This window comes from Gossypium raimondii, chromosome 2 (genome assembly GCF_025698545.1).
Source record: "Gossypium raimondii isolate GPD5lz chromosome 2, ASM2569854v1, whole genome shotgun sequence".
In the NCBI taxonomy this organism is placed as follows: domain Eukaryota; kingdom Viridiplantae; phylum Streptophyta; class Magnoliopsida; order Malvales; family Malvaceae; genus Gossypium; species Gossypium raimondii.
Genome location: NC_068566.1, coordinates 26,932,407 through 27,004,495, shown reverse-complemented (window position 1 = coordinate 27,004,495; position 72,089 = coordinate 26,932,407). Strand labels below are relative to the sequence as shown.

At 32.6% G+C, this 72,089-nt stretch overlaps 2 protein-coding genes across 2 annotated transcripts; both read right to left on the bottom strand.

The window, feature by feature from the left end:
- Nucleotides 1-33,551: 33,551 nt before the first annotated feature.
- LOC105788271 (late embryogenesis abundant protein At1g64065) lies at nucleotides 33,552-34,413 on the bottom strand. Its single transcript, XM_012615072.2, has one exon. It carries the CDS (start codon nucleotides 34,319-34,321, stop codon nucleotides 33,680-33,682), a length of 642 nt encoding a protein of 213 aa, XP_012470526.1. The 5' UTR covers nucleotides 34,322-34,413; the 3' UTR covers nucleotides 33,552-33,679.
- Nucleotides 34,414-35,522: 1,109 nt separating this feature from the next.
- LOC105788272 (late embryogenesis abundant protein At1g64065) lies at nucleotides 35,523-61,990 on the bottom strand. Its single transcript, XM_052626799.1, has 2 exons — nucleotides 61,426-61,990; nucleotides 35,523-35,892 (listed from the first exon to the last, which is right to left on the bottom strand). Exons 1-2 carry the CDS (start codon nucleotides 61,855-61,857, stop codon nucleotides 35,626-35,628), a joined length of 699 nt encoding a protein of 232 aa, XP_052482759.1. The 5' UTR covers nucleotides 61,858-61,990; the 3' UTR covers nucleotides 35,523-35,625.
- Nucleotides 61,991-72,089: the final 10,099 nt, after the last annotated feature.

Below are 72,089 nucleotides of genomic sequence, written 5' to 3'. Positions count from 1 at the left end.
AGCAGAGAGTGAGGGAAGATGGAGGCGGCGTTCACCTTTCCCCTGCAGTTTCAAATGAAACACTTAGCTTTAGGTTTAGGGTTTTTTAGGTCTTAAAACGTTTTCAAAAACGGCGCCGTTTAGTGGCCTTTGACTCGCGATGACCCGACCCGAGGGAAGGATCCGCGCGTTTCATCTCAATGGTTTATTTGCGCATTTGGACCTTCTACTCTTTTAATTATTTTAATTTATTTTTTTATCTTATTTGATTAATACCTTAGATTTCATTCGGTTTTTAATCTGGTCCTGTTGAGACGGTGCGTTTTGGGGAAGCGAGATATTTCCCAATCGCCCCCCATGTAATTCGCGTGTTGCAGAACGGGCCTCCTCTTTAGTTTAATCTTATTTCTTCCCTATTAATTAGATTTTGATTGCGATTTAATCCGTTTTATGTTTTTTTAATTTTTATTAATTAGTTTAATATTTTAATTATTATTATCATTATTATTGTTACTACTACTTTCATTATTATCAATATTTTTACTATTGCTATTATATTATTCGTTTGTATATTTACCTATTATATATACATTATTTTGTTCTGTAGGTATTATTGTTTTAAGTTTCTTTTAAAGTTTTACATGTTATTACCTTTTATAATATACAATCATGAATATTGTTTGAATCTATTTTATTTTATCTTTATGTAAACTTGATATGTTTATATGCTTGCTTGATTTATTTTATTTATCTATTCTATAATATATATTTTCTTATTCACTTTTGATCTGCCACTTTTTTTAGGAAAATATTTTATATAATATAGTACTAATTTATACATATACATATATTATTGTTGGTTTCGAATCATTTTTTTACCTATTATATGCATGTGTGCACTTCATTTCTTTTAATATTCTATTTTTATTTTGCTATCTCAACTTTTCATAAATATTATATTATTAATTATATTGAGTTTTCATTTCATATATATTGTCTATTTTGACTAATACAAGTATGTTATTTTAAGTTTTACTTATTTTGACTTCCTTTTATAATACTTATTTTAAAGTTCATTTAGGTAGTATTATTTCATGTAATATTCATTTTAATCCTATTCTTAAATGTTGTCAAGTTCTTGCATTAATTATTTCCTTTTAAAATTTCATTCATGTAACTTTTGTGAATATGCATTCAAATCTCTTTTCCCATATTACCTTTTTGGCGCATTTTATTTGTGCTAAGTTGTTTGGTATTTCCTTGATTATTTTTAATTAGGTTTTCAAACATGGATGTTAGTATTTGCACAATGTGAGATACGAAATTATTACTCCTATGTATTGTATTGCTTATTTACTTGATTATTCTTCATACATTAGTGTACGTTGATTTACGAATCTCCATTTCGCGTTGTACGTTATTCTTCCATTGTTTTATTTATTCAAAAGATTACGTTTCATATCATTTAAATGTCAAAAGCGTTTTTTATCCAAAAAGCTTTCAAAATAACGCGACACTCGGAGTTTGGAATCCTCGAAAAGATTGTGTCCTAACTTACTGGATTCCAATCTTCCTCGGGATCTAAGAAACCGAATATCTTTTTAATCAAAACATAAATAAAAAGCTCATCCTCGGGAATTCGATACATTGTATCCTAACGCATTGGGTATGACATATTGTTTTCTCGAGACGAGGATTTTTCTAACAAATAAAGGCAATATTTGATATTTAGGAATTTTGTAAAATCGAACCCTAACTTACTGGGTTTTGATTTTCTCATTTGACCCAGATAATCAGATATCCTTCTCAAAATGCATAGGTTTTAAAAATCAAAGGATAAACTTAATTTTGAGGATTTGAAATGTTGCACTCTAACTTACTGAGTGTAACAATTTATTTCTTTGAAATAAGTGAACATTATCATCCAATTCATTTTATTCAAGATAAAAGGACCGTATTTTAAAATCTTTTCAAAATTTCGACATTAAGACATTAAACAATCAATTCGGTACCAATTTTGGGCGTCATGAGGGTGCTAACCGTTCCTCGTGCGTAACCGACTCCCGAACCTATTTTCTCAAAATTCGCAGACCTAAAATTATTTTCAAGGTGACCCGATCACACCACAATAAAAGATCGGTGGCGACTCCCATTTTATTTTCAAAGTCGATCCCCGTTTTTTTTTCAAAATTTAAAAATGGTTTCGACAACCATATTAAAGTAAACCAGAAGTTTACTGATACAGATGCATTTACTACTTGGCGTGACCAGTTAGACCATTTTGGATCATATATGATGCGAAAATTAATTAAGAATTCATATCTTTAACCAGAAGATTCTTTAATTAAAAAAATTTCTCATATGTTTCTTGTTCTCAAATTGATTATTAGAAACTCACTAGCTAAAGTTGAGATTTACTGTCTTGCATTTCTAAAACGAATATGGGCTCATTCATCCACCATGTGGATGATTTTAATATTATATGATTTTGGTAGATGCATCTACAAAATAATCACATATGTGTTATCAATTTGCAACATGTCGTTTGTAAGATTGCTTGCTTAAAGAATTAATTTCAGATCATGCAATTAAGACAATTCATCTTGCTAATACTGATGAGTTTATATCTCAGTCTTTTATTGATTGAGTTTAAAATTTTTTTGTAAAAGTTTGTTATTTATGCGCATAATGGTTTAGAGAAATTATTGATTGAACACCTCTGAATAATGTCTAAATCTTTACTTATGAGAGCTAAACTTCCTATTTCAACATGAGATTATGTTGATTTACGTGTTGTACGCATCAAGCCAATAAGTAATAAATACTCCCTATTACAATTGGTTTTGATTAAGAGTTAAATATTTCTCATCTTTGAATTTTTGTATGTGCGTATATGTTCCAATTGCTCCACCACAACGCACAAAGATGATTGAATCCTTAAAGAAAGTTGGGAATATATATTAATTACAAGTTTCTTTATATTATTAGATGTTTTGAATGTATTCGAGATTCAATTATGACATGATTTGTGATTACAATTTTGATTCGATAGTTTTCCTGATATTAGGGGAAGAGAAATAATAACTTGTTATGAGTTAGGGGGAGAGTAATTTGAACCAGAAGTTCAATAAAGATAAATCATTACAAGTTAACTATTAGATCTATTTAGAAACTTAATGAGAATAACCAAGTATTATATAGCATCTAATATTTTAATTTGAATTGAAGTCCCAGTAGGACAATTAGTTAGAATAAATAATAGATTGATCGGTTCCAAAGATGAAAATTCTTTTAGATGGTCATATAGTGGAGGGGGTGCTCTAGAAGAGACCCAAGACATAACTAATAAGTAAAACTTCAGAAGAGATTTAGGTACCTGAAACTGAATTTTAAAATAATGAAATAAGAGATATCAATAAGTTATGTCAATTCAAGAAAATGTGAAACCGAATAATAAAAGTGGTCGACAATGATTTTGCATACAACATTATTATTGAAAAAATGAAATAAAAGGAGGATCTTGAATAAATCTATTGAGAAATATAGATATGGAAAAATTAATCAAAATAGAATGACGCAACTAAGTACAATTAAATTCGTGGAGTTTTTAGACCAGTAATCCAAATATCTAAAAGTATAAAGCTAGTGAGGGTGCAATTGAAGTTGTTTTGCAAAAGCGGAATGAAAACATGAAGTCTTTTCACTAAGTCTTGGCATTGATTATGAAAATATATAATATTCTTTTGTGGTGGATGCAATAACTTTTAGATATATTATTAAATTAACAATTCATAAAAGATTTAACTTGCGTCTAATGGTTATTGTTACAACCTTTTATGAATCACTATATAGTAAAGTTAATATTAAAATCCTTGAAGGATTTAGGATGCTAGAAGCATATTGAAATTCTCGAGAAATTGTTCATTTATATGAATTGAAATAATTTGAACATATGTGGTAAATTTATATAAATTGAAATTCTTGAGAGATTGTGTACTCTTTTTCCTTCATTAGGTTTTTATCCCACAGGGTTTTTCCTAATAAGGTTTTAACGAGACACATTATCTACCAATGGACATCCAAGGGGGAGTGTTATGAATATCTTATTAAGTGGATGTCTATCATGATCAAGATAAAGTTTAATGTACTTTAAATTCTAATAGTTATTAGAATCAGATCTCTACTTCTTTTATACTTCATATGCCTATAAATAGAGGCTCTCGTAAAGCATTGTAATTATCCCTTTTGATCAATAAAGTACATTCTCTATTGCTTTCATATTTTCTTTGTTCTTTATTCTCTCCATCTCTCTTTATTTTATAACATTTTACTATATTTTATATCATTTGTAATCAACCCAACTTTCCTTGTAGAATTTTAAAATTCATAGTCGATGTACCAAATATTTTCTCTTACAATTTAAGTTTTAGTAAATTGTATTATATACATGCAAATATATTTCAATTACATTCATATAAATATTTTTATACTGAAAATTTAAGTTCAAAAATATTAATTAGGTCCAATAACTTAATTTAATAATTATATTTGAAGTTTAAATGTAACTTTTAAAGGGTTAGTATTTGGTACATTGACAGTGTATTTTTTTTATTCCACAAGCAATCTTAAAAAATTATCACTTGTATCCTTTTTTAATATTTATTTTTTAAATATTTTACTTTACCTTTATGAGACACTTGTCGGCCCTAGGGGTGTTCATTCGGTTAACTGACCCGAAATAACATTAACCGAATTAACCGACCTTTCAAAATTTTTAATCGTTAACCGAACCGAAATTTTTTCGGTTAATTCGGTTCGAAATTTTTTCGGTTAATTTGGTCGGTTAACCGAATTAACTGAAAATTATATGTTTTTTTTATTTTTGGTTAAAAATTAACCGAATTAACCTAATTACCTGAATTAACCGAATTACCCGAATTAACCGAATTGAATCACTACATAATTAAATTATTTTTAGACTTTTAGACTTTAGTTTTAGTTTTAGTCTTAGAATTTTATTTTTATTTATTAAATTATTTGTAATTTTTATGATTGGGTTGGGTTTGGATTGGGTTTAGGTGAATAGTGGGCCTATTTATATATTATAATTTTATTTATTAATTTTTTCGGTTAAACCGAAAAAATTCAATTAATCGAACGGTTTCGAACTGAATTAATCGTTAACCGAAAAATAAAAAAATAATAAACCGACCCCCAACTGAAAAAAATCGGTTAACCAACCGATTAACCGAATTCGGTCGGTTAACCGAATTTTTTCGGTTTTACCCGAATTTTGAACACCCCTAGTCGGCCCTAACCTGCTTGTGGAGTTTGAAAACTCCAGTGGCAGTGTGCTAAATATTTTCTTATTTTAAAAATGTTTAAGATAAAGAAAAAAAATTAGGTTTAAAGTATCAAATTTTAAGTGATTTTACATCATTTCGTAACTTTTTATATGATTAATATTTTAATGATTCAACCGTCATATTATATGTTCCATTCATATAGATAATGTGTATCTAGTTTACATAAATTAAAATTCTCTAACTATTCGTTTTATGTAAAAACTTTGAACTGTTAAATATATACTAATATAGACAATATTTTATATTAAAATAATATATATATATATCAAATCAATTAAAAATATACATATATAATAAGTATAAATATCTTGAGAAATTTAATGATTAGATTATTAAAATATTAAAAAGTATAAGACATTGAAAGTTATTTGTATATATAGAAATGATATAAATTCAATTATTGTTATTGTCCTGCATTGACTAACTTTTATCTGCCCAACACTATGAATAAAACACCATCAAATTAATTAATTAGACATCCTTTAGCTATCCTTGGAATTGATAAGTAACATCAATCAAGCACAAAATAGTGCCATTTGTTTAGTTGTCACAAAATTTTTAGTGAATTAAGAAAGAAAAGGAGAATTAAGTGGAAATCAATAAATGATTCAAAAGAATTCAGGGATATAGCCGGAGGAGGTTAAGCAGGGGCTTTGGCCACCTTGATTAGATGAAAAATCTTCTATAAATTAAAGCATTTTTGGCGCTATCAAAAGTTAATAACATACAATTTTTATAATTTTATCTTCACCTTTTTAAATGAAAATTTTTAATGTTTGAACCGTACGTTTTACTGTTTAAAAAGATCTTGTGAAACTTACATGCAAAGTTTTTTACATTAATAATACCGAAAAAAGTAATTACAAAAATAAGGTGAAAAGCAAATTATTTATGAGAATGAGTGGTTTTAAACAGTAAAAAATAGTGTCGTCAATGTGTTAAATAAGACCACCTATAAAAATATTTTAATAAAATAAATAAAATAATAAAAACAATATTTCAATTGAATTTTATATTTTATATTTTCATTTTCATAATTTAATTTTTATTTCATAAAACATGGTTGAATTTTTATTTTATAATTTTATTTTTTAAATATTTTATAATTATAAATTTTTGAATATTTGGAAAAATGTTCAAGTTGATAATGTGTAAATGTTGAGAGTCAAATGTATTGAATTTTTTTTGAAATAGTATCAACTTGATAAATTTATAAAATATTAGAGGCTAAATTTACTATTATACCAATCAAAAGAATGCCACATCGACGTTCTGTTTGGTGACCAAATACATTTTAATAGTGGAGTGACTAGAATTGAAAATTCACCTAATGGGAATGATAGAATTAGAAAAAAAAATCTCTGACCCAAACCGAATCTCACTAAAAAATTTGAGTGACTATTTAGATAGTTTACCCTAATATTTTTGTGTCAAATTAATCAACTTAGTCATTGTTCTAAATATTAAAAAAATTATAATTATAAAATATTCAAAAAATTATAATTATAAAATATTCAAAAATTATAAAAGTAAAACAAATCAACCATAAATAATTTATTTTTGTATTATTAATGTTAAAAACCCTTACATGTGAGTGGGAGAATATGTGAAACGTCAATGCTGTCGTATTTTAAAAGCCTGATTCACGTGATAAAGTTTGACAAATTGATGCCCTAAAGTTTAGTTACTCTGACTAACGAATATTGAAAATTTTAATTATGAAAAAAAGAAAATGCAGTGTATTTGGTTTTTGTGGATATGAAAGAGAAACATGTTAGCAGATATTAGGGTTCATTGTAACTGCAATAGGAGACATATAGCCTCCAAAAAGCCTGCATGCATGGCTTTCTCTAAATTGCCAAGTGGTGGGTCTGATTCATGAACACTCAACACTGCAATTTCATCTTTGCTTGCTCTTTTAATCTTATTTTGGAACTCATAAATATGAATGTTTGTTTGAAAACACAAACCTCCCAAAAAAAACATGATCTCTTTGCGACAGCAGGAATGGGACATGTTTTTGCATCCGATTTTGGAAGTCTGCTTAAACTAAACTGGCTTTTAAGTTGATTTATTTTTCCATTTTTGGAAGTAACGTATAGAGGATAATATACATGCACTTTGAAAAGGCTTGACAGTGGAACTCCCCCAACATGTTTCCAATCCTGAGGAAGAAAGATTGGCTCTGCTCCCAGTGATGATATGCCTGCTCTTCAAACTTCCTAGCACATTAGTATGTAGCAATAACACTAAGTTGGAATTTTAAAATTAATATTGTTAAGAGATAAGTTGCGAATCTTAAAAGAATTAATTTTTGTGAAAAAGTGATACCAAAATTATAAGAATAATTTATATTAAAATAATTTTAAAAATTATAATTTTTAGATATCAATAAAATTTTATTACATCATCAAATTTAAAAAGCACGAAATTATTATTATACACTCATCCATATGCAACCACTATCCAATTCTAGTTAAATTATTTCAAAAATAACCAAATTTAAATACCAAGAAGTATTAGGTGTAGTGGCAAGCCTCATTACACTCAAGGAAAGAATAGGCTCAAGCATTGGAGACAACATTGTTGAGAAGGGCAGTTAAAACTTTGAATATGGACCGTAGAACGAACATAAAAAGTACAAAAAAGAAAATAACATAAAAACTTTTAAAATTACACAATTCTTATTACTGAAGATTCAATAGGTTAAATATGTTAGGTGTATAATAATAAACTTTGAAAAAAACCATTCATATTAAAATCATATAAATTATTATGGATGTTTTTTTAATTGTAATTATTTATGTCCTAAACTAATTCAATTAGAGTTGAATAATAGGTTGAATATGTTTGGGTGTATAATAAAAATTTATGTTTTAAAAATAAAAATTATTAGGAATACTATTAAAAGTTAAAATCAAATTAAAAGCTATAAAACTTATACAAAAATCGTTTGCGGTGTTAATATCTTCTAGTTAAGATTCTCGCTATGTTTTAAAATTTGAGTCTTTTAACTTATATTATTATTATATCCTCTCAAAGTTACTTTTTAGCAATCCAAGAAAACTAGTTTCATTTCACCTTACTAGTGCATGACTCTTCATTAGTATTATATTTTCATAAACAACCAAGTAACTTTTATTAGAATTTTTTGGTTAACTAGTAACTAAACTATTACTAATTTTACGTTTTGGTTATTTAACTTAAAAAGTTAAAATATAGTCACTGAATTATTTGAAAATTTTCATTTAAATTATCGAACTATTCGAAAGTTTTTATTTAAGTTATTAGGTTGTTATTATTTTTTAAAAGTCCGGCTAGCAAGCTCCGAGCGACGATTTAACGATCGGTATGGTGGATTAGTACCCATCAACAAGTAGAAGAATATACTTTAGATCCAAGTTGATCTGACTGTCAACGTCGGGGATCAGAGAAGAAAACTGTTTAGATTTTGATTTGTATTCGTATTTGTGGCGTTCAAAGTTGTTTAATAAAAAAAATTAATTGTAGAAGAGAAAATGAATGAGAGCTTTAGATTGGTTAAGGCGTTGTGAACAGAGAAGGCCATACAACAGTAATTTTAACATCCTAATGATTTAAATGAAAACTTTCGAATAATTCTTTAACAATTTTGTAACTTTTGAAGTGGCCAAAATGTAAATTTACTAATCGTTCAATGACATTAGTTGTAGTTTACCCAAAAATTTTCTTTTACTCTAGTCTAAACCATAAATCTTTGTCTCAATCCTAAACTTTAATTTTAATAAGCAATGATAAATCCTAAATCTTAAAAAGTTTTACAAAACTTATTTTAATCCTCCAAAGTTATAATGCCCCAAATTTAAATTTCTTAATTTTACTCTTAAACTTTTTATGCTAAATATTAAAAATCAAAATTCTAACCTTAACATCTTAACTCTAATCTTAATCCCATAAATTTCACTTTATTATTATTGGTTAATATTTTTATTAATTTGTAACCCTTTATACCCAACCCGATTTAACGGATTCGAATATAAGATGTCACAGATTTACATACTTAGCAAAATTTTTACAATCTCTGAAAGTCATCTTGAATGTACCTCTTATTTATTTAAAATCTTTTCTAGGACATTAAGTTTGAATAAAACATTTATTATTTGTCACAAACATTCAAAGGTAGTATAAAATCTTATAGCATAAAAGTTTGATTTAACAGACATATTCGTAGCATGTATTACTATTTTTCATTTGAAAAACATATTTCTAAGAATGTCCTTCAGTCTGCATAATATTGCCCTCGGTGTTGTCGCCTTAAAGGTGTCTACGCCTTCTTTTGGCTAGTCTTTCGAAAGGAGTAGAAACGATTACACTTGATTCTTGAGAGAGGAAGTCATCGGATTCTTTCTGTCAATCACTTCGTAGGAATTTAAGGCATGGGAATGTCGAATTTGGGAATGACCCCGGTTTGAATGGGGATTAGACGAGAAGGATGATGAGAAAGGTACTCTTGGATGCAGGATCTAGTATCCATAGCATACTCCTCCAGGATTTAGAGACCCCCACATTGCAACTGCATCTTTTCATCAAGTTGCAGCCTCTGCCAACCCCTTTTCCCGCAAAGCTTTAAAGGTTTTTAGGCTTCCAAATGGGGAGAAAAAATGTAAAGCCTCAACTCCGACGAACATATTTCCATAAATCTAGGGAGCTGTATACGTTGTTGTCTATCAAAGTGAGTGGCCTTATTGAATCAGCTTGTTTAGCTTCACTTCCCCTTTGAAGGGTAATCAAGGATTTTCCCTACCTTGCCAATAGTTGAAAGGAAATGGCCAAGGTTATTAAAGAAAGGAGGCAGATTCCTGATAAGTGAAGGAAGGGGAAGTGAGGGGTACTGACAAGGTCGTCCTATGATGTTATAGAAGGAGTCACAATGAGTGGGGTCCTGGAAAGGAATGAGGAGGTTGAGGAAAATGACACATTCGGTACTTGAAGCAAATACTTACTGATGGTTGTCGATTCCACCAATATAATCCTACACCAAATTTGCAAACTAGAGCAGTATAGGGAGTAGGGTTGATCCCTCAGAGATTGAATTTACTGAAAATTGTTTCTCTCTTTCTCGACCAGATTTATGTTTAGGCAGTTGTTGTGCCCAAGAAATTTAGGGGGATAAAATTTGAAACCTGAAATAATCAGGAAAAAAATGCGTAAAAAGTAAAAGCTGAAAACAAATAATAAAAACAGTTAAATAAATCTGAAGAAAGATTAATTAAACTTAGCTCAGCTTCAGGCACGAGTTTTTTCTCGTCTTTGAACCGATCCTCGAAGTTAGATGAACTCCTCTTTTCCAATAAGCTAGTTATATCTACCAAGGATGCCTCGGACACCAACTCTTCCTTGTGTAAATTAGTTATGGAATGTCCTATAACTAACCCTTACCATTCGAACAACCAATGAAACGTTCGTGGTTTAGAACTCCAGCAGCTTTGCATTCTAGAAGAGCCTAGCTCGAACCAATGTCCTCAACCGCGTGGGACATTTAAATCCGGTTACTACTTCCCTTGACGGAACCAAATAGCAATCCTCACTTGGTACGCCAATGTGTTCACGGAAAACAGATTAGACAATTTATCCTTTCGAAATTCAACTGTACGTCTAACCACACTAACTCAAACGACGTCTTTTTGACTTAGTGTTGATTTGACTTTATGAGTTGAAGAAGTCATACTTTTAATCCGGAGAAGTAATAAATACTAAAAATTAGGAATTGAATTGTTCGGGTTCGTAACTCACGGATCTTGACAAAGCTAACACCGACCTAAAGCTGAAATGGTTTTAGTTAACTAAGGTTTGGGGCATATTGGAGTTGTCATATCTTGAGTAGGTTGGGTGGAAAAAATGTTGAAATGGTAAAAAGTGGGTGGCTTAATATGTGGAATAGTTTTAGGTTACACAGAATGAGAAAAAAGGTTTGGAAAAGAAAAATGTAAGTAGTGTAGGTTGGTGACAAGCTAGAAATTAATAAATTGAAAGTAAAAAAACCAAAGACAACAAATAATTTTGAGAGAATGAATGAAAGATTGCATTCCAAAGATGAAAGCTTGATTGAAAACCAGATGAATGAATGAACATAGTAGCCCCTATTTATACTAGTGGCTTGGAACAAATTTGCCTAATTAAAGGCCACTAGCCATAGAAAATTAAGGAAAAATATTCCCATGATATCAAAAATCCCTACATAATTTCCCACTAAGTCAAAATAAAATTTCAGCTAATTACATATTGGAAAAATTCCATTTTGGCCCGCCTTCTTTGCTCATTTCTTCAATCTAGCTCAATTGTTTTTTCGTCTATTTAGCCCCAAATTGCACCCCTGTATAAAATTCAATATAAACATGGAAAAATCAGTGGTGCATTATCATAAATTGACCAATTAAATTACATGAAATATTTATTTTTAGCATTTAATCACTTACCTTGTTCTATTGACCAGAAGCGAAGAAGGTGTATAGTCTTCTATGATAAAACATATCTTCTAGGAGAAGAATAACTAGCCATTAGCGTCACCTAGTTGACACTTCCCTCGATCCAAATCGAGAACAAAAACAAATAAGGAAAAATGAATTTTTTGAGGTAACAAGTAAACCACCACATCATGTATGGTGGGTGTATCCTTGTAAATCAGGAACTATCACCTTGCCTACACCTTCTATTGAGGATTTAGCCAGTGGGTAGACTAGGAAAGCAGAAAAGAATGGATTTATTTTTGAGATTTTAATGTTAAGAGTGAAAGGGGAATTGCACTCTAGTGATGTAATTAGGTGAGAAAAAGAGGGATAGGAAGAAGAAAAGTGAAGGATAAGTTATGGGTTTGCCAAGCCAAGGGCTTATAGACATATGAAGTTCCCCTTAGCATTTTGGTTTAATTATAACAAAGGGAGAGCATGGGGAGTTATGGAAAAATTAAATGAATGGTAAGGAACCGTTAAATTCCATCAATGCATGAAGGGCACTTGTTGGCATCGGGAGAAGGAAGAAATCCTTCAAGATTCCCAAGGTGGGAATATCTACTAACTGATTAGAGCGATTCATGCGATTGACTAGTGACAATCCTTTTCGAGTAGGGTTGATAAACCTTTGTCACCATTGGAGTAGAGCTTCGAAATCCGAGTGGTAACTTTAATACATTGCCAAGGTAGTGATGAAAATATTCATGGGCGAGCTTAGCTGCCTTGGGACGAAAAGGAATTGACCAATTAGGTGGACAAAATTAATGTATAAGAAAATTCAGGATTCACTGAACTATTTGCTAGAATTAAAATTAAGAATGTGTTTGCAAGTATACGAGTCAAATTGTAATATAGTAAAATGTATAACAAAAAACTGAAAAGTATTTTGAGGATCGTACCTAATGGAGGATAAATTAAATCGAATGAAAACACTTTTGCTATAACAAGTCTAAATAATAATAATTAAATACTATATTATAATAAATCATAAAAGAGATAAATATAAATAACTAAATAACTAAAACAAATAAAAAATAAAATAAACAAACAACTAAACCAATTAGGAAGATTAATTCGTTTCAAGGGTTGTTATTAACTTCTGATTCGGAGGGTGAATTAGCTATTAACTAACCAATTATTACCTCCCGACCTCTAACTGATTAATTAATGATTGATACTCGCTTATCTCTCGACCTCACTTTCTCAACTAAGATAAATTACGATTTACTTGGCAAACTTATCTCCTGACCTCGTTTAAGCTTTGATTACTTCCTAGGGTTTAAGAATGTGTAATTTATACCAACTAATTCTATAGGAAACCCTTAATCATCTGTTAATCACTCCCACAACCACTCGTTAATATCTTCTAAGGGAATTAGCTACTCATGGTATTATAATCTTAAACTTAATTGATATAAACATGTAAATAACATGAATAAATCGAAAAAGAAAAAAGATATAGAATAATCATGATTTGTATCGATTGAGAGCGAAATAGTGAATCTCTCGATTGGGAAAATGAATCTTGTTGCTTACAAAAGAAAATAAACTAAATAACTTCAACTGACTAAAAGAAATCTTGGATTGCAATCGATTCCAAGAGAAAAGAACGTTTAAGAAAATAAAAGAAAACTAAATCTAAATCCTACTCCAATACTACAAGGGTTTTTGGATGCGTCTAAGACGACTTAGTTACATCAAACACCAAGGTCTTAGTTATAGAAGTGTTAGCAGCCTGAATTAGGTCTTCAGCACATCCTAAGTCTTCGTATAAGTTTGATTGTGCAAATGAAAATAACACTTAAGGACTTGGGCAACACGTTAAGACTATGTTGCACCATAGACATTGCATGGCATGACATGATGATAAAAATATGGGATCTTGAGTCTGTTTCATTCTTTAGCAGCTTGGGAAGCTTGGCCACACTTGTCCCAAGTTCCTACATCCATTGGGATTGGAATTGAACCTCCTAGACACTTAAACTCATAGATTAAAACTACTTAAGACTCGTGTCAGCCTAATAGGTCACTAACACACACAAATGTGTTAAAAAACACTTATTTTAGTAATTTAATATTAACTACTAAATATTAAAAACGCAATAATAAATATAAAAATAACTAAAAAACAAGCTCTTCAAATGCAAAAATATACTAAAATAACTACTACATTTAACGTCAGGTCAGAGATTTGGAAAATGAATGTCGAGATACCATTATTCAACGAGTATCTTGAAGAGAGCATTTATATGATGCAAGCCACCAGATATATAGCTAAAGAAAAAGAACATAAAGTTTGCAAACTGCTTAATTTCATATATGGACTTAAGCAAACATCTCGCTCATGGAATCAAGGGTTTGATCAAGCGATCAAGATTTTTGGATTTGAGAAAAATGTAAATGAAACTTTTTTATATGAATGTATTAGGGATGAAAATGTGGTCTTTCTCGTTCTATATGTTGATGACATTCTACTTATTGTGAATGATGTAGGGACATTTTCATTAGTTAAACTGTGGTTAACTTAATACTTTAGCATGAAGGACTTGGGAGAAGCTAATTTTACTCTAGGAATTCGAATCCCAAGTGATCAAAAGAACAAAGTGATATCATTATCACAAGTTTCATTCATAGAAAAGATATTGGAACATTATACAATGATCGATTCGAAGAAGGGAATTCAATCTTTTGTACCAGGATTTCATCTTTCTTTGGAGGACTGTCCTAAGACAGCGGAAGAAAGAGAAAACATAAGAAAAGTTCCTTATACTTCTATAGTAGGAAGCCTCATGTATGCTATGTTGTGCACATGTCCAGATATCTGCTTTGCAGTGGGGTTGGTAAGTTGATATTAGGCGAATCTAGGTCCAAGACATTGACAATCAGTTAAGTACATACTCAAGTATTTATGGAGAATGAGGGATTATATTCTTGTGCATTCTGATAGAGATCTTACTCCTATCAAATATACTAATTATGACTTCCAGATGTGTCAGGATTTGAGAAAATTGACATTAGGTTGTGCTTTTGTCCTAAACGGCGGGTCTATTGTGTGGAAAAGTGTCAAGAAAAGTTGTATTGTTAACTCCACTATGGAGGTCGAATATGTGGGTGCTTCTGAGGCTACATAAAAAAGCAATATGGCTTCGAATTTTCCTTACGGATCTTGAAGTCATTCCTTGTATCGAAAAAGCTATCACACTGATTGTGACAAAAGTGCAACAGTAGCTAATACCAAGGAAAACAGGAACTACAAAAGGATGAAACATATTTATAGAAAGTATGATATTATAAAGGAGGCAGTTACAGATGAAATCGTGGATGTAGTCAAAGTTGCATCTGAGGACAAACTTGCGGACTCACTTACTAAGACTTTACTAGCTAGGAGTTTTGAGAAATATGTAAAGAGCATAGGAATGTGGAATATGACTCATCTGCTTCACTAGGGCAAGTGGGAGACTGTTGGATCTGGTGCCTTAAGTGTAGTGTATTCGTTTGTAAAATTAAATAATTATTAGTTTTGTGTTTAATTCAAATTTTTTTGAGTCCACATTCGAAGCAGTTCATGGTACGATAGTAGCGGAGAATGTCGTTCAATTGAAAGTTGGGAACGGTAAGGATCCTCTAGTCGAAAACACATGTGCTATTTTGGGAAAAAATTATTGCTATAAACATCACAAACTGACTTGATTTTCAAAATTTTAATTTTTTGTTGTGCTAGAAAACTTTTTTCGAACTGGATTTTTTCCAACATTAGTATCCCATTACTCTTCCCAATAACAAATACACGTATCTTTTAATGGGATTTTAAATGCATTCACTCCAAGAATTAAAAGAAACTTCTAAAGCAGTGTGTTGGGTCACAGCCAATGGGCTTAACCTTGTCTACTGTATTTAACTTTCTCCTGTTGTTTCAGTTTATAAACATTTTCACAAAGAAAAGAATAATTCCTTGGCTAAAGGAACATAAAAAACTCATTCATATTGCTTCATCTTCATCATCTTTTTCTTTAGAGGAAACTTCAAGCCAAACTCAGAAAAATTCTACTCATATTGTCAAACCTATTGCTACAAAACCAATGGAAGGAGGTATTTTAATATCTAAAACCCAAATCCTAGATAATTAAAAATTCGAAGTAATCTAACAAACTTTCGAACATAACAATTTCTTCGTCATCACCAAGAAGTCGCTAGAAAAGTTGCTTCTTTTCATCTTCACCTGGTCATCAATAACAGGAGAACTAGATTCATCTTCACGAGCTTTTTTCTAGGACCGATTTGCCTCATTGGGTTCTTGTTCGAAAATAGTAGACAACTTGGTTGAAGGTTTAACAGGTTGGGATATGGGTTTTCGATATTTGAAGTACCTCATTCCTTGGGTTTTATAGCAATTGGCTTAACATTAAAAGTAGAATTTTTTTTAGGTTTGGCTTGAGGTTTCCTTTAAAGAAGATGAAGAAGAAGATGAAGTAGCATGAATGAAATTTTTTAAGGTTTTTTTAGCCATGAAATTGATTTTTCTTTCTTTGAAAAAATGTTTATAATCTGAAACAACATGGGTAGGTTAAATACAATAGACAAGGTTAAGTGCATTAGCTGTGACCCAACATACTGCTTTAAAATATTCTTTTACTTGTTGGGGTGAATGCATTTAAAATCCTATTAAATTGCATGTACATTTGTTATTGGGAAGAGTAATGGACAATGAAATGGTGCGTGTATTTGTTACTAGGAAGAGTAATGGGCAATAGGAAAATTAAATACAATAGACAAGATTGAACATTGGTTGTGACCCAACACACTACTTTGGAATTTTCTTTTAACTGTTGGGATGAAATGGATATGTTGAAAATTTCTTTTAGTCGTTGGGGTGAACACATATGTTGATTTAAAATTTATTGGGAAAAGTACGGGGCGCTTAAATGGTATGTGTATTTTTGTTTTATTGTATGTCATTATAAATCAATTGGTTGGTTTTGGGAAATTTTGGTTGTGGGGAAATTATATTTGAAAAATATGATGAGAAAAAAAAAGTGTGATTTTGAAAATTTGTGTGTTTTGAAATTATTATTATAGTTTTTTTAAGGATGTTTTATGTAATGTAATGTTATTTAAGGATGATCTATTAATATGTTGTAGTGTTAGTCTATTAGGAGCCTTTGTTGAACCACTATGTAAAAAACAAGGTTCTATCATCTATGTTCTATTTCATTCAAATTTGGCTAAGTTTCATTTGATATGTAAAGCTTGTTTGGACCATTCTTGAAGCACATTGTAATAAAAACAAGTACATTATGAAAATTGAAATAAAAGATCAACATTAACAAACAAAAACACCAAAAGTTACGTATTATGCAAATCCTAAAGACAAATTCCTAGAAATTTTGTTTTAACAATGAACAAGAGAACTACTTTATGCATATTCGAACTTATAATACTCCAACATCAACTTAGCCCATTCCACTACTAAATCATTCCTCTCCAAAACTAGCTCCAATGCAACAACCTTCAATTTCCTCCATTTATCTTCTAAAATAGTTACCTTTTCACCCCCAAATTTCTTCTCAAAAGCAGCTGCCTATACGCCCCCAATCATATTCAATGCAAGCTTTAAAACTTCATGTTCCAAGTTACCCACACAACACCAACTAATTTCAAATCCCTCCATATCAACCTCCCTACCATCTACCGCTTCTTTTACTTTTAATGTATTCAATCCCTTGCCATCATTTCCCTTTGTAGCAACCCCTTCTTCACCCCAAATCCTTTTGGACAAATCAAATATTTTGGTAAATTTGGTATATTTTCCAATAAAGTTTTATAAGTTCAATTAAATATTTAATTAGTAGATAATTATGCTAGTTTTCATAAGTTCAATTAAATATTTGGTATAAATGATGTTGCATTGGTGGTTATAATTTGATAATGTTTGGTTATGTTTATATGTGTTCAATTGATGGTATTAATTTGATGTAAAGTTTAGGTATATTTAAGGTACCATTTGGTATGGTTTGGACACTTGAAAATGTGCATTTAGAGTTATTTTACCATTAAATCTCGAGACAACATGAACATGTCTTGAGACCATAAAAACAAAAACCTTATATTTTGATCCATATGCTTAGTGCTCGAGACTATTCAAGGTAGTCTCGAGACATTCTTATTAAAGCCTCGAGACAAGTGGCCTTTGTTTCAAAGTAGCTAAACTTCGAAGGTAAATTAGTTTTGCCCTAGTCTATGTCTCGAGAAAAGAACCCCTTGTCTCAAGATATTTAAACACCATAGCGAAATTAAGGAAACATAGGAGATTGGTCTCGAGACTTAGTCTTGAGAGATAAAGAATCTTGCCTTGAGACACCACATCTAGTGTCTCAAGACATGTTAACATCGAAGAAAAAATACCTAAAATAAAATTAAGCTTGTCTCGAGACAAGAAGTCCTCTATCTCAAGACACAACATTGAAATTTGATAATTGAGTTTGGATTTGAGTCTGAACTCAAAGCTTAACCTAGCATAACCCCATAACATGATCTAATTGAATCATAAACTCTATGGATGCATATGTGTGAGTATGATTGATGATTAAGTTGATTTGAATGATAATTATGACATAAATTTTATGATTATGTAATGAGATAGCTGGAGTTACTTTGGCAACGTAATGCGTCATCATGCATTCAGGTTCGATAATCAGGTCGGGTGTTGGGTGTTACACGAATACTAAGGAAGAGTGTGTAAGGCGTCATATTAGAGATGATCCTTTTTGCGAGTTTTGTAGAAATGTTGTAAAAGATGTAAATAATATACTATGTTAGTGCTTTACGGCAAGGTCCATCTTGACTACATTAAATTAGGAATAAATGGTGAGTGAGTTTTTGTCTATGGAGATTTTAGAATGGAATAACTTGAACATTCAAGATATTGTCTATTTCCCTAGAGAAGTTGCAAATTGAGAACTGCTCTTTGGGTGTGTATGCTGGAACTTGTGGGTGGACAGAATAAAAGGATGTTTGCTCAGGAGTACGAGGAAATAGAAGGGGTCTTGGAAAGAGTTTTGGTTTATGTTGTCAACAAGATAGAAGAAATCAAAATATCAGTTAGTTATATGCTGGGGAAACCCTTCGGTAGATTGGTATAAAGTAAACATGGATGGGGCATTGAATATGAGTATGGGAAGGGCTGCATTAGCAGGAGTTGTATTGTACTCTAGTGGAAGGTGGATGAAAGGTTTTTTCCGGGGTTTTGGACTTGTGATATTGTTGATGCTGAACTTTGGGGATTGTATGACGGGTTGTGAATGGTATTAATCAAAACATGGTGATAAACCAAGTAGTTGGTGCATCATATAATGTAATGTTACGATTGATCAAAGGTATGCTTCGCCGAGATTAGGAGGTTCGTGTGGTGCACATTATTAAGAAGACAATCGCGTAGCGGATAGAGTGGTAGCGTTAGCGTTGAATGGGCAGCTTGAATTGAGCATGTTGACTGATCTATTTTAAGATGTTGTTTGTTTGCTGTTACAAGATGCTAATGGTGGATGAAGATTACAAGTGTCAATGTAATTTATGCTTATTATTTTTTCTATAAAAAAACAATGGGTTATCGAAATTGTTACGTTGAAAGTATTGTTTAAAAAAATTAGTTTGAAGATATTTGAGAAAATATGAAATTTTTAAAAATTTTAAAACATCGAGTTTTTATTAATAGAGTAAAAGTTATTGCTTATGTTTTTGAAAATTAAATTTTAAAAGAAAATTGTTGAAATTCTTTTTAAAAAAAGAATTTTTGGCTTATGTTAAAGTCTAGAGAAAACTCAAGTTTGAAAGTTGATTATATACGAGAAAAGTTATAATACTCTTAAAATGCCCAAAATTAATATCTCATTAATAAACATATTATCCTTAAAGTTTAAAAATTATAACTTAAAATTTAGTACTTAAATGTGATTCCATAGAAATTTGAAATCACATAAATTTATTTAATTGATTGAATTGGATTTTATTTTGAAAATCTTATTATTTGAAACTTGAGAGGTACATTTTAACATAAAGAACAATAAATGAAATAGCATCTGGTAATTTTGGTAATCATCCCGTTAATTTCTCCGATACTAAAATATTATTTTATTTTAAAAGTTAATTAAAATATTTAATGAACATGCATGAGAGCAATAACATAATTAAATAAACACATATCAATGTCAAAACAAATTCACAAATATATGAACTATAAAATTACATCACAATACTATCAAAATGAAACACATTATTTTAAGCACCCTTGTACCTACTAATATCTTGGTATAACACATAAATATATAATACAAGTTCAAAACATATACATATTAATTGACGATACGCATACACATGCACGTAAACATTATTTCAATACATATAAATATATACATATGATTATATATAATTATAATTACCAATCATATACAAGATGAATGCGTGATTTTAAAACATTTTAAATATAAACATACATGATTAAAGTAATCAAACTGAAAATGTGTTTGCATGAATGCATGCATATTCATCTCTAACGTCAAATACATACAAACATAATGTTGTCTTGATACACACATACAAATACAAAGAGACTAAACATATAAATAATCCACCATGCATGCATTATATTCAAAGCTTACCATTTCTTGACACTTGCAAGGAAGAAAGAGCTACGTGCCATTCACAATATACAACAACACATACCATTAATAAATGAAAGCATGCAAAACAAGCAATCAAAATACATGACACACCTAACTAAATATGTAAGCAAAAATGCATCAATAAATACCAATAGACTTCTCTAAATATGATTTAGAGGATATATATATTTTTGTATTTGCATGGAAATCACTTGTCATCCACACACTAAGGAATTTGTATGCCTTGGAAGAAAAACTTTAAACCTTTGCATGTAAGCCCACTTTCAATGAGATGAACCTTTACGAAATCAACCTTTATAAGAAGGGTGTAATTGTTACATAAAGCGTATAAAGAAAATTGAACATGCTCAATTTGCTAAGGTAATCTTATAGCCCTCTACATTTACAAATTCTATCAAATTTATCATTAAACACATCATCATCATGCATCTAACCTCCACCCTTGTTCTACATTCATCTTGCTTCTTTCTTCTCTAAACAAGGAAAAATCTAAATGAATTTGCTTTAGATTTTTTAAAAATAGTTTCTAAAAACCCAAAAGAATTTCAACTTCATCTCAAAAACAATATTGTTGCCCCTTATTCTTCTTTTATCTTCTTCAATCCATTGACTTCTTTGCTTTACAACTTCGAAAAAAAAACCTTTGCTTTGACCTTTCTTCCAATACTCAAAATCGGGTCTTTTTAGACCCAACACCAACATTGCCACCACATCTTTGGATTCTTAATTTTAGTGTAATTTATATAGATGATGGTATGGTCAAGGGCGAATGTAAAGGGATAGGTTTTTGGATAATTCAAGCAGAGACGATAGAACCAGAGACTTATATGGAAATAAATAATAGACTTCAAAGCGTGGGTGATCCTTTTCAAAGAAAACTATTTACCCACCACAAAAAGTTGCTATAGGGTTAAGACAAAGGTCATCCCGGGATACAACGAGATTTTGAATTTCCTTTGATTAGCAAAATCAAGGAATTCCCTAACTCTCATACACTCAATGAATACTATTTTGAAAGGCCACAACCCTTCATTTTGGACATACTTCTTGGAAGAAACATGTCCCATGGAAATGTATTCGTTGGATGATAAATCATCACTTTTAATTTGATTAGTGCTTATGAATAATTAATTTGCAAGATAATAAATCATCACTTTTAATTAGAATAGTGCTCATTAATAATTAATTTGCAATCTGTAATTTCCAACAATCCCCCACTAGATTGCTAGTTCTAGATAATAAGTACACAACGATTATGTATAAAAAAGGGTGTCCGCAGATTAAACCTTCATTTAGTGCAAACTCTTAGGGTATCAACAAAGTGAATGATGGTTAGTCACTTGAACCATCACTTTTAAAGTCAATACCGAAAATTTTTTACATATAACCGTAAAGCATTAGAGTAAGAGTTTATTTTCTTTAGCACTGTTATGGACAAATATGCTTATCCTGTTTCATGAACATGTACGAGAGAAAACCATAAAGAAAATCTCGTTGAAGCGACACCACTTCATGTCCATATAAATGGATTTCATGACAATTAATGTCAATCCATTAAGAGTAAAACTCATCCTCCTAAAACATAAACACTAAATCCTGATTCTTAGTGCACGTTGCCATTCGATAACTTGTTATTACCCTTTGAACCTCGAAACTAACTTTTGGCTAGAACAAGGTAGGGTTTCCATTATCAATTACGCAATTAGAATGGTTTTAATCTCATCTTAATGGTGGTACTCTTAACCAAATCCCTTGACAAAACTTTTGTCAATGGATCCGCTAAATTATCAACTGACTTAACATAGGTAACAATTATCACACTATCCTTAATCAATTGTCTCATATACTCATGTCTAAAACTTATATGTCTAAACTTTCCATTGTACACCTTATTGTAAGCTCGAGACATGGTGGATTCATTATCACAATACAGAAATAGTGAACCCACGTTGTGGCCAAAACTTTATATCTAACAAGAGATCTCTTAGCCATTCCGCTTTCTTGCCAGTAGCCGCTAAGGCTATAAATTCATCCTCTATAGTTGAATGTAAGATGCAAGTTTGTTTCTTAGAGGCCCAATTAATGGCTCCACCTTCAATCATAAAAATCCATCATAATGTGGGTTTTTTGTCACTTAGACTTGTAATCGAACTTGCATTCGAGTAACCTTCTAGTACCGTGGGATAATAACTATAGAATAATCACAAATTTTTTTATTTTCTTAAGATAGCCAAAGATAAACAATTTGCACACAACAAATGCGATATCGGGTCTAGTGCAATGCATTGCATACATTAGACTTCCAATTGCGCTTGCTTACTCAAGTTGCACTATAGCCCTTTCATTATTCTCACTTAACTTAAAGTTCGAATCGTGTGGAGTGTTCAAATCCTTGATATTTAAGTGTTTAAACTTTTCCAATATTTTGTTGATGTAGTGAGATTGGCTTAGTGCAAAGCCATTTTAATGCTTTTTCACCTTTATACCTAGAATTTTATCTAGCTCGTTAAGATCCTTCATCTTAAAATTTGAGGCTAGATACTCTTTGGTCTCACGAAAACCTTCTATGTTCGTACCAAAAATCAACAAATTATCTACATAGAGACAAATAATTACACTATACATTTCAATGAATTTAGTGTAAATACATTTATCTGCACCATTATGTAAAAATCCATATGACAAGATAACCGAGTCAAATTTCTCATGTCAAACCATATAATGACTTGATCAACTTACACATAGAGAGTTAAATTCATGTAATTATTTAAAATTATGATTAACTTGATAAAATGTGTAAATGTTGAGGATTAAATATAGTTAATATTTTTATTAATTAACATTTTTTTATAATTGAATATGGTAACTAAAATATAGTTAATGACTTGTTTTAAACCATATAATGACTTGATCAACTTACACACATTTTGCCTAAATCCTTTAGCCACCAACCTAGCCTTAAAGGTTGGAGAACCCCTTGTTAGAGTATTCTTCCTTTTAAACACCTATTTACACCCGACAGGCTTCGATCCTTGAGGAAGATCAACTAGAATCCAAGTATTGTTAGATAATATTGAATTCATTTCATCATTGATCACCTCTTTCCAAAATACTGCATCCCTAGAAATCATGGCTTCACCATAGGATTGTGGATCACCATCCACATTAAACATTATGGGGGTCTTTAATAATGAATTCTTTTTTTCTCTCAATAAGGAATGCTAGAGATTGCGAGGAAATGAAATCAGGACCAAAGTCTTTTACTTTTCTCACTCTTTGGCTTTTAGCTCCATATCCTAATTGTCACAAAGACTTTTTTTGGTTTGATCACTTAAGATCATTTGTTGATATTCTTTTTCCAAATATGTTGAATCATTGAAAATATTATTTTCAATGAATACAACATCTCTTGTTTCAATTATCGTATTTGACACTAAGTCAAGAACACGATAAACCTTAGAGTGTTGGGCATATCCAACAAATGCACCCTTGACGACTCTTGGACCTAACTTTGTTCTCCATTGGTCAGGAATTCTATAGTAAGCCAAACACCCCCACACTTTGAAATAATCTAAGTTTGACATTCGACCCTTCCATAACTCATATGGAGATACTTTAAATTTTCTCGGTTAAGAATATAACATGCAGTCAATAATGCTTTACCCCATAGATTTTATGAAACTTTAGCATTTAACAACATCAAGTTAACCATATCTACTAAATTACGGTTCTTTCTTTCTACCAAACCATTTTGTTGCGGAGTATAAGACACAGAACACTCATATACCACACATTGTTCCTCACAAAATACATTAAATTCATTTGAAAAATATTCACCACCTCTATCACTAAGAAGCACTTTGATTTTCTTACTAAACAAATTCTCAACCTCATTTTAAAAATGTTTAAACATATCAAATGCATTGTCTTTACTTCTCATGAGATACGCATAAGTAAATCTAGAAATCATCTATAAAAGTGATAAAATATCGTTTTCCACATTGTTAGAGTTCTATTTAATTTACAAACATTGAATGAATTAAATCTAACACTTGCAATTCCTTTCACACTTATTAGGAAATGACTTCTTGGTAATTTTTTATTGAATCTGATTTTACATTTATCCACAAACTCATCATTACTTAAACATATATAATCATTCTTTTGCATATATTGTAAAGTTTTAAAATTAAAATGTTCTAAACGCGCATGCCACAAAAGATAATATTCAACAATATAAGCAGAAGAATTAACTTTATTCATATCAATGCTCAACTTGAACATACTCTTGTTACAATATCCTTTTCCTACATATATATCACCCTTAAGCAAGACAAACTTATCGGATTCCAAAATAATCTTGAACCTCTTGTTACACAGAATATTCGTGAACATTAAATTTTTTCTCACATCAAAAACATGCAACACATTTTTCAAAATCAATTTCTTCCCAGATGTGAAGTTGAGTTCCACCGTCCCTTGACTGAGCACCTTAACCAATTGATAGTTGCCCATAAGCACTTCACGGGTTGCCACTAGTTCATAACTCTTGAATTATTGTCAATCATTACACATATGGAAAATAGGTTCGGAGTCGAGCCACCAATTACAAGACTTATCAGTCATGGCTATGTTGAGTTCAATAATCATACCAATCTCCAAACTCTCGATCCCTTCCGTAACCATGGCCACTAAATTTATGTCCTCCACCAAATTGGCTTTGGAAGTTGTGGCATCTTGCTTCTTTTTGAGAAGTATGCAATCCTTAATATAGTGTCATTTTTTATTGTAATTATAATAATTGGGAGATTTTTTCTTCTTATTTTGCACGTCCTTAGTCTCGATGTGACTTTTCACTTACTATTTCGAGAGTTCTTAGACTCGCTCACATGGTTCACTTTAGAACTTTTGGGAAGATATACCGCATCACGCTTCCGAGTTTCCTCTTTAATACGCAAATGCCTAAGTATTTTCTCCATAATGAAGTCCTCTTCCATCTGCAGAAGTTTCTTTCGATAATTGTCCAAGACGAGGGCAACTTCAATATAATCGTCCCAACTTGTAACAATTCTGGAATAACAGCTTTCAAGTCACGAAGCCTACTTACAAGGACTTGTAATTCATGGACTTGATCCATGATTGGGATACTATCAAGCATTTTGAATTCGAAATACTTCATCATTAAAAATTTATCAGTACCTTGTCACTCGGTGTTGTGTTTCTCTTCAAGAGCTTTCCATATTTCCACCAAGGAGTCCATCGACATGTAGAGATCATACAATCGATCAGTTAAGGTGTTGAGAATGTGTCCTCGACGTGTGAAATTGTCTTCTTCACGCTTCTTCTTGAGTTCAACCAGTTTCGCAATTTCCTCGAGGTTTGCATTGGGGGCGGGATCCTCCACAAGTTGTAGGTTTGAATCCAGAACGTATGCCACATTTAAAACAATAAGAAAGAACAACATCTTGTCCTTTCAACTTTTGAAGTTTGAACCATCAAACCGATCAAGTTTCACAAACTCTTTGTTCATCACTTTGAATGCGGTGCTAGCCTCCGCCGCCATCTTCAAATAGTTCTCTTTGATTGTTGGATAATTTGAGTGGAGATGATGAAACTGGAGACTTATAAGGAAATAAATAGTAGACTTTGAGGTGCGGGTGACGCTTTCCAAAGAGGACTATTTGCCCCCACACAAAGTTGTTAGAGGGTTAAGATAAAGGTCCTCTCGGGATACAACGAAGTTTTGAATTTCCTTTGATTAGCAAAATCAAGGAATTCCCTAACTCTTATTCTAATTTCTAAAATTGAATTAATTATAATGTAATTTGTGAGCACCGTAGTCCTTTTATTTATATTTACTCAATGAATACTATTTTAAAGAGCCACAACCCTTAATTTTAGACATACTTCTTGGAAGAAACATGTCCCATGGAAATGTATTCATTGGATGATAAATCATCACTTTTAATTTGATTATTGCTTATGAATAATTAATTTGCAAGATGATAAATCATCACTTTTAACTTGAATAGTGCTCATGAATAATTAATTTGCAATCTATAATTCCCAACATAGGCAAGAGTTTGGTACTATTAAAAATAGAAAATTGCAATTCATTCTCTTAAAATTTATTAAATTATAAATTATATATGGTAAAATTATACTTTGACCTTTAAAATGAAAAAAAATGTTTAGTCCTTGTCAAAATGATAAAATCATAAACTAATATATGATAAAATTATATTTTGACATCTCAAAATTTATAATTCAATTTTAACCCTTCTTAAAAAGAATTTTAAATTCACTCCCAATATGGTTTTACTTTCAAAACTTAGTGTACTGTGCTTAGGAGAGAAGCTTGTTAAGTTCTACATATTTGATGCATTAGGCTTTACCTTTAGAGGAACGGTAAATAAAATAATTTTAACAAGCACAAGTAACTCAAAGCCATCAAATCTAGAGTTAGGTTTATTGATGGCGGTTTTCATTAAGATATGTTTGAGGATTAAATTGATAGAATTTATAAATATAGAAAGTTAAATTCATGTAATTATTTAAAATTATGATTAACTTGATAAAATGTGTAAATGTTGATGATTAAATATAGTTAATATTTTTATTAATTAACATTTTTTTTATAATTGAAGATGGTAAATAAAATTACCTAGATCGAGCCTAAGCTATTATGTTTACAACCTCATTATAATTTAAAATCTTAAAATTTCCGCATCATATATAGGAGTAAATTCCTATGAGGTTCTGTACTATAGGGTGAGAAGCAATTTAATTATTCCTAAAATAAAGAAAGTAAACCATGGGTTGTACTATAACGTAAGAATCAATTTAGTCATTTCAAAATAAACGAAGCAATTTAGTGCAATTAATTAAAAGTGAGAAAATAAGAATGATGTTAATTATTTTAATTAATAAATTATAAAATAAGGATTAATTTGATCTCGGTTCTATTTGAACTTGAGCAAATTATAAAAGTTAATTAAAGATGACATTAATATGGTAAAATAAAATTTGTGAAAAACATGGATATGTGTAATTTAAAGCTGTTCAAGGGTTGTGTTACTTCTCTAAACTTAAATGTTTGTTGAAATATAAGAATACTTAAATAAAAATATGAAACTTGAAAAATAGAATTGAGCAAAAGTATAAATCCGTTTTACTATTTAAGTTGTCTTAAGCAGAATTTCTTAATCCTGGACTCCACCCAACCCAAATATATTATTTAAATATAATGTTTATATTACTAAATTTAAAAAAATATATAATTTAAAAAAAACTTTATGTTTATCTAACCCAAAGCCAAACTCAAAACCTTAATTTCTACCGGACCTAATACAACGATACTGCCAAAAGAGTCCATATATAAGATGTGACTACTTTTGAGAATTCATTTTTGGTGAGAGCTATGATATTATTACTAAAATTGTTTATGGGTCGAGTTATTCGGTCAGGTCTAAAAGTCTATTCAAAATTTAGGAGAGTTTAGATAAAAAATAAGGCCTAGGCTCGAACTTGAACATTCAAGACCGAGCTCGGCCTGTAACAGCCCGATTTTGGGTCTAGTCAGAACAGTGGTTTTGGGACCACAAATCCGACGAGGAAAAATGTAATGGCCTGAATTTTTAGAGGTGTCGGAACGGTGATTCGAGATCACTAAATTCGACAAATAGGTAGAAAATATTATTAATTTAGTGAGTATAAGTTAAATGTGAAGTTAGGAAAATTTTTGAAATAGTGAGTAGTACACTAGAAATAAATATTAAAATAATTAGAATCGAAAATGAGGTATCGAGACCTCGGGGATTTTAAACCGAGCCATAAATATTTTTATAAATATTTATGTAGTGTTAAAAGGTTAGTATTAAAGTTTCGTTAAAAAATTTTAAAGTTCCGATAATTAATTGAACAAAAAGAACTAAATTGTAACAAATGAAAAATTATGAGAAATGATTAAATAGCTTAAATGATAAAAGGAAGAGGGCTTAAAAGGAAAATAGACCCAAGGCTATTTGGGCTGGAGGGCAAAGGCATGAAATCAGCAACAAAGTAAGGAGAATTAAGGGCAAAATTGGAATATTGTAAAATTTACTTAATAAAGTTAGGAGCAAAGTGGAATTATCTAGATTTCTCTTTACTTTTCTGCATTCTCATCAGTAAAAACACCATAGAAGGGTTTCCTTAAGCTGGTTCTTCCTATTTTTACCGCAGGTAAGTTCAATTCTTGATTATTTCTTGAAAATTTTATGTTTTTGTGACTTTTACAACTAGGCCCACTTGTTGAATTCATTAGTTTTTGATTCTATGAAAGAATTTGAAAGTTGCCATGAATATGTGCTGGAAGTATATGATGATTTAGCATGGAATTAGAGCTTTAAATTGTTCATATGCTGATTTTATTTAAAGAATTGAATAGAAAGTGAATATTTGGGACCTAATAGTAAAAGAGTTTGAAGATAGAGTTATATGTGGAAATTCTGAATTTCAATAGTTGTGTAACAACTTATAATGTCTAGGTAAAGTATTAATTGAGAAAATTATATTAATTGAGGGGTTAATTGAGAAAGGACCGAATTGTATAAACTGTGAAATTTGGGGCAAAATGGAAATCAATATTTTGCACTAAAGCAGTTTTGGACAGCAGCAGTAGTCTAACTTTGAAAAATCACCAAAAATTGTGGTAATTTAATTAGAGGATGAATAAAATATGAAATTAAAGCTTGTTGAGTCTAGTTTCTCATAAAAGAAACGGTGTAAGTAATGGAATTGTAAATTTTGAGATATTTGAAGTTTAGTTAGACCGAGTCAGAATGACTTCGGAATCCCCTGTTCTAACTTTAGAAAATTGTTAAAAATTTTACAAAAATAATTATGAGTTATAGTTTATATTATTAGAATCATTAATTAGTCTATTTTCAAAATAAATAAACGTAAACATCATCCAAATTCTGTAAAATGAGATAACTAATTTTTAGTGAAGAGAGGTCAAAACTGCCAGACAGCGAAACAGGAGAAACTTTAAAGAATAAAATGTACTATTTTGCTAAACCAAAAATTCTGAAATTTTTATGGTAAGAATATATGTGAATATAGTTTCGGGGAAAATTTACGGATCTTAATTTGAAGTTCTGTAGCTCCAGTAAAAAATAATTTAGTGACTCTAACTCAGACGGACAACTTGAATTTTACATACAAGAAAATAGTGAAAGTACGAATAATGTTGTTTAAATGTGTTATACACATTAAGGATGAGGAATGGAGAGGAGGTGGAGGAAAATTGGGAAATATATGAATGATTTGTGTATAATTGGTCATATGTTTGATTATAACTGATAAACGATGAAATATGAATGATGCTTATATTTGTGTATTATTGGTCATGGTTTAAGCTCATGTGTGAAAATAAAATTTCATAGTATGTGTGTATGGTATATTCGGTATATGATTTGGCATGAAATAATGTCATGAATGGTTTATCATGTGGTTAGTTCCAAAATGAGTTATGTTTAAATACACTAGCTTGCAACTATGGTTGAATGATATGTTTATATCTTGTGTGATGTGCATAGGAACAAGTGTGGAAAGATAATGAAATAGTAAGTTCATATGGCTGAAATTTAATGATTAAATGTTAATTTCATGAATTATATAATGTATGATGAAATATATATTTATTGTTGAAATGAGAATAGAATAAAATGTGAAAACGAATAAATGATCAAATTGAGCGGACGCGGATTTGAGTACTTCTGATCAAGTGACAAAGTGATAAGTGGTAGCTTTAGCTACACTTATCTGATCAAGTGACAAAGTGATAAGTGGTAGCCTAGCTACACTTATCTGATCAAGTGACAAAGTGATAAGTGGTAGCTTTAGCTACACTTATCTGATCAAGTGACAAAGTGATAAGTGGTAGCTTTAGCTACACTTATCTGATCAAGTGACAAAGTGATAAGTGGTAGCCTAGCTACACTTATCTGATCTGGGACAAGTGATAAGTGATCATACGTAAGACCATAGTTATACTATGGCCAAGAGGAAGTGAAGTACTCAATTTTCCGTAACCGTTCCCTAATTTGATTAAGGATGGTAAGTGACAAATGGGCCCAAAAGAATTAAAGCAAATGGATAAGTGGTTGTGTATTTATAACAGGATGATGTTGTTATTTAAGCTAAAGTGATATTTTCATTGCAAAATTGAGAATTTCATAAATGTGTTATTGAATGGTATAATCGATAAACATTGAGATAAATAGTAAATACGTATTAGTGTTGAACTTAATGTCATTGAATTGTACGTGAATTAAATGGAAATTGCTAGTGATATGATTTAAATTGTGAGCATGAGAAATTGCGAATTGAATGAAATGGAAATGAAGCATTGAATTGCATGAGTATGTATCGGGTCTTGTAGGCCCTAATTATTATGATTATAATATTTTGAGGATATACTGTGAAAAGTTATAAGCATGTTAATTATTTTGAAAGTTTTAATTTAGATGAAATTTTATAACTCGGTTTAATACGTTTACAAGTGTATGTGTTTTGGTAATGCCTCGTACCTTATTCCGGTGTTGGATACGGGTAATGGGTGTTACACGGCCCGACCCGTTTTTAAGTTATAATATTTTATATTATGTTATTATATACCATGTAATTTATAACGCATTAAAAAAAATAAACTTATACTAAACATATAATACTACTCTAATGTAAACATTAAGATAATGTTAAGATGATTATATAAAAAAGTTCAATAAATAAAATAAAATAAATATATTAAATATTAAAATAAAATGATATAAATATTTAAAAAGAAGAAAAAATAATATGGGCGGATCTAAAATGGGCTCAAGTTAGGTTTTTGCAAATATGAGTGGGTTTGGGCAAAATTTAGACTCATATTTCAGGCCGAGCTTAGACAAATATAAAGTCTGTTTATATTATGCTTAGATGCGATCCGACCCATGAGTATCTCTAATCATTAGTTTAGAATCTTATTAAATAGAAATCATTCATTTCTGTAATACAATCAACCTTTTCTATAATAGTTATTCTCTATAACATTTTATTATAATAGTTAAGTTTATTGTAAAACTAATTTTTATATTTTATTTTTACCCTTTATAACAAATTTTCATCTATAACCGTAACAACAATAAAATATGAATAACACTCTTTTACTAAATTAGTTATCTATAATAACATCTCATCTTAAATTTTATAAAAGTTCTATTCCCAAGTGTAATAAAAATAATAAAGTAATACTAAATTAATACAAAGTAAATATAAATATGAAATTTGAAAAAATATTCAAATACGTATACTGAAATGTTAATTAACCTTCCTAATATTGTTTTTAATACATTACTAAAATGATTTCCACGTTTGACCTTAGATTATGGTTTTTGTGTCAAATTATGGAATAAAATTTTGAAAGTTAAAATAAGATTTAACTCTCTATACATTTCATATATTTGAAATTTAGTCTTCTTATTTTATTTTCAGTAATTTAGTTCTTCTACTTTTCAAATTTAAAATTTAAATTCAGTTGTTACCACCATTAAAATTCTTTAATTAAATTCACTTGGCGTGACATTTTAAAATAAAAAAGAATTCACTTGGTTGTGATGTAATTAAAAATTACATTGAATATGCTTATGTGAAATCTTTTCTTACAAATACCCTTTCAAACTCGTTATGATAGAATAATTTTTATTGGTTTAGTGTTCTTATATTAATGGCTTCGTGTTGTAACTGAAATAATTTACAATATTAACTATTTAGACTAGCCAGTGTCATTATAAAAGTAGAGAAACTAAATTAAGTCAAAATTAAAATATATGAATTCAATCCAAGTTTCAACATAGTATAGTGACTAAAATTGATGTCAAAAAAGTAAGACAAACCCATAAAATGAGTCAATTTTTAAGAGCGTTTAAATTATACATAACCACGTAACTTTTTAATTGAAAAGTTAACTATATTAACTATTTATATTTACTAATAAAATTATGAAAATATATGAGCCAGATTACCTTATTAGGATTAAATTCCAAATTCAAGTAAAATAGAAAGATCAAAATTGAAATTTAACCCTGTGAAATCCATGTGTCAATAAAGGAAATATAGATTATATTATTGTTGTGATACGCGGCGCATTCACTTCTGCCTTAGGTCCTAAGCTATTGTTTTGGTTTTATATTGCATTCCTTTTATGTTTCAAGGTCGGCTGACTCAGCTTGTAGAGTAAAAATCACAATCTAAGTAGTGTGATGTCTTCAAATTTTCATATATGTCAAGGAAAGTAAGTGGTAGACCTAAAGTTAAACCCATTGCCTTGTAAAAGAAGCATATTTTCAGTGATCAGAATTTTCCTTTTACCACACTCATCTGCTCCGAATCATGCTGCTGAAATTGGCCCCATTTGCAATGCTGAAATAAGGTACCCTGAAGAACAACACAAAGGGGCTTCTATTGGGTAGTACAGTCTACAAATTAATTATAAGAAGAAAGTATCATTATAGGACCTGGTATTAATTATACAAGTCACCTAGACGTGTGGGGACTTGAACCGCCATCCTAAAAGACTTAGGCAACATAGCCGCAAGTATGGTACCATTTGAGCTACATAAATAAAGAATTATTTTATATTTTTAATATTCACAATTTTTTTGTTAATAATTCTTATGCATATAACATATCTTGTAATATTAGAGAATGTGGGAAAAAAAATTTTAACACGGGAATAATACCTTCAATTATTGATAGTTTAACTGATTGATGAATGAAGGACACTTTGAAGTCTTTTTCCGAAAGAATGGAATCTTCAACAAATTTAAAATTACTAATAATAAATTTTATGGAGAAAAAAGTTATTCTACATCTCTTCCAACATAGTCTTCCCTCGTTTTGTGAAAAAGGAAATTGAATGTAAACATGGATGGCCAACTGAGCCTTTACTTACATTCATTCAAGGCATATACAATATATTAAAATCTTACCAAATTCACACATGAACAGTAACATTGGTAGTAATATCATTCATGAATCAAAGAATTATTTTATATTTCCAACCATTAACAAAAATTGTGTTCTTATAATAATGAAACAGTTACAAGTCTGCAAAAACCAAAATAAAGACCCTTCATTCATATCAGTCGCATTTTAAACCCTGTATGGTGTTCCCTGTTAAATTAAGTTTCATAAAGCAATTCATCTCAGGGTTCCTTCTTCTCTTCATAATATTCATTATATTCACTTTTCCGCTCAATTTAACATAGCTTTTAAGCTCTAACAATCCATAGCTCATGTTACTAGCTAAGTTGTTTGCATCAGATAACCTGACAGAGCTCACTTGTATAGAAACCTTCATCCTCTCACTTGCCCTAGCTTGAGCTCTCCCTTTAGGTATTTTCATTAGCCCCACAACTTCAGACCCACACCAAATACTCCCCGTACTGTTATCAAACCTGAAATCTCCGAAATTGGTGTTCTCAACGGTGACTTGGGTCACGAGCGTGAAGTTAAATGATGGAGCCGATGAATTACCATACTTGAGATTTCTAACTGCGACGGATCCGATCTCGAAACCAGGCGTTCGGGCACGTAAAAAATAGCTTGCGAATACCAAAAGGATCGATCCCTGGATGACCATGATAACCAGAATGTAAACAAGACATTTGCTGCTCTTTTCATCTCGTTGGAACGCTTTGGGTTTAATACCCCCAAACTCCATGTCGCTTCTTGGATGATCTTCAATGGGTGCCAGTGACTTGGCTTGAGGATCTTCCTGCATTTTTGTGTCTCTTGGGGAGTTATATTGGTTTGTTTTCTCTATGAGATTTTGATAAAATATATATATGAAAGCAAATGCAGGGGAGTTGAGGAAGCGTGTTGAAATAGTGTTGAAGTGTATGTATGAAGGTTAAGTGGGTGAGTGAGTCTTGGTTTAACACCGGCTGTCATTTTGGGACTTCAAATCAAATACATATAGTATACATACAATCAATTTTTAATTTTTCTTTTGATCTTAGAGCTTACCAGTTAATAATAGTGTACTAATGAATTGGAGGATTAGGTGATTTTGAATTAACAAATAAAGAAAAACATTATGATATTTTGCTTCCTCATTTCCTCAGTTTGTATATATAAAATATATATATTTGGTTAAGAAATGTCCTTTGCTGTAAAGGGAAAACAAACATCCATCCAATCGCAACGCTTTTGTGCTGTCAAAAGGTGTCCGTGTCTATTTCTTACTTTCTGTATTTTCAATTTCCCATCTACAATATAACTATTACCAAATTTTAGCATCTAACTTTTTCGATTTTGATAATTATTTTCACATTGAGACTTAGACCTTTTTATATAAAGTAAATCTTAAATTTAAAATTGTTGTTTGAAATTTTATTTTGTTAAAGTTAATCTTTGATATTTTTTAAAAACCTTAAAATTCAAGGTTTAATGTGGGAACAATTGTTAAATTTAAGGACTACCTTGAATAAAAAAAATTCGAGCATCAATGTGAAAATAATTGTCGAGCTCTATAATGAGAACAATTGTTAAGTTTAGGCTTGATTACACTTAAACAATTATATATAACATTATATCATAGCTCGACCTAACAAAAACAAAAGAACGGATTTAAAATCATAATTAAAAAATCAACCACCAAGAGTATTTTTCAATGCCATATCCGATCCTGCAATCCTTCACTTGAGCATTTCACCACGACCAAAATACATGTACGATTTTAACTTGTAAACTCGAGCGTTGTTTTTTATTTTTGGTCAAATTCAGGTTATTTTCTACAGGTAATAGTAATTAATTCTTTTTTATTAGTGTTTTCTGAAAAGATAAACACTTAGTCATTAAATATGTTTCATTGTTATAAGTGAAGATCAAATGATATAAAAGAGGTAAGGTTATTGCATGCTAAAACTAGGAAGTTATCAAGCAGCTTAAAGATGAGATCAAAAGAACAAGTAGTATCTGATAAAATCAAGCAATCGTTATTTTATTTTTCTCTTCACCCATCATAAGCAGATTGTTTCAAGGTAGGATGATTCAACAATTGTATACATGGATTTCATCCATCAATCAACGTGTATCTGCATCAAATGTGGATGCTTTAGCTGCAAAAATACAAGCAGCCACCGAGAAGACAAGAAGGAAGCGGACTGTGTTGATATTATGTTGCCTCCTGCTGGGATTTATATAAAGGAATGGTGCACGGTGCATGGGTTTGCATGAGGGTGAAACCGTGAAAGCAGCAGATTGGTTGTTTGCATGAGGATAAGAGAAGTTGGCTGCTGGGCCCAAAAACGATGGTTCCGCCAGTGATCGGAGCTTCATGCCCCGCCACCACTGTGCATAACAAAGTAAAGAAGAGGAAGAAGAAATGACAAAGAATGAAAGAAGTGCAAAAGATCTCCAAGAAGGAGAACCAGAAAAAGAAGGATAAAAAGTTTAAAAAAGAAAACAATATTATTAGAAAAACAGTGACGAATTCTAAATATAAATAGATACAAAAATAATCATCAATGTAATGGCTCAAATTTGCCCGGCCCAAATGATAAACACAAATTTAAAAAAAAAACCAAATAAAAATATAAAAGTCCCGTAAATTAATGTCCAAAATTACAAAAACTCATCAGACCCAAAATACAAACCAAACCCATTTACAATGGCCCAAATTACCAACCCAATTCGGCCCATTAGCCTAAATACCCAATGACCCAAATCAGCCCAAAACACAAAACGACACATGGAAACCCTAGCAGCAAGGGTTCCCAGCGCCGCAGCAGTGACGTCCCTTTGCTCTCCCTTCGCACGTGACGAGCCCTCGTATGCGCGCTCGAGCCTCCGTATGAACACGTCCACTGCTCCGTACGCCTGCAACAAACGAAAAAGCGAACAACGCAGCACCAAGAGAAAACAAAAATAGCAAGGAAAAAAGAAATAACAGAAATAGTAGAAGAGATTTTGGGATTTTATTTTATTTTATTTTTATTTCGATTCGGTTATATAAGACCGATTCCAACACTGTAAAGGAAACCCCTTTTTTTTTTACACAATATCAATACAAAAAAAAACATTTTAACAAGGCAAAAAATTGTTTGAAAGGTAATTTATGGGTTTTCTCTTTTCATCCGCAGATTGTTTTTTTTTCCTTTTCTTTTTTTCGTTTTGTATCTACTGATTATATATTAAAGAAAGAAATAAAAGAGAAAGGAAGTTTAGAGGGAGGAGTTACCTGGTAGCGCAATCCTGGCACTCTCCGTCGTCATCGGAGAAGGGGCTGGGATCGGAGACCGTTCAAATGCTCTCAAAACGCAAAGCGGCGCACAAAGGAGGGTTGTTTAGGTTTAGCAAATCTGTCAAAATGGCTTAATGCCTTGTTTTTTAATTTTATGCGTGCTATGAAATGGCATCGTTTGAGGCCTGTTCCAGTGGCCTTAAAATGGCACAGTATTGGCCATATAACCCGCGTGTGTGACCCGATCCGGGGAAGGATCCGTACGTTTTGATTGATTGGTCTATTTGCGCGACCAGTCCTCCCCTTTTTCTAAAGTTTTTGAATCGGTTATCTCCCCTCTTTCTGATTTAGCCCCGCATCTTGCTTTTATTTCATTTCAATCCAGCTTGCAACGTCGCGTTTTGGGGAAGCGGGATATTTCCCAATCGGGCCCCCCATGTAATACGCGTGTTGCAGCATGGTCCCTGGCCTCTTTTCGTTATTTATTATTTATACCCCATGTTTTGTTGTAGTTTCAATTCGATTTTTAACCTTTATTTAAATTGTTTTAATATATTTTATATTTTAAACTATTTCATTTTCTTTTTTATTACTTTATTTACATATTTAAAGCTTTTTGTATATAGCACCTATTTTAATATATATATACATTATTTAGTTTAAATTGTCTTTTAATATATATTATTTAGTTTAAATTATTTTTATATGTTATTTCAAAATTTGATTATCCTTAAATCGATTTATTTTAAAATTCCTCTTTTATATATCATATTTAATGCATTATATGTTATTTTAACCTACTTTGCAAATGATTTATTTTAAGCTATTTTATATGATTTTATTTTTAGTTACTTTATACATAAATTTTAAATTTATTCTATACCACTTGCTTTAAATTGATTTATGTTAGTTTTTTAATTAGTTTTCACGTACTATTTTTTTATTTTTTATCACTTATTTAAATTATTTTATATACCTATTTTAAACCCTATTTTACTATATGCTTGGGTTATTTCAAACTATATATATAATTAATTTTAGATTTCTATACAAATAATTCATTAATTATAATTTCCCATCTTCCATATTTCTTAAGTTATTTTAAAATTTGTACAATTTCATATGTGTTAATTTGTTTGGTGCTTTGGTTGACCTTTAATTCATTAGCCTTTGAATGTAAGCATGATATATGATGTGAGATATTTGCTCTTATGTGCATTGTATTAATTATTTATATTGATTGATTATTTGTGTTCAATAATGTATATTTCGACTTACGAATTATCGTTTCGCATTGTACATTATTATCCCATCGCGTTTTATACGCATTAAAGATTACGTTCAATATCATTCAAGTATCGAGAGCATTTTTATTCAAAATTTTTTTCAAAATAATGCGACATTTGGAATTTGGGATCCTCGAAAAGATTGTGTCCTGACTTACTGGATTCCAATCTTCCTCGGGATTTAAGAAACCGAATATCCTCTTTGATTAACATAAATAAAAAGCTCATTCTCGGGAATTCGACACGTTGTGTCCTAACGCATTGGATATGACATGTTGTTTTCTTGAGACGAGGATTTTTCTAATAAATGGAAGTAAAGGCAATATTCGATATTTAGAAATTTTGTGAAATAAAGCCCTAACTTACTGGGTTTTGATTTTCTCATGTGACCCAAATAATCAGATATCCTTCTCAAAATGCATAGGTTTTAAAAGTCAAAAGATAAGCTTAATTTTGAGGACTTGACATGTTGCATTCTAACTTACTAAGTGTGACAATTTATTTCTTTGAAATAAGTGAGCCTTATCATCTAATTCATTTTATTCAAGATAAAAGGATCGTATTTTAAAATCTTTTTAAAATTTTGACATTAAGACAATGAACAATCAATTCGGTACCAATTTTGGGCGTCACGAGGGTGCTAACCCTTCCTCATGCATAATCAACTCCCGAACCTATTTTCTCAAATCTCGCAGACCTAAAATTTATTTTTAATGGTGAACCAATCACACCTTAATAAAAGATCGGTGGCGACTCCCAATTTTCATTTTTTAAAGCCGACTACTAAACTTTTTTTTGTTTTTTTCAAAAAAGGTGGTTTCGACAGCTTGGCGACTCCACTGGAGACCTCAGAGAGTCAAGCCGTAAAATTGATTTTTTTTATTGTCGAAAATTGAAAATTGATTTTAAAAATTACGATCCTCTCTTTGCATGTGTTTGTATAATTAATGTGAACTGTGTTTTTTATACCTTGGTATCATATCGCATAAAGATTGTTTAATCTTACCCTTTTTAAGTGTGAGTGAGAAGCTACTCCTTCGTGAGGTTTTCACCTCCGTGCAGAATAGTGGATCACTTTCGGAGTACATCCGTACCTATGTCTTCGTGAGATTTTCATCTCCGTGCAGCCATAGGGAAATGTATTCCCCTGAACCGAACTCGGTCTGTATGAGCCTATAATGGGTAAAGATCGAGGAATCTGCTGGTTTGAGTACCTTGACTTTAGAGCCAAACCGCATGTAGAAGACCTTAGGAACCCATCATAGGTAGAGCCACTCCAAACCCCTAGTGGTACCCGACTAGATACTTTTGTTTTCCTTGTTTGCTTCTATTTTGTACTAACCTATCTTGTTTTGTTTTGATTATGATTGCATTGCATTTGCATCTAGGAAAGAGATATTGATTCAAATCTAACTACTAAATTAGAAAGCTTGTCATGGAATACGAATCCCTTGATAAAGTGGAAAATAATACGGCTGCCTGAATATATTCTGAGAAACACAAGAAGAGCGATGGAAGAGTTCGTGACCTTGCTTCGTGGCTTGAGGATTCAAGGCGATCGTCTAAGAGCCTTCGACGTTCCAACCCCTTAAAGAAGCTGACGAGCCTTATGAAGATGGGCAGAGGATGGATCGCGACCAAGATCAAGAAAAGGAGTTAGTAGTGGCATCTATTGGAAATTGGCGAGATTATCACAAACATGCGGATGAAGAAAAAGATCGATGTTGTTTCTTGGAATATAAGGGCTAGGCTGTACATGCATCTGCTTTATGTAAATAATTTGCTTTCTAGAAAAGTTTCCTAAATGTAATTGAATCAAAATGAATGTATCTCTAGGCATTCATTTTATGCATCTGCATTACATGTATTAAAATCCATTGAAAGGGTCTAAACGAGTAAATTTATTTCAGCTAATCTGGAAAACCAACCAATCAAACACCCTTACGGTATCCAAGCAAAGACTAGAGAAATGGAACAAAGCGAATGCAGATACAGATGCATGAGCAATTGACCGAATTTCAACAGGAGATGAGAGATCAGATGCTAGAATTACAGAGAACCATGATGAGCTAGTTCAATCGATTGCTAGTTGGAGAGTTAGAAAAAAGGAAAGACCCGGTGGTCCATTTTGGGGTTGATAATGAGGATCTGACCTATTCCCTAGATTGTACCCCGACAAGCATCCAGGTCCAGCCAGATGGGCGTCCACAAGAGGCACTCTTTATCATCAGATCACAACAATACCAGACTGGTACATCGATACCAGTCAATTGCTTGACAGGCCCAGGATCCAATTTGAGGAACAATTTTCCTGATAACCCAGTAGAAATAAAGCAGTCGAGGGTGGAGTACCCAGGTATTACAAAGGCCCCAAGGAAGATGGGGAATAAAGAGGATAATAGAAGGTCAGTCCCAAAGAAAAAGGAAAATGAAGTGAACCATGGGAGTACATACAACAAGTCAACTACAGTGAACCAACCAGGGAAGGTGGTTACTAATCGACAAGGTTCATTGAGACAAGAATCTGGAGTGAAACCAGGTACTGAAAGGCTTCAGTTCACACCTATACCAATGTCATATAGTAAGTTATACTGAAGCTTATTTGATGCACGTGTGGTGTCCCCCTTCTACTTAAAACCCATACAGCCTCCGTATCCCAAATGGTATGACACGAACGCACAATGCGACTACCATACGGGAATTACGGGGCATTCAATAAAGAATTGCATTGCCTTCAAGAAACTGGTTGAAAAACTCATTAACATGGGTGTTGTCAGATTTGGTGACTCGTCTAGCGCAAAAAATCCACTACCCAATCATGTTGATGATGGGGTAGACGTGAGGGCAGGAAGGGGATTAGTTATTTCTGATTCAGGAGGAAACCATGGAGAGACAAGGAACCGTTGTGAGTTCCATCACGAGAAGGGGTACGGGACCTAAGAGAGTGTGAAATTCAAGACCTTGGGCATGATGGACGACAAGGAGATTAAGCTTTGTGAGGAAATTAGAGAGGAGGAAAACATACGCACAGAGTTGGGAAGTGTTCACATCAATGACATATTTGAAGACACAAATGAAAAGGGACATTGTTAGATATCCGCCCTTATAACCCTGGGAGTATTCTAAGCAATTAGACTGCGGAAGAAATCCCTGTAGTTTTTAGAGCCTATTTAGAGTAATGTTTGTCGAAACCATTTTTTATTATTTGAAAAATGGGAATCGATTTTGAAAAGGGAGTCGCCACCAATCTTTTATTGAGGTGCGATCGGATCACCTTAAAAATGATTTTTTGGTCTACAAATTTTGAATAATTAAGTTCGGGAGTCGGTTACACACGAGGAAGGGTTAGCACCCTCGTAACACCCAAAATTGGTACTGAATTAATTTCTTAATGTCTTTAGTATCGAAAATTTGAAAAGATTTTAGAATACGATCCCTTGAAATGAAAACCTGAATAATCGAATTGAATGATAGGACCCTTCCATTTCAAAGAAATGAATTGTCGCACTCAGTGAGTTAGGGTGCAACAGTTCAATCTTTGAAGCTAGATTCGTCTTTTTTAAATTTTAAAAAATTCACATGTTTTGAGAATGATATTTGGTTATTTAGGTCAATTGAGAAATTAGAATCCAGTAAGTTAGGGTTCAATTTCTTGAAATTCCTAAACACCAAATATTGCATTTATTTTAAAATCAAGATAACTCAACGTCATATCCAGTAAGTTAGGATCCGACATCTTGAAATCTACAAAGTTTTGAAATAATTAAAAAACGGCATGAAAGAAATGGAAATTGTAAATCAATAAAGTATATGTACAAAATTTTACAATAAATAATATACAAGAAATTAAAATAACCAAAATTGAGTTTAAAATAAATACTATGTATATTTAAACAAATTTTAAAATAAATGTTGCATATGAGGAAAATTAAAATAAGTATTACACAAAATAATATACATATATTAATTTAATAAGTGATATGATAAAGTGAAAACTAAATATAAATGATGATATATGTAATACTATGTAAAAGTTAAAATATACGAAATATGAAAGAATGGATTTTAAAGAATAAAATTATATACATATAAGTAGCTTAAAAAATATTAAAAGGGTATAAAAAATAGTTATAATAATATAAAAATAACCATATATTCATAGAATAAAAATATAAATTACTATCATATAATAATTTATATATAAAATATATATATAATAATAATGTATGAAAATACTATCATATATTTCTTTAGAATGCAAAATGTAAAAGAAAATTTTAAAATAAATACATTATAGAATGAGATTAAAAATACATATCAATTATATTAAACTTATATAAAAATATATACACAAAGAAAATAATATATGATAAATCTAAATAATGATATGATAAGTTTAAAATTATAGTACAGGATAAATTTTAAATTATGATATATGATAAATTTAAATAGTACTTATGATAATTTAAAATAGTATATGATATTAAAATAAAACTAATGATAAATTTAAAACAATGTTAAGATTAAACATTAAATAATACTAGATCTTAACAAAAACCATGTAAAAAATATGCACTAATTAGATTTAAAATTAAATTAATAAAAAACTAAATTAGAAATAAAACATAATTTAAAGAAGAAAAAGAAAAAAATAAAATAATAGATCAAAGGTCAAATTGGAACTAGAACAACATTAAATAGGCAACAAACAGAAATAAACATAAAAGAGAGGCTAATCTGTAATCGATTCAAAATTGTGGGATTGAACTGCAATTAAACGCGCAAATTTAGGCATTCAAATCCAATTAATTGAAACGACACCGTTCAATCAGGGATCTAAATGGAAACCGTATCAAACATGTGGTAAAAACTTAGAAATTGAAGAAAGACTGAATTGGAATGAAAACAGAATGCAAAGGGGTTAAATGCGCAAATAAACCATCACACAAAAAGCGCGGATCCTCCCTACAGACCGGGTCACCGCACGGGTATTGCTAACAATCTGCCGTTTTGAAGCCATGGAAGAAGACGTTAAACGGCGCCGTTTAAATAATTTGCATAAATCTAAAAAAACCTAATTGGAATTAACCAGTCGTCTAAAATAAAACTAAAAAAACCTAATCACTCCCCTTTCTCTTGCGCCGTTTCGTGCCTCTATCCTCCATCCGACTCCGATTACGACGGAGTAGAAGGAAGATCGGCCACAGATAAGCTCGTTCTCCTTTCCCTCTTCTTTTTCGTTTACTTTTTAGCACGTAATTGCTGAATAAAGAAACAGAAAAGAATAAACCAGAGGAAAAAAGAACACTGCCATCACCTTTCTAATCCTCTTTTTTGTTTAGATTCCCTTTTTTCTGAACCTTTTTTGAGTCTTTTTGTATTCAATATGCGTGGAAAAAAGATCCCTTTTACAGCGTTGGAATCGGCCTTATATCGCCAAATCGAATAGAAAAGAAAAAAATAAATACCAGAAAGAATCAAAATACATATCTTTTTCTCTGCTCTTTTTTTATTTTCTTTTTCTATTTCTCTTTTTTGTTTGTTATCCGTTTTTTGTTTTTTTCCGTGGGTACTGTTTGTTTCTGTTTCTCTTGCGTTTGTTTGTTGCAGGTGCCCATCCAGCCTGGAGATGGAGCGCATGGATCTGGCGTCGAAGACTGCTGGCACTCGCGCGGACAAACCAATTTCCTCGTGCAGCGGTTGGAGCTGAAAATTGTTTGAAGGCTAGGGTTTTATCTTGAATCGGGCCCTATGAGCTAGGTTAGAGCATTTTGGGCTCGGGTTTGGGCTAATATTTGGGTATGGTATTGGGTAATTTAGCTGGGCTAAAATAGTTTTATTTTTGGGCTGAATTTATAAAGAAATTAAACTATTTTTATTATTTAGAATTTATTTTATTTGGTTTTGTATTTATTGGGTTTGGGCCGGGCAAAATTTGGGTATTACAGCTGCCCCTCTTTGCTCATTGTCGTGTAACGAGAATGAAGCAAAGACTTTAAAAATGGCCTATTTTGCTCGGTCGTTGGACCTTGGTGCTCTTCGTCCTCGAGTTGCCTTATTCCATCCTACTATATCTTCAGAGGTATAGGAATTGGTGCCTAAATCCGCTCCACCGTGACATTGGGGAGATAGAATTTGTAATTCGTAAGCTAAACCTGCTTAACTGTAATGTTGGGGAAGTAAGATTCGCGTTTGTAGCTTCAATCTATTCAACTACACCGTCAGGGAAGTAAGATTTGCTATTCTCAGCCTGCCCCACTACAATTTCAGGGGGATAAGATTAGTGGCTTCAATATACTCCACTGTAACCTGAGGGAGGTAAAATCTGCCACCTTCGATCTACTCCACTACTGCTTAGGGAGATAAGATTTGTAATCTGCTGACTAGGGAGGTAGAATTACTGGCTTCAATGTACTCCACTGTAACCACAGGGAAGTAAAATCCGCCATCTTCGATCTACTCCACTACTGCTTAGGGAGATAAGATCTGTAATCTTCAATCTATTCCACTGTTGCCCAGGGAAGTAGAATTACTGACTTCAATGTACTCCACTGTAACCACAAGGAGGTAAAATCTGCCCTCTTTGATCTACTCCACTACTGCTTAAAGAGATAAGATCTGTAATCTTTAATCTATTCCACTGCTGCCCAGGGAGATAGAATTACTGGCTTCAATGTACTCCACTTAACCACAGGGAGTTAAAATCTGCCATCTTCGATCTACTCCACTACTGCTTAGGGAGATAAGATCTGTAATCTTCAATCTATTCCACTGCTGCCCAGGGAGATAGAATTACTGGCTTCAATGTACTCCATTGTAACCACAGGGAGGTAAAATCCGCCATCTTCGATCTACTCCACTACTACTTAGGGAGATAAGATCTGTATTCTTTAATCTATTCCACTGCTGCCCAGGGAGATAGAATTACTGGCTTCAATGTACTCCACTATAACCACAGGGAGGTAAAATTCGCCATCTTCGATCTACTCCACTACTGCTTAGGGAGATAAGATCTGTAATCTTCAATCTATTCCACTGCTGCCCAGGGAGATAGAATTACTGGCTTCAATGTACGCCACTGTAACCACAGGGAGGTAAATCCACCATCTTCGATCTACTTCGCTGTCAATGCAGGAAGGCAAGATCTGCTATCTTTAACCTGCTCCACTACAACCGATGAAGGCAAGGCTTTGTTTTCTATTTGCTTCGCTGTCGATGTAGGAAGGTAAGATCTGCTATCTTCACTAATATGTTCTCTAGGGAACATGACCTATATGATGAACCTAATTATGCCTAATGATTAGGATGGAATGATCACAATGCATCCAATGCTCCTAACTAGACATGTGTGAATAGTATTTGCATGAATGCAGAATTTTATTTTTTCGAGAATGATCCCGCTTAGGTTATCATTACTCGAAGTTTATTAAGGCTTTAACACTGATGTGCTACAACGCCTTCTCGCTTGACCGGCTTTTTCCAAGAATCACTTAGTCAGATTGCCCCCACTGTAAACTTCAAAGTTCAATCTTCTAGGACGCAAAACTTGTACCATTTTTCTCCCACTGTAATCCAAGGGTAGAAATATGTGGCTTTTCCTCAATCCTTCCTTATCACAATTTAAGGATCTTAATCTTTCTGGTCCCCTTATACCATTTCCAAGGTGTCGTACCAAAGACTCATACGCAAATGAAGGCTCTCTTCTCCGAGGTAACCTCTTCTTATTGCTTGGTGATCATTGCTTGCTTGTTGATGGCATCTTGTCAATCAATGCATTTGACAACAAAATCCAAAGAGAAAGTCCAAATTTATACTTTTCCTTCTCAAATTTTCAACTTTTGAATTTGGTGTGTTCTAAACAATAGTCCTGTTTCAGGTTCCTATATTATTTAGAAACTTTTCAGAGTAATATGCAAAACTTCCTTTATGAAAGTTTTATTAGTCCATTAATCATTATTCCAATGCAACATGCTTGGAAAAATGGTCATAACAATGGATAAGAATAAAGTTAGTTCTGGGTATAGCTCAAAATGAATAAATTATCACAAATAGTGAAGAAGGATAATAAAGAAGTTGATTGGGAATGTATATCTTGGAAAAGAAGAAGAAAAAGTATTCCAAGAACAAAAAATTCAATATAAATAATAGGAGAACTGGGTGCCCCTGATATCGCAGCTTGAACTTCTCTGTACAAACTTTCTAAAGGCCATTCTGAGTTTGACATGTGTTTAGGAGATTTACAGTGCTTTGTCGATGCCCCAAGATGTTGCCTATCCCTTCCTATTGATTCAGGCATAACAAGATTGACACACGCCTCGATCCGATCAAGATACAAGCTGCTCTAATCACTTCATGCCCCATTCTGATTAAGATACAAGTTGCTCTAATCACTTCATGCCCCATTCTGATCAATATTTGAGCCGCCCTTTTCGGGTTTTCAACTCAAATCCCCTTTGGCCTAAGGTGCCTTTTGCGGGTTTTCCCTTTAGCCTCTCCATTTTTACTTTTTCATTTTTTCACTTTTCATTTTCATTTTTCATCTTTTTTTTTTGCAATTCATTGTCTTGCAATACAGTGACAAACCGTGGTGTCTGATTTTGAACTAATTACAGCCCTCAGCTATCGTGCTGTCATTCAAGTTCAATGCATTTTCCAATACCATCCTCTCTGGAATTCTATATTGGCATATGATGACATTGACGCATGCAGTAGCCTCTACCCATTTGATGAAGTAATTAATGATCTCAATAGTGAAGCAATGCCCATTAGAAGTCTTCGATAATGGTGATGTCCATGCCCTATTTTGCTCAAAATTTGAGTCGCCCTTTTCGGGTTTTCAACTCAAAACCACATTTGGTCACAAAGCGCCCTTTGCGAGTTTTCGCCTTGGCCTCTCCTTTTCTTTTTCCTTCTCTTTTTTTCATTTCTATTTTGACTTTGACTTTGATTTTTCTTTTTCTTCTTTTTGTCTTTGATTTTTCTTTTTGGTTTTTGCTTTCGATTTTGATTTGTTTTTTCGATCTGAACTCTTAGGATTAGGCAAATCCTTGTTATCCCTTTCAATAAGATCTTCCACTTTTATCTTGTATATGAAAAATCTTCCTTGGTATCAAATTTCTTTCATAGAGCCTTCTGGGGCGGAACTATGACAGAAAACTTTGGATATTCCTCTTCAATCAGGATAAAATCCAAAAACAACTTGAAGAGATGGAAACTCGACTTCAAATGGGCAAAGCTATGATGAGTCACCGAGAAAGGCATTGCCACGTTAAAGAATTTTCATTGCACCGTTCCTAATGTTAATTTTGAACATACTGCAAATTTATGACGTCGTGCTGTTGTTCAGATTACAATATCAGTGTTTAACCCGGGCATAGCCTAGTATGATCATACAAAGACATCTTTGAACTCTAGAGGTAACTCAACAAGGTCCTGCGTTGTCTTTGCGGTCAGGTCAATTCTAATCTTCACCAAGCCCACAATTCCTAATGATTCCTTGTGAGGTAGGATCCGTTTATCTTCTTGTTCTACCCTCATCACCAAGTCCGGAGATAAGCTACGATCTATGTCATTTCCAAAGTCACGAGATCCGTCTAAACACATGCCTCGCTCAAAAGGAAAAATCTGAGTCTGTAGCAGTGTCATTCATGTAATTGATATCTAGGGACCCACAATAAGTACCAAAGAATATACAAAAGAATGTATAAATTCATGAATAATTATTTGTACCATATGATTATGAATGAATGAATAATAATTTTGAAGAAAATTCAAAAGAATGAAAGAATCTGGAATTGTTTGTAAAGAATGAAAATATTGGCTCAGCAATAATTGCAAAGATGTATTTCATTGAAATAACAACGTTCAGACATGAGCCTATTTCACAAAGGAATTTCTATCATTTTTAGGCTAAAAACAACAAAATGTTCTGAACATTACTCTAAATAAGCTCTAAAAACTACAGGGATTTCTTCCGCAGTCTAATTGCTTAGAACACTCCCAAATTTATAAGGGTGGATATCTAACAAGGTCCCTCCTTCAGTTGCTTTTCTTCGATGTGAACATTTCCCACTCTTCTTCTTGCATCGCATTCACCTTATTGTCAATCATGATTGGGTAGCAAATTTTTTGCATTAGATGAGTCACCCAACTTGACAATACCCATGTAGATGAATTTTTCAACTAGCTTTTTGAAGGTAATGCAATTCTCTATTGAGTGCCCTGTAATTCCCGCATGGTAGTCACATTGTGCGTTCGCATCATACCACTTAGGATACGGAGGTTGTGGAGGTTTTAAGTAATGAGGAGCAACAACATGCGCATCAAACAAGCTTTGATACAGCTCCTTATATGACATCAGAATTGGTGTGAACTGGAGCTTCTCAGTACCTGGTTTCACTCCAGATTCTTGTCTTAATGAACCTCGTTGACTAGTAACCCCTTTACCTGGATGACTTACAGTAACCGATTTATTGTAAGCGTTCATATTGTTCACCTTATTTTCTTTCTTCTTTAAGTCTGACCTTCTATTATTCTCCCCAGCATCAATCTTTCCATTTCTCACTGCACTTTCAATCATTTCACCACTCATAACTATGTCAGAAAAGCTTTTTGTAGCACTTCCTAACATATGTGTGATAAACGAGGCCTTCAATGTGTTGATAAAGAGCATCGTAGTTTCTTTCTCTAGAAGTGGCGGCTGGACTTGGACTGTAACCTCCTTCCACCTCTGTGCATACTGCCTAAAACTTTCGCTTGGCTTCTTTTCCATGTTTTGCAAAGTGATTCTATCAGGAACCATATCTGTCACATGACTATATTGCCTCATGAATGCTTGAGCTAAGTCCCTCCATGAACCAATCTTGGTACGACTCAATTGATTGTACCATTTGGATGCTGCCCCTACCAAACTGTCTTGGAAGCAGTGTATTAGCAGCTGATCGTTGTTAATGGAGCCAGTCATCCTTCTACAGAATATGGTGATATGGGCATCGGGGCAGCTAGTTCCATTATATTTTTCAAATTCAGGCATTTTGAATTTGGGAAGAAGTACTAAGTCTGGGACTAAGCTTAAATCTTTTGCATCGATTCCATAGTGACTATCGGTGCTTTTAGAGCTTTGAACTTTTCCTCCAACCATTTACACTTATCTTCCCACTATTTTGGCAATTCTTCCTTTGCTTTGTCTTTCTCAGTTATTTCATCGAAATCGGGGATAACAAGACTCACGGGGTTATCTCTTGGATTAGAACCTGATCCCGTCTGGAAGTTCATTGGCATTGAAACACCAGTTTGAAACTACTGAGGCCTAATCAAAATAGAAGGTCTACGTGAATGCAACTCAATCTGAACTTGCGCGTGCGGAGGCGTAAAACCGGGAGGATAAAGTGGTTCATCCTTGTCTTTTTCTTTATCATTTACCATAGGACCTTTTCCCTTATTTACTCCTTTAGTCAGTAGATAGGTCAATTCAGCCATCGCATCTTTTTGAGCCTTGATCAATTTTTCCATCATGTCTTCTTGGATTTTATCTAGCCGCTTTTGCATTTGTACTTGTAACCGTTCTTGCATATCCTTTTGCATTTGCTCCAATTTCTCTAATCTTTGATCCATTTCCTTAGTTTTGCGACGAGTACCGTAAGGATGTTTGGTTGGTTGGTTTTCCAGATTAGCTGAAACAAATTTACTCAATTAGACTCTTTCAATGGACTTTAATGCATGTAATGTCATGTAATGCAAATGCATGAAATGAATGCCTAAAGAGACGTTGATTCTGATTCAATTACATTTAGAAAACTTCAATAGAAGGCAAATTCCTTTACATAAAGTATATGCATGTACGGCTTCGCCCTTATATTCCAAGAGACAACATCAATCATTTTCTTCATTCACATGTTTGAGATAATCTCGCCAATTCCCAATAGATGCCACTGCTAGCTCCTTTTCTTGATCTTGGTCGCGATCCATCATCTGCCTATCATAAAGCTCGTCAGCTTCTTCAAGGGAGTTGAAACGTCGAAGGCCCTTGGACAATCGTCTCGAACCCTCAGGCCACGAAGTAAGGTCATGAACTCTTCCATGTGTTTTTCAGAATATATTAAGGCAGTCGTATTGTTTTCCACTTTATCATGGAATCCGTATTCAATGACAAGCTTTCTAATTTAGTAATTGAACTTGGATCAATATCTCTTTCCTAAGATGCAAATGCAATGCAATCACAATCAAAACACAACAAAAGGGGTTATTACAAAACAAAAGTAAACAAGGAAAACAGAAAGTACCTAATCGGGTGACCACTAGGGGTTTGGAGTGGCTCTATCTAAGTTAAGTTCCTAAGTCCACTATATGTAGTTTGGCTCTAAAGTCAAGGTGCCCGAACCAGCAGATTCCTCGATCTTCACCCATTATAGGCTCATACAGACCGAGTTCGGTTCAGGGGAATACATTTCCCTATGGCTGCACGGAGATGAAAATCTCACGAAGACATAGGTACGAATGTATCCTGAAAGTGATTCACTATCCTGCATGGAGGTGAAAACCTCACGAAGGAGTAGTTTCTCATTCCCACCTAAAAGGACAAGACTAAACAGTCTTATGCAATATGATGCGAAAATATGCAACAATAATCATGCAAACAGGTGCAAAGAAAAGATCATAATTTTTCAAATCAAATTTTCAATTTTCGACAATAAGACAGAAAACAATCAATTTTACGGCTTGACTCTCTAAAGGTCCCCATGGAGTCGCCAAGCTGTCGAAACCATTTTTTATTATTTGAAAAATGAGAATCGATTTTGAAAAGGGAGTCGCCACTAATCTTTTATTGAGGTGTGATCGGATCACCTTCGAAATGATTTTTTGGTCTACAAATTTTGAAAAATTAAGTTCGGGAGTCGGTTACACACGAGGAAGGGTTAGCACCCTCGTAACGCCCAAAATTGGTGCTGAATTAATTGCTTAATGTATTTAGTATTGAAAATTTGAAAAGATTTTAGAATACGATCCCTTGAAATGAAAACCTGAATAATCGAATTGAATGATAGGACCCTCCCATTTCAAAGAAATGAATTGTCGCACTCAGTGAGTTAGGGTGCAACAGTTCAATCTTTGAAGCTAGATTCGTCTTTTTTAAATTTTAAAAATTCACATGTTTTGAGAATGATATTTGGTTATTTAGGTCGATTGAGAAATTAGAATCCAGTAAGTTAGGGTTCAATTTCTTGAAATTCCTAAACACCAAATATTACCTTTATTTTAAAATCAAGATAACTAAATGTCATATCCAGTAAGTTAGGATCCGACATCTTGAAATCTACAAAGTTTTGAAATAATTAAGAAAACGGCATGAAATAAATGGAAATTGTAAATCAATAAAGTATATGTACAAAATTTTACAATAAATAATATACAAGAAATTAAAATAACCAAAATTGAGTTTAAAATAAATACTATGTATATTTAAACAAATTTTAAAATAAATGTTGCATATGAGGAAAATTAAAATAAGTATTATACAAAATAATATACATATATTAATTTAATAAGTGATATGTATAAAGTGAAAACTAGATATAAATGATGATATATGTAATACTATGTAAAAGTTAAAATATACGAAATATGAAAGAATGGATTTTAAAGAATAAAATTATATACATATAAGTAGCTTAAAAATATTAAAAGGGTATAAAAATAGTTATAATAATATAAAAATAACCATATATTCATAGAATAAAATATAAATTACTATCATATAATAATTTATATATAAAATATATATATAATAATAATGTATGAAAATACTATCATATATTTCTTTAGAATGCAAAAATGTAAAAGAAAATTTTAAAAATAAATACATTATAGAATGAGATTAAAAATACATATCAATTATATTAAACTTATATAAAAATATATACACAAAGAAAATAATATATGATAAATCTAAATAATGATATGATAAGTTTAAAATTATAGTACAGGATAAATTTTAAATTATGATATATGATAAACTTAAATAGTACTTATGATAATTTAAAATAGTATATGATATTAAAATAAAACTAATGATAAATTTAAAACAATGTTAAGATTAAACATTAAATAATACTAGATCTTAAAAAAACCATGTAAAAAATATGCACTAATTAGATTTAAAATTAAATTAATAAAAACTAAATTAGAAATAAAACATAATTTAAAGAAGAAAAGAAAAAATAAAATAATAGATCAAAGGTCAAATTGGAACTAGAACAACATTAAATAGGCAACAAACAGAAATAAACATAAAAGAGAGGCTAATCTGTAATCGATTCAAAATTGTGGGATTGAACTGCAATTAAACGCGCAAATTTAGGCATTCAAATCCAATTAATTGAAACGACACCGTTCAATCAGGGATCTAAATGGAAACTGTATCAAACATGTGGTAAAAACTTAGAAATTGAAGAAAGACTGAATTGGAATGAAAACAGAATGCAGAGGGGTTAAATGTACAAATAAACCATCGCACAAAAAGCGCGGATCCTCCCCACAGACCGGGTCACCACACGGGTATTGCTAACACGCTGCCGTTTTGAAGCCATGGAAGAAGACATTAAACGGCGCCGTTTAAATAATTTGCATAAATCTAAAAAAACCTAATTGGAATTAACCAGTCGTCTAAAATAAAACTAAAAAAACCTAATCACTCCCCTTTCTCTTGCGTCGTTTCGTGCCTCTATCCTCCATCCGACTCCGATTGCGACGGAGTAGAAGGAAGATCGGCCACAGGTAAGCTCGTTCTCCTTTCCCTCTTCTTTTTCGTTTACTTTTTAGCACGTAATTGCTGAATAAAGAAACAGAAAAGAATAAACCAGAGGAAAAAAGAACACTTCCATCACCTTTCTAATCCTTTTTTTTGTTTAGATTCCCTTTTTTCTGAACCTTTTTTTAGTCTTTTTGTATTCAATATGTGTGGAAAAAAGATCCCTTTTACAGCGTTGGAATCGGCCTTATATCGCCGAATCGAATAGAAAAGAAAAAAATAAATACCAAAAAGAATCAAAATACATATCTTTTTCTCTGCTCTTTTTTCTATTTTCTTTTTCTGTTTCTCTTTTTTGTTTGCTATCCATTTTTGTTTTTTCCGTAGGTACTGTTTGTTTCTGTTTCTCTTGCGTTTGTTTGTTGCAGGTGCCCATCTAGCCTGGAGATGGAGCGCGTGGATCTGGCGTCGAAGACTGCTGGCACTCGCGCGGACGAACCGGTTTCCTCGTGCAGCGGTTGGAGCTGAAAATTGTTTGAAGGCTAGGGTTTCATTTTGAATCCGGCCCTATGAACTGGGTTAGAGCATTTTGGGCTCGGGTTTGGGCTAATATTTGGGTATGGTGTTGGGTAATTTAGTTGGGCTAAAATAGTTTTATTTTTGGGCTGAATTTGTAAAGAAATTAAACTATTTTTATTATTTAGAATTTATTTTATTTGGTTTTGCATTTATTGCGTTTGGGCTGGGCAAAATTGGGTATTACAATGTTCAGAACATTTTGTTGTTTTTAGCCTAGAAATGATAGAATTTCCTTTGTGAAATAGGCTCATGTCTGAACGTTGTTAGTTTAATGAAATACATCTTTGCAATTATTACTGAGCCAATATTTTCATTCTTTACAAACAATTCTAGATTCTTTGATTGTCTTGGATTTTCTTCTAAATTGTTATTCATTCATTCATAATCATATGGTACAAATAATTATTCATGAATTTATACATTCTTTTGTATATTTGTCGGTACTTATTATGGGTCACCAGATATCAATTACGTGAATGACTCTGCTACGGACCCAGATTCTCCTTTTGAGCGAGGCATGAGTTCAGAGGGATCTCATGACTTTGGAAATGAGATAGATAGTAGCTTATCTCCGGACTTGGTGAGGAGGGTAGAACAAGAAGATAGAAAGATCCTACCTCACAAGGAATCATTAGAAATTGTGAGCTTGGTGAAGATTAGAATTGACTTGACCGCAAGGACGAAGCAAGACCTTGTTGATTCACCTCTAGAGTTCAAAGATGTCTTTGTATGGTCATACCAGGATATGCCCGGGTTAACCACTGATAATGAAAATCTGCACAAAAGTGCGATGTCAAAAATTTGCAGTATGAACGATGCAATTCTTTGCCGGGGCAATGCATCTCTCATTAACTCAGCATAGCTTCGCCCATTTGAAGTCGAGTTTCCATCCCTTCAAGATGTTGTTAGATTTTACTTTAATTAAAGAGGAAGATCTAAAGTTTTTGTCGTAGTTGCGCCCCAAAAGGCTCTATGAAGGAAATTTGATACCAAAGAAGGTTTTTCGCATACAAGATGAAAGTGAAAGATCTTAGGTGGAGGACTTTATCTAAAAACATTGACTCTGGTCAAAAGAGGGATAACAAGGACTTGCCTAGTCCTATGGGTTCAGATTCAAGCAAAAAAAAAAGAAAAAGAAAAATCAAAATCAAAGTCAAAATGAAAATGAAAAAGAGAGAAAGAAAAAAGGAAAAAGAATAGGAGAGGCCAAGGCGAAAACCCGCAAAGGGCGCTTTGAGACCAAAGGTGGTTTTGAGTTGAAAACCCAAAAAGGGCGACTCAAAATTTGAGCAAAATGGGGCATGGCCGTCATCATCATCGAAGGTTTCTAATGGGCATTGCTTCATGTTTGAGATCATTAGTTACTTTGTCAAACAGGTAGAGGTTGCTTTATGCGTCAATGTCATCATATGCCGGTATAAAATTACGGAGAAGATGATATCATGAATGTTGGTACGGTAGTTGAGGTCTGTGATCAATTCAAAATCAGATACCATAGTTCATCACTCTATTGAATTGCGAAAAAATGACTGAGACTTGCAATAACCGGCATGAGAAATTACCATTTGCCCTCCTTGCTTGTCGAACATCTGTACTGGGTAACACTTCTCTCTTTGGTTTACAGAATTGAGGTAGTTTTACCTACTGAAATCCCCTCTTTCCAGGTATTAGTTGAAGGGTTCCTATCGCGATGCGATCAGTAGGACCTAGGAAAAGGGTTAAAAGCTATTCATCAGGGTCGGATGTACCTGAAACAAATGATACGAGCCCATAATAAATAGGGTCATTTCAGAGAATTCCACGAAAGGGTTGGATGTCGAAAAGGATCATTCCTCTACAAAAGGATTTTAGAGGGAAATGAATGCCAAACCGAGAATGTTCTTATGTTGTAAAGAAGACTTTTTCAGAGGAACATTGATCCTGAGCGAGATTGCTAATCCTATAAACACGGATCCAGTCAAGAAATACTTCGTTTAAAGAAGAAGAAATGACCAATTCAAAAAAAAAAAGAGATGAAAAATGAAAATGAAAAATGAAAAAAATGAAAAAGTAAAAATGGAGAGGCTAAGGGGAAAACCCGCAAAGGGCACCTTAGGCCAAAGGGGATTTGAGTTGAAAACCCGAAAAGGGCGGTTCAAATATTGATCAGAATGGGGCATGAAATGATCAGAGCAACTCGAATCTTGATCAAGATTAGGGCATGTGGTAATCAACAGGAAAAGATAGGCGACATCTTGGGGCATTAACAAAGCACTGTAGATCTCCTAAACACATGTCAAACTCAGAATGGTCTTCAGAAAGTTTGTACAGAGAAATTCAAGCTGCGATATCTGGGGCACCCAATTTTCATACTATTCATATTAAATTTGCTGTTATTGGAATATTTCATTCTTTTCCAAGATACACATTCCTAATCAATTTCTTTGTCATCCTTCTTTACTATTTTTGATAATTTGTTCTTTCGAGCTATGCTCAGAACCAACTTTATTCTTATCCATTGTTATGACCCTTTTTTGCAAGTATGTTGCATTGGAATAATGATTAATGGACTAATAAAACTTTCACAAAGGAGGTTTTGCATATTACTCTGAAAAGTTTCTAAATAATATAGGAACCTGAAGGAGGACTATTGTTTAGAGCACACCAAATTTAAAGGTTGGAAATTTGAGAAGGAAGAGTCTAAATTTAGATTTTCTCTTTGGATTTTTTTGTCAAATGCATTGATTGACAAGATGCCATGTTGGTGACAAAGCTTAAATAAACAAGCAATAACGATCACCAGGCAATAGGAAGATGTTACCTCGAAGAAGAGAGCCTTCGTCTGCACATAAGTCTTTGGTATGACACCTTGGGAATGGTGTAAGGAACTAGAACGATTTAGATCATGTATCCTTAAATTGTGATAGAAGGATTGAGGAAAAGCCGCATATTTCTACCATTGGATTACGATGGGAGAATGATAGTACAAATTTTATGCCCCATTGGATATAACTTTGAAGTTTACAGTGGGGGGCAACCTGGCTAAATTTTTTTAGAAAAGCCGGTCAAGCGAGAAGGCGTTGTAGCACGCCAGTGTTAAAGCCTTGATAAACTTCGAGTAATGACAACCTAAGCGAGATCATTCTCGGAAAAATAAATTTCTGCATTCATGCAAACACCATTCACACATGTCTAGTTATGAGCATTTGACTCATTCTGATCATGACATCCTAATCACTAGGTATAATTAAGTTCATAAATGAATTATACAGGTCATGTTCCCAAGAGAACAGATCAGTGAAATCACAAAACCTAGCTCCCTGACCAGCAGTGGAATAGGTTGAAGATTGCAAAACCTAGCTCCCTGACCAGCAGTGGAATAGGTTGGTAAATTACAGATCTTGTCTCCCTAAGCAGTAGCGGAGCAGATCGAAAGAGGCAAATCTTATCTTCAAGAGTAAGGAAGCAGATTTAAGCCACAAGTCCTATATCCCTGATCAACAGTGGAATAGGTTGGAAATTACAGATCTTGTCTCCCTAAGCAGTAGCAGAGCAGATCGAAAGCGACAAATCTTATCTTCAAAAGTAAGGAAGCAGATTTAAGCCACAAGTCCTATATCCCTGGTCAGCAGTGGAATAGGTTGGAAATTACAGATCTTGTCTCCCTAAGCAATAGCGGAGCAGATCAAAGACGGCGAATCTTATCTTCAAGTGTAAGGAAGCAAATTTAAGCCACAAGTCCTATGTCCCTGATCAGCAGTGGAATAGGTTGGAAATTACAGATCTTGTCTCCCTAAGCAGTAGTGAAGCAGATCAAAGACGGCAAATCTTATCTTCTAGTGTAAGGAAGCAGATTTAAGACACAAGTCCTATGTCTCTGGTCAGCAGTGGAATAGGTTGGAAATTACAGATCTTGTCTCCCTAAGCAGTAGCGGAGTAGATCAAAGATGGCAAATCTTATCTTCAAGTGTAAGGAAGCAGATTTAAGCCACAAGTCCTATATCCCTGGTCAGCAGTGGAATAGGTTGGGAAATTACAGATCCTATCTCCATGAAATTGTAGTGGAGCGGATTAAAGTAATAGATCTTATCTTTCTGAAATTACAGTAGAGTAGATCGCATCAGGTCTTATCTCCCTGAGATTACAGTGGAATAGACCGAAGAATCTTATCTCCCTGAGGTTACAGCGGAGTAGACTGAAGCCAGAAATCTTATCTCCCTAAGATTACAGCGGAGCAGATTGAAGCCGGTAATCCTATTTCCTTAATATTATAGTGGAGCGAATTAAAATAAATGATCTTATCTCTCTGAAATTACAGTAGAGTAAATCGCATCAGGTCTTATCTCCCTGAGATTACAGTGGAATAAACCGAAGAAATCTTATCTCCCTGAGATTACAGTGGAGTACATTGAATCAAATAATTCTATCTCCCTGGTCAGTAGTTGGAATAGGTTAGAAATTACAGATCTTATCTCCCTAAGCAGTAGCGGAGCAGATCGAAGACGGCAAATCTTGTTTCCCCGACATTGTAGTCAGACAGAAAAAACCAATCCTATCTCCCTGAAGTTGTAGTGGAGCGGATTAAAGTAATAGATCTTATCTCTCTGAAGTTGCAGTAGATCAGATCGCATCAAGTCTTGCCGACTAGAGATAGCACATTTTGTTCTTTTTAGAAGCTACAAGCTACGAATCCTATCTCCCCGACGTTGCGGTGGAATGGATCAAGACACCAATTCCTATACCTCTGAAGATGCATTAGGATGGAATGAGGCTACTCGAAGAAGAAGAGCACCAAGATCCCGTATGGCCAGGCAAATTTGGCCTTATTGAAGTCTTTGCTCCATTCCCAATACACGACAATGAGCAAAAAGGGGCAGCTGTAATGGCACAAATTTGCCCGGCCCAAATGATAAACACAAATAAAAAAACCAAATAAAAATATAAAAGTCCCGTAAATTAATGTCCAAAATTACAAAAACTCATCAGACCCAAAATAGAAACCAAACCCATTTATAATGGCCCAAATTACCAGCCCAATTCGACCCATTAGCCTAAATACCCAATGACCCAAACCAGCCCAAAACACAAAACAACAAATGGAAACCCTAGCAACAAGGGTTCCCAGTGCCGTAGTAGTGACGTCCCTTCGCTCTCCCTCCGCATGTGACGAGCCATCGTATGCGTGCGTGAGCCTCCGTACGCACACGTCCACTGCTCCGTACGCCTGCAACAAACGAAAAAGCGAACAACGCAGCACCAAGAGAAAACAAAAATAGCAAGGAAAAAAGAAATAACAGAAATAGCAGAAGAGATTTTGGGAGTTTATTTTATTTTATTTTTATTTCGATTCGGTTATATAAGACCGATTCCAACACTGTAAAGGGATCCCCCCTTTTTTTTACACAATATCAATACAAAAAAAAACATTTTAACAAGGCAAAAAATTGTTTGAAAGGTAATTTCTGGGTTTTCTCTTTTCATCCGCAGATTGTTTTTTTTCCTTTCCTTTTTTTCGTTTTGTATCTACTGATTATATATTAAAGAAAGAAATAAAAGAGAAAGGAAGTTTAGAGGGAGGAGTTACCTAGTAGCGCGATCCTGGCACTCTCCGTCATCATCGAAGAAGGGGCTGGGATCGGAGACCGTTCGAATGCTCTCAGAACGCAGAGCGGCGCACAGAGGAGGGTTGTTTAGGTTTAGCAAATCTGTCAAAATGGCTTAATGCCTTGTTTTTTAATTTTATGCGTGCTATGAAACGGAACCGTTTGGGGCCTGTTCCAGTGGCCTTAAAACGGCACCGTATTGGCCATATAACCTGCGCGTGTGACCCGATCCGGGGAAGGATCCGCGCATTTTGATTGATTGGTCTATTTGCACGACCAGTCCTCCCATTTTTCTAAAGTTTTCGAATCGGTTATCTCCCCTCTTTCTGATTTAGCCTCGCATCTTGCTTTTATTTCATTTCAATCCAGCTTGCAACGCCGCATTTTGGGGAAGCGGGATATTTCCCAATCGGGCCCCCCATGTGATACGCGTGTTGCAGCATGGTCCCTGGCCTCTTTTTGTTATTTATTGTTTATACGCCATGATTTGTTGTAGTTTCAATTCGATTTTTAACCTTTATTTAAATTATTTTAATATATTTTATATTTTAAACTATTTCATTTTCTTTTTTATTACTTTATTTACATATTTTAAGCTTTTTGTATATAGCACCTATTTTAATATATATATATATATATACATTATTTAGTTTAAATTGTCTTTTAATATATATTATTTAGTTTAAATTATTTTTTATATGTTATTTCAAAATTTGATTATCCTTAAATCGATTTATTTTAAAATTCCTCTTTTATATATCATATTTAATGCATTATATGTTATTTTAACCTACTTTGCAAATGATTTATTTTAAGCTATTTTATATGATTTTATTTTTAGTTGCTTTATACATAAATTTTAAATTTATTCTATACCACTTGCTTTAAATTGATTTATGTTAGTTTTTTTAATTCGTTTTCACGTACTATTTTTTTTGTTTTTTATCACTTATTTAAATTATTTTATATACCTATTTTTAAACCCTATTTTACTATATGCTTGGGTTATTTCAAACTATATATATAATTCATTTTAGATTTCTATACAAATAATTCATTAATTATAATTTCCCATCTTCCATATTTCTTAAGTTATTTTAAAAATTTGTACAATTTCATATGTGTTAATTTGTTTGGTGCTTTGGTTGACCTTTAATTCATTAGCCTTTGAATGTAAGCATGATATATGATGTGAGATATTTACTCTTATGTGCATTGTATTAATTATTTATATTGATTGATTATTTGTGTTCAATAATGTATATTTCGACTTACGAATTATCGGTTCGCATTGTACATTATTATCCCATCGCGTTTTATACGCATTAAAGATTACGTTCAATATCATTCAAGTGTCGAGAGCATTTTTATTCAAAAAGTTTTTCAAAATAATGCGACATTTGGAATTTGGGATCCTCGAAAAGATTGTGTCTTAACTTACTGGATTCCAATCTTCCTCGGGATTTAAGAAACCGAATATCCTCTTTGATTAACATAAATAAAAAGCTCATTCTCGGGAATTCGACACGTTGTGTCCTAACGCATTGGATATGACATGTTGTTTTCTCGAGACGAGGATTTTTCTAATAAATGGAAGTAAAGGCAATATTCGATATTTAGGAATTTTGTGAAATCGAGCAATAACTTACTTGGTTTTGATTTTCTCATGTGACCCAAATAATCAGATATCCTTCTCAAAATGCATAGGTTTTAAAAGTCAAAAGATAAGCTTAATTTTGAGGATTTGACAAGTTGCATTCTAACTTACTGAGTGTGACAATTTATTTCTTTAAAATAAGTGAGCCTTATCATCCAATTCATTTTATTCAAGATAAAAGGATCGTATTTTAAAATCTTTTCAAAATTTCGACATTAAGACAATGAACAATCAATTCGGTACCAATTTTGGGCGTCACGAGGGTGCTAACCCTTCCTCGTGCGTAATTGACTCCTGAACCTGTTTTCTCAAATCTCGCAGACCTAAAATTTATTTTTAATGGTGAACCGATCACAACTTAATAAAAGATCGGTGGCGCCTCCCAATTTTCATTTTTTAAAGTCGACTACTAAACTTTTTTTGTAAAAAAAAAAAGGTGGTTTCAACAATCAAAATGAGAAATGAAAGAATTATTTTATATTACTAACTATTAACAAAAATAATGATCGTATAGGGTTATATATCTTTAATTTAATAAAACAAAGACATGTCTGCAGAAGCCAGAAATTAACAGTCTTCATTGATTCATATCAGTCACATTTTAAACCCTGTATAGTCTTCCCTCTTAAATTAAGTTTCATAAAACAATTCATCTCAGGGTTCCTTCTTCTCCTCACAATGTTCAATATATTCACTCTTCCACTCAATTTAACATAGCTTTTAAACTCTAACAATCCATAACTCATATTTTTCCTTAAGTTCTTTGCATCAGATAACCAGAGTGAGCTCACATTTATAGAAACCTTCATCTTCTCAGTTGCCCTAGCTTGAGCTATCCCTTTAGGTATTTTCATTAGCCCCACAACTTCAGACCCACACCATACAGTCCCCGTACTTTTGTCAAACCTGAACTCTCCGAAATTGGTGTTCTCAACGGTGACTTGGGTCACGAGTGTGAAGTTAAAAGATGGAGCCGATGAATTACCATACTTGAGGTTTCTAACTTTGACGGAGCCGATCTCGAAATCAGGCGTTCGGGCACGTAAAAAAATGTTGGCTAAAACCAAGAGGATGGATCCTTGGATGACCATAATAGCAAGAATGTAAACAAGACACTTGCTGCTGTTTTTATCTTGTTTGGGTTCTATCCACCCAAACATCATATCACTTCTTGGACAATCTTCAATAGGTTCCAGTGACTTGGCTTGAAGGTCTTCTTGCATGGTGTTTATTTTTTTTTTCTACTCTTCCACAAGGAAAAAGGGTTGAGAATATTGAGATTTGTTAGTTTTTTCCTTTTTGTTGGGTTTTTTGAGATTGGCTTTGGATTTTGGATATTGAGGTTTTTCTTTTGTTTGTTTCTTTATGAGTTTTAGTTGAAGAGATATGGAGAGTTTGATTATTTATATCCAGATGCAAGCGACTTGAAGAATCCTGTTAAAATTGTGTTGAAATTAATGTATCAAGTGTAAAGCTTAAGTGGGTGAGTTAGTTTTTATTGTAATGATAAGAAAAAAAATTAAATTAATATTATATCTAAAATATTCAATTTCAGTAATTAATTTTACCAATATATAGTTATTTATAGGTCATCCAGCTAGTCATTTAATTTTTATTTATGATAGCCTAAATTGGAGGATTGGACAAGTTGCACTCAATCTCCAAACTCATTTGCTGAATTTGTATTAAAAATAGATAAGAAAATTAAAAGGGAAAAAGACTGATTTTTGCTTGTAAGGACTCGTTGTGAGGGAATATTAAATGGAAGCAGCCACGAGTAGAAGGTAACTTTTGTGTTGTCAAATCCATGCCTTATTTTGTATTTGGATTACTTTGAGTTCATATTATTTTAAATTTTTAAGTTTAATTTTTCGAATTAAATTATTTGGAGCGCAAGCTATTGTAAATTATTTATTTGAATCGTAGAGATTTTATGATTAAATTAATTTGATTCAATTTTTAAATTTAAATAAAAGTTCTATTTGTGGTTTTAATGAATGGTGTAGGAAAGTTTAAAGTGATAATGAACCAACAAAGAAAAAGTATAATAAAAAGATAACACAATAGTAGTCCATATATTAACACTTTCTAACCCTTGAAAGCACCTACTTCTTTTAGGACAATAATTGAGTCTTTATGGCTGTGCAATTTGCATTAAGGAAAAGTAAAAACCCAATAAACCATATACTCACCCAAATCCATTTCATTTTTGCACTATCACACAAAGCTTAGACACTAAGGATTTAAGCAACCAGCTTCTCTTTGAAGTTACTGTTTAATATTATGTATACTATTAGATTACGTAACAATACATTTCTAAAAATTTATTAAAAGATAAATAAGCTTTCAGTTAAAATGGTAAGTAGAAATGTTAAAATTTCATTACGTATTCTTTATTTTTATATAAAATATAAAAGATAAAATCACTCTCAAAATAATATAAATTATTTTCTAAAGCAATAATATTTTAGTCATTGTCTAATTGACTTGATGTTCGATTGAGTCGTAACACTAAACTCAATTAAAAACTTAATATATAATAAGTGTAGATTATAAATAATCTAAAGTTCCTAATCAATAAAACCAAAATAGAACAAAATTTTAAAGCTTAAAACAAGATAGAAATATACTATTTTATCACTAATAAATATATATAAACCTTTGGATTAAAACCAAGTATTAATTTAAAACACATCATTTCCAAAATTGATAGTTAATCAGTAATATATCTGTCAAAGAGATGAGATTAATGAATTGGGGTCACAATATTCAAAAATTGATACATTTCCATCCTTAAGTTAAAAGTAAAATATTTTCTAAAATATCAGTTTCTTTTCATCTCAACTCTCATATTTATAAAATGTTTAACTAAATTCAGTTAATTTATATAATCATCTTAATTTATAATTTTTAAAAAATGAATTTAATCCTCAACTTCTATTTATTCATAAAGAGCCAAACTCAATTAGCTTACAAAGTCATTTTAACAAATGGCAATTGGCCACTCTTAACCCAAGCCAAGAGTTTCATGTTGAAAGAAGATGAAATTTTAATGGCAGTATATTATGATGCAAGTACCAGGGTAGGGGTTTATATTTATTACTTGGTTTTAGGCAAAATGGGGGCATGTGGTATTCACTTCAAGAAGCTGGCATTTGTGTTAATAGTTCATACATTTTTTTTACATAATATTTTAAATTTATTGCTATATATATTATGTATTAATAGTTTATTTTTGGGTTAAATTATTATTTGATACCTGAACTTGACAATGGCGGGGCTACACTTTTTTTATTATCTAAGTTGGTCTATAAACTTGGTAATAGTTCCCACATTGGAGCCCAGACTTTAGGGCTTTTAAAGAAATATCAAGGATTAACTTGGATAAAAAAAATTTGAGTCTCAAAGTGGAAACAATTGGCTAGTTCAAAGAATAACTTGGACAAAAAAAAAAGGTTCAAGCCCTTATGGGAACAATTGTCAAGTTCAGGAACTAACTTAGATAAAAAAATAATTTAACCCTTAATGTGAGAACAATTGCAAGTTCAGGAATAAACTTAGATAAAAGAAAAAAAGTTTAGCCCTCCATGTGAGAACCATTGTCAAGTTCAAGCCCCAAAAAGTGTATTAAGTCATTTTTTTTTCACATAATCATTTTATTTATATTGTGTTTGTTTTATATTTTGTGTTGCTTTATAATTATTTATCTTATGTTATGTTTATATCATGCATTAATTATTTAATCTTGTGTTTAGTTTACTATCATGATTCAATTTAAAGAAAAAATTATGTGTTCATGTTGATGATCTATAATAATTTCACTTTTAATTATTTAAATAATCTTAGTAATTAAACATTAGAGGAAACTATTTTATTACTTACTTATTTATTTAATATTAATATTTTCATTTAAATGAATTGGTCCATTGAACAATGTTTCATGATAATTCTATCATATTGTACTTTTGTTTATATAAATTTATCTCATATTTTGCAAAAGACTTAACTACAAAGTTGGCTCTAATCTATACCAGTTTTCTCACTTAGGTGCTTAAATTTTTTTATCAAAAGTGATATCTAAACTATCAATTTTGTCTATTTTTACATAAAAAGTGTATGATGTTCAATAAAAACAAGCCACATGTCATTTTACTATAGGTTGGTATTGTGTTGTGGGGGTAAAATGAGACAAAACTAATAATTTAAGTGTCACTATTGACAAAAAAAATTGACTTTTTACCTAATTGACCCAAAATAATTAATTATTTACAAAAATTACCCAAGTCAAAACTTATGTACGAAAATGACTTGTTCTCTACAGTGCCTACCAGTGCCACCTGACACACCGACTGTCACAACCTGGTTTGGCGAACTGGATCGGTTCGGAAGACTACGCCATATAAGATCACCTAAGTTGCAAGACTTAGACCGGATGAGGTTGGTAACTTCATGGAGGAGTACTTCGTAGAACTTCGCAAATACTGCAGAGTACCATTCCGAGTGATGGCGAGATTATGGTTAGGTGATGACCTTATTAGACGGACGTTCCCACTAATAAGTTCGCCACCCGTGTTTTTGAGTCATTGTGAAAGTAAATGTAGTAGCTTGTAGGACATGTTTAAGTCACCTAGCACCCTAGTGGAGGCAACGTGTCAATAATTAGGACACTTGGAGATCCTCGTAGGATGCAATTAATTAGTGGAAGCATGCAAGAACAAAGGTGTTAACATCGAAGATTTCTAATTTATCTTCTATATTAGAAATAATCTTGATTGGGATTTGGACATGAGTTATCTATAAATAGGGTAGCGTGATAATGGAAAGAAGATTTCTAATTATCTTCTCTATTAGACCTTGTTAACATTGAAGAAACCTAGAGAGTTTTTCTTTGCAAATGGGGGTGTTGGCTGTTAGAGCTCAGGAGAAGGTCCTAATATTAAAGGGAATGAACTAGTAGAGTAGACAAAACTCTGAGTAAAGTATTCTAGTGAGTTCTTTTGTACCTTGTGTTTGGTATCTCCATTATTTCATTTAATCCTTATCATTGTACAACTAGGTAAGTGGCTTTGGCTTTTGTTTCTAGTGTTCATGTCTAATGAAACATATGCAGAGTTAGTACATGTAATTTTATATACGATTAAACTAACCTAGAAAACCTGGTATATACATAGTATGAGTACTCCTTCCTTGGTGCACAAGCTTCGTATCCAGATTGGTGTATGGAGGCAATGGAGGGATGATGTGTATAATGATAAAAGAAGACACATGATAAAATGGTTTGCCTCCAGTATGACACTTTGTTACAAACCGTGACTGGTACAAACCCGGTCTTGCGAGGGAACACATATGTGTTCAAAAAATGAAGGAAGTTAGGAGGATATGAAAGTGATGGTGTTAAATGCTCTAAGGAGCAGTTATGAAGATACAGGAAAAAAGTTGGTTCTTCGGAACAATGATTATAAGCTAGCACAATGAAGGGAGTAGGTGAGAAAAAGCGCGCATGTAGTAGTGCACGTTGCATAAAAAGTAAACAGTAATACTATTAGTCATGAAATGGTAGTCCACATAAGTGGTGTATACATGGAACAATTATGCCCATAACTGTTATGTATGAGTTTCTAAACCATTGTTGTCCACTAAGAGGTTGAGTTTGATCACGATAGTATTCGCTAACCGATCTATAGATCAGAGAAATATATCTACCAAATGTAGTGAACTAGTCTGTCATGTGATGCCCCAAACCCAGTCGGGACGATCCGACCCGAATTTCAAACGTCACATTGGCCACCGAAGTGACTCTCCGTTTAAGTCACCACAAAACACACCAACCGACCAATCACACCACACAATTAATCATGGAATATTTAATAAAAAACTAATATTGGGCTTCTATTGTACTACTCTGATCAACAATCAACAAAAATACTAATTCACAATTTAATATTTAACAGACAATTACCTCAAAAATTTTAGTTAAACATACATGCATGCAGTAGGGTATTTTTGAAAAGGTTATACTTGTAGGGACTTGTAAAACTATTTAGTTTAAAAACGTATTATTAGATTTAAAACATAATATATAGTAACATGTTGGGAAAAACTCCTTTTCACAAAGTTTAACAATATTATTGTAGGATTAAACGTATAAGTCTTATTTTAGAAAATTTATTAAAGCATCTTGCACAACCCACATAACATTATTAATTAATTGGTTAGTAGACATTTAACAGTTTACATGAGTTGACGAAATTCTGTGTCACAACTCATGCATACCAAGCACATGTTTGTATCCAAATCACATATAAAACATCTAAGGCTTACCTCAATGACCAGCGACTCTTCAACTTGCACTTACAAGTTCGTCAAACAGTTATTCAAGCCAATTATCAATCAATCATAATACATCATTCAATGATATATCTAACACAATGATAAACCAAACAATTAAATAGTCCATAGTGTCCAATTACACCCCGAAAATTATAAGTCTAATATTAAATCCCCTAATTTGGTCTCACACTTCCTTCCTCATTTGTTTTGGGAACACAACGATATACCCAAGTATAGCCTCGAATTGGATCACTTACATAGCTCACTTCCACACCTCTTCGAACGCTATATCACTGCAATGTTATAAAAGAAAGCGTGAGCTTATGAAAGCTCAGTGAGTGGTCAAACATACTACAAATAAACAGCTCAGTAGGTTAAAGGGTGACATACTATGACAATTCACATATTATTACAGTCTACACAAAATGGTAACTCGTACGACATAACAGTTCTTATAAACTTAGCAGTGCACATATAATAAGTAATTCCCGTAAATGAGAAGATCACATAAATTATCAATTCGCATATAACATCTGTTCATATGAAATAACAGTTTATACATAATAACAGTTCATACAATTTAACAGTTCATTCAGTATAATAATTCATTCATACCACATCGTAACTCATATATCTCAAACATTCATAAATTAACATTTTTGTGATTATGAAACTTTTAGTGGACTCAATCACCACCTACAAGTGGACTCTATCACCACACATTGGATAAACGGATCTCCAAAATACACCTCACTTTTGGAATCAAAGAGCCCTACGCTGTCTCCAATATAAGTGTAACACGAATGCTCACACTCTCTAAATAAACCATGCTATTTACGGTGAATAGAGTTGTACTCGACATTCCCTTATCTCTTCAACACATCTCTAGGCCATAATGCTCATCACAGAAAAAAGGGTGAGTACTCACAATCTTATGGCATGCCAACTATATCCAATGGTTCCATAAGGCCATAATGCTCATCACAGAAAAAAGGGTGAGTACTCACAATCTTATGGCATGCCAACTATATCCAATGGTTCCATAAAGTCACAATGCCAAAATATCTCTTTAACACATTCACAATATCTAGTATAATAGGGCTCGCATATTATAACACAGTTTGCAATTCTCAATTCTCAATAGAGTATGGTTCGCAAATAATATCACTTTCATGCAACATATATTGCACTCATAATCACAGTTCACATATCATTCATGACATAGCTCACATAAATCATTGTTCGCATATTTTATTTAGCATAAGGCATGCAATACCTTAGCTTATATGCAATGTAGCTCAAAATCTCACAATACACAGCTTGGCAAATTAATGCAATTCGCCATATTAATACAGATTACCAAATTAACACGATTCGCCATAATAATATAATTCACCAAGTTAACATGGTTCACAATATAACACCATACATAAATATAATTGGCTCGTAATATCATAAATCTCATAATTCACTTACAGATTCGTGCATGCATAGATATGTGTTCTCGATCAAATTTGCATGTTATAAGAGTCCACATTATATTATTTATTCATATATCTGTTCATAAATATTACAAAATCATATACGAATATATATTATATATACATATTTATTTAATGACCTTTGTCACTTCAAATTTTAAGCATACATTAAAAGTTTCATAAATTTATATATTATATAAAATCATTCCCATAATTATATATGTACTAAACAATGCATATATATAATATATATAATACCAAAATCCATTAATATATACTTAATATATATAATACCAAAATCCATTCATATATACTGTTGACACCATTTTTTGTAAAACGGGGTCGACTTGGGTTTTGAAAATGAAAACAAAAAAGGGAGTCACCACCAATCCTTTTTTGATGAGGTGTGATCGGGTCATCTCGTAAAATGGTTGTTTTTAATAAACGATTTAGATTTATTAAAACAATGCTTTTGGTTTGCAAAATTCAGAAAAATAGGTTCGGGAGTCGGTTATGTATGAGGAAGGGTTAGCACCCTCGTAATGCCCCAAAAATTGGTACCTAGTTGATTAGTTAATGTCTTAATATCGAAAATTGAAAACTTTGAAGAGATTTAAAATACGATCCTTTGTTTTTTTTTAAAAATTATATAAATCAAATTACGTGTTAAGACCCTCTCATTTTGGAGAGAGAAAATGTCACACCCAATGAGTTAGGGCGTGATACTTCACTTCTTCAAAAAATGAGCTTGTCTAAAACTCGTGCAATCAAATTGAAAAGGATATTCAAGTGTTTGAGTCAGATGAAGAAATCGTAGCCCAATACGTTAGGGAACAATTTCTCAAAATTCTAAACATTGAATACTACCTTTATTATTATTTTTTAGGAAAATCCTCATCTCGAGAAAACGTGTCATATCCAATGCGTTAGGACACAACGTATTGAATTCCCGATAATGAGCTTTTTATTCATGTTTAAATTAAAGAGCATTATTGACTACCTAGATTCAACGAAAGAAGTTGGAATCCAATACGTTAGGGCTCAATCCTCTCGAAGATCCTAAATTAAAATTTGAAACAAAATTCAGGGATTAAATTCGTAAATAAATGAAAATGGAATGACTATATTGATCAAGCGAATAACATAGAAGGACTGGAAGGGAAATTTTCCCCTTTTCCACTAAAAAGGCTTCGCTCAAATAGGACTAAATTGAAATCGGGAATATGCTAAAGGGCCAGATTTAAAAATAAAAGAAGATCTAATCGAGAAGACGTTAAAAAGCGGAAGGGCTAAAAGCGTAATTTACCCCTCCGCATAAAAACACGCGGATCCCTGTGTGCGGGTCGGGTCGCGCACGGGTCATGCCAAACAGTTCCGTTTTGGCACTAAAACCCTCCAGGTGAAACGACGTCGTTTAATCGAGCTATAAAAGACAAAAAATATTCAAAATTTTTCATTTCTCCCTACTTTAAAACAAAAAAAAAACCAAAAAACTCTCTACCCTCCATTTCTTCTCCGGGCACAGGCCCAAAATCCGGCGAAGGGCCACCGCGTCGGCCGCCGGCCACCGGCGACAGCGAAAAAGGGGAAAATTTCAGATCTGGCCCCTTTTAACCTCCTAAGCCTGAATCTGCTTCTAAAATCCTCAAAATATTAACCAAAAGACCCCAAAAACCCAAGAAGCCTTTCAGTTTCCGACCACCTATCTTCGGAGGTGGCTACCTCGGTTGTCCCGGCGGCGTTAGAAGCCGAACACAGGTGAGTCCCTTTCTTTTTCTTTTATTTGCGTTTGTAAGGAAAATAAAAATAAATAACGAAACGAAGCAAGGAAATTAAATAGATATCAACCTTCGATTTTTTTCTAATTGATTTTTTGTTCTCTGCTGTATTTCTCTATTGTTGTCCAAAGTTTACATTTTTCTTCAAGCTTTATAGCCGATTACAAAGATTCTTTTTTTATCTGTGTTTCTGTCCTCTATTTTTGCTTTGTTTTTCAGGGTTAGGCAAGGTCAACGGAGGTGACCTTGCCATTTCGGTGTAAAGGCCAGGGGGAGGCAGACCTCAGGACGAGGCACCTCGGGTGGCCCGAAAGGGGGGTAACGGCGCGAAAGGGGAGGGAACCCTAGGGTTCCCTGTTGCTTGCTTAGTTTTTGGGCCCCAATAGGCTATTTAGGGTTTTAAGAATTTGGGCCATTTTGGGCCCGGGCATAATTGGGTCCTACAGTTGCCCCTCTTTGCTCATTGTCGTGTAACGAAAATGGAGCAAAAACTTTAAGAAAGGGTCAATTTTGCCCGGTCTCACCGAGTCCTGAGTTCTTTTGGTGCTTCTCCTTTTCGGTGGCTTCATTTTGACCTACTGCATCTTTAGAGGTATTGGTGCTTTCGATCTGCTCCACTACTGCTTAGGGAGATAAGATTTACAATCTTCGACCTACTCCGCTGTTGCTCAGGGAGATAGGGCTGGTGCCTTCGATCTGCTCCACTACTGCTTAGGGAGATAAGATCTACAATCTTCGACCTACTCCGCTGTTGCTCAGGGAGATAGGGCTGGTGCCTTCGATCTGCTCCACTACTGCTTAGGGAGATAAGATCTACAATATTTGACCTACTCTGCTACTGTTCAGAGAGATAGGGCTGGTACCTTCGATCTGCTCCACTACTGCTTAGGGAGATAAGATCTACAATCTTTGACCTACTCCGCTGCTGATCAAGGAGATAGGGCTGGTGCCTTCGATCTGCTCCATTATTGCTTAGGGAGATAAGATCTACAATCTTCAACCTACTCCACTACTGCTCATGGAGATAGGACTGATTATGAAGACTTCAATCCATCCCACTGCAACTTCAGGGGTATGGGTGACTTCATTGATCTATTCTCTGGGGAACACGACCTTTAAAATCCATTTCATGGACCTGTTTATGCCTAGTGTTTAAAAAATTATGATCAGAATGAATCAAATTTCCTAACTAGATGTGTACGAATGATTTGCATGAATGCAGAATGTCATGAGAATGATCAATTTTTAATGTTTGGGTTGTCATTCCTCGTTGTTCATTAAGGTTTTATCATTAATGCCTTCTTGTTTAGTCGGTATCTTTGACAGAAAAACCCAAAGAAATAGTCACAATTTAGACTATTCTTTCTCCAATGCTTCTAACCCTTAAGTTAGTTAGTTCTAAACAATAGTCCTGTTTCAGGTCCTCGTACTATTTAAAAGCTTCCAGAGTAATATGCAAAACTTCTTTTGCTTGAATATTATCAGTCTCGTAGTCATTATTTCAATGAAAAACACTTGAAAAAGATTATCAAAATGGACAAGATGAAATTTTGTTGAGAGCAAAGCTCGAAAACGAATCAATCAAGATAGAAAATTTTGCTAGAATACAAAATGAGAATAAATTAATCAAGATGGCGTATTTTATCAAAAATACAAAAAATGAATAAAATGGAAATAGGTGCCCCAGATATCGTAGCATGAGCTTATCGGCCCCAAACTTCTTGAGGACCCTTATGGATTTGATATGTGTTTAGAAGTCCTAGAAGACTTTGTTAATGCCCAAGATGTAGCATATCTCCTTCTTATTAATTTAGAGAGAACAAAACTACCGCATGCCCCACTTTTGATCAAAATTTGAATTGCCCA

Coding starts and splice junctions, on each gene's coding strand:
- LOC105788272 (XM_052626799.1), bottom strand. CDS start 61,857: ATGCAAGAAGACCTTCAAGCCAAGTCACTGGAACCTATTGAAGATTGT. Junction 35,893..61,425: donor AGATGAAGGTTTCTATAAAT/GTGAGCTCACTC, acceptor TGTTATGCACAG/TGGTGGCGGGGCATGAAGCT.
- LOC105788271 (XM_012615072.2), bottom strand. CDS start 34,321: ATGCAGGAAGATCCTCAAGCCAAGTCACTGGCACCCATTGAAGATCAT.